We start from the raw sequence: 72,089 nt of genomic DNA, 5'->3' as shown, positions 1-72,089 counted from the left end.
GTAGCTCCAGGTTAAGACGAACGTGATCCCGGTCGACTGTAGACTGAAGTTGCCCCTCACCTGCAGCTCACTGTCTCTTTTTTCAGGAGTTAGTGCTATGTTGAGAGGCGTTTGCATAACTAGCGTTTATATCGGGGCCACCGTCCGAAGATATTCCTCTCCAGCACTGATATGGGGTAGTGAAGGGGTTAATTCAGGCTGTAATAACCCCACTTGTTCAAAATGTTTATATTTGGGTGATTAAAGATGGAGGAGAGCGAGAAATAAATGTAGAATACGTCATGGTATTGAAATGGTGATAGACTTACTCCATATCGTTCCTGAATCTGTGCCTAATCTGTGCCACCCATCTTTTTTAATCCTTCTGTTCAGTTTTATTCAGTCTGTGCAGCACTTACATACAGTATTTCTCAACAGTCATTTATACTGCTCTGTCTCTCACCTTTACATGTTCATGCTATAGCAGTGTTACTTCCATATGTTAATGTGGGTCTCTTGCAGCCTCAGTACTCAGCTTCCTGATTTAAATGAAAAACCTTTACCAAATCACTCATCTTTTCCTTTTCACCTTTGTCTCTCGTTTGCTTCGTTGTATCATGATATTTATCTGTGTGATTGCTGTGATTTTCTTCTGGCTAACAAAATTGTATTCATTTTGCCAGAATAAAATGCCAGAATAATATCCATGGCAAGAGAATTATTAATCGAAAGAAGTTAATCATATAATTGTTGATATTCTTCTTTATTTAGCAGAGATGTTGAGTTTGTCCACAAAACAGTAAAGTTAAAAGCTTCCAGTACATACTCCATTCATCAGCATACTGTATCACTTTCTGAGTCACCTTCTGCCTCAGTAACTATCACTTTACATTATTTACATTCATCATCAGACACTGTCGTTCGTAAACATTCACAGAACAATGAACTGGTCGGCAAATACACCGCTGAATGTTAACTAGTCATAAATCTGCATACATCAGGGTGAAAAGAAGCAATTTTTTCATCATTCATTATCAGCATAACTCCTCTTTTCTTTACTTTATATATATATATATATATATATATATATATAGAGAGAGAGAGAGAGAGAGAGAGAGAGAGAGAGAGAGAGAGAGAGAGAGAGAGAAAGAGAGAGAGAGAGAGAGATAGTTGGATAGATAGATAGATAGATAGGTGGATCGATAGATAATCAGCAACAACAGCAATTCCAAGCTCACTGCAGAACAAAACTACCTCTAACCTTCTCCACGAATTCCTTCACTGAGCCAGTCTCTTAACGGTTATGCGTGCAAACTTCTCTGTCTCAGCTTTCCACCTCCTGTCATATATCTACATCTATATCTATCTATCTATCTATCTTTTATCTATCTATATATGTATATGTATATCTATCTACCTATCTATTTGTCCATCAATCTATGTGTATATCATCATCATCATCATTTTCATCATCATCAGCCACTGCAAGTCCACTGCTGAACAAAGGCATCCCTCAACCTTTTCCACGATTTCCTTGACTGAGCCAATCGCTGCCAAGTTTTGCCTGCAAACTTCTCGAACATCTTTCCACCTCATGTCTGGTCTTTTTCTATTTTTTTTTTTTTTTTAATAACAGAACAGAGAAAGGAAAAACAAATGAATTAAATAAATAATCCATGCACCAGATTACTGGCGTCCTCCATTCATAAAATATCTGTAACAGTTGGACCTGAACAGCTGTAGGCTGAAGTTATGGGGGAAACAACTCCGGCGAAGCGAGTTCCAGAGAGATGCAGCTCAGGGAAAAAAAGAATTCTGATAGGCAGAAGTTCTACAATATGGCTGTGTGACATTCCAGTTGAGCGCTACCAGACTCCAGTGTAGCACGAGGGAAGGCATGGAGAAGGTGGCACCATGGACGCAACTTCGTCTGAACATTTGCTATAAAAATATCTGTAAAACAATGCAAGGGAGGCAACATTCCTTGTTACTTGTAGGGGAAATAGTTTATTTATAATAGCAGGTTATTAATAATTCCAACAGATTTGATCTGAATTTTGTCCAGTTGTTTTCATGCAACCTCTCCACATCCATTCGACAAGGGTGAGCAATACTGAAGCTGAGAGCGCACATGACACATATTACGGCTAACAGCTCGTCAGTGAAGAAGTTACGGACTTTGTACAATAATCCAAGTTTCTTTGAGGCGGTTTTAGCTTACAATCTTTTGAAATCCAGTCAGTCAGCATCTTGCTCCATCGGTTATCCCTTATTCTTGCTGCATGACCTATCCACCTCCATTTCTGCCCTTTTATAACTTCTGTAATGTCTGACTTTAGTCTGCTCTCTCACTCCTTTTGATCTTTTCCTGTCCTTTAAAGATATCCCCAACACTGGCCATTCCATTACTCTTTGAGAACGGTTTAGTTAATTTCCCATCGATTTTGTCAGTCTCCAGGTCTCACAACCGTACGTTAGAGCTGGGATTATACATTCCTTATATAGTTTTCGATTCATGCATACTGGCAAGCTACTTTTCATGATGCTCCTCTGCTTACCGAAAGCTTTCCATCCAGTTGTAATGTATCTTTTTAATTCGTTGTCATGGACTTCCGTTAGTTTTAGTATTTGTCCCGAGCAATTGTACTCCTCGACTTCTTAAAGATTTTCTCATTTAGCTGATTCATTGTATGTAGAGGATCAGTGCTCCAATACCTGCTTCGGAATCCTGCATGCTCAATAGGTTGGTTCTCTTCCAAATTTGTTTTTAATCTGTTCGTAAGGACTTATTGAAGAGTTTGTAAATCACTGGAATTAAGCTAATGAGTCGATGATTACTAAGATCTTTTGAGTCACCTTTTTGTTAAATATAATAGCTATTGCATTATACTATGTTTGGGGAATTTTTATCTTCTTCATCTATCTATCTATCTATCTATTGCCAGACGCCTCAATCCCGTTTGGGGTGGCCACAAACAAATCGCCTCCAAGTCGCCCTGTCCCCCGCCATTTCACTGCCCTGCTCCCAACTCACACCCCCCTCTCTCATATACCTCTCCACCCCATCCCTCCATCTCATCCTCGGTCTCCCCCTCCCTCTTCCACCCTCCACCTTACTCATATACACTCTTTTCGTCAGTCTTTCACCCTCCATCCTCTCCACATGGCCAAACCACCTCAGTGTGTTCCTCACAACGCTTCCTATCACATCCACATCCACACCACAACGCTCCTTTATATCCTCATTCGTCAGCCTGTCTCTCCACGTGACTCCACAGGCTCCTCTTAAATAACTCATTTCCACTGCTCTCACTCTTGACTTGTGTCCTTCCAACAATGTCCAAGCTTCACTTCCGTATGTTAGAGTTGGTATCACAATACTGTCATGTAGTAACTTTTCACTTCCATGCTCACTTCCCTGTTTCTTATCACTGCTTTCAAGGAACCAGCAACCTTTCTTCCCTGCTGTACCCTTTCAAGCACTTCACCCTCCAAACCTCCATCCTTACTCATCACACTACCCAAATACTTAAACGTACTCACATTTTCCAATTCCTCACCATCCAACCTCGCTGTACATTCACTGACTTCACCTCTCTCAAAGACCATCACTTTACTCTTCCCTACATTCACCTTTAGGTTCCGTTTCTTACACACTCTCCTAAACTCATCCACCAAGCCTTGCAGCTCCCCTTCGTCTTCACTCAACAACACAGTATCATCTGCAAACAACAGTACAGGGAGTTTCCAAACACTATCCTCTCTCACCAGGGCCACTCCAACATCCACTACCCTACCTTGTACCTCTTTTATTACCCCATCCATGTACAGATTGAACAACCATGGAGACATGACACATCCCTGTTTCAAACCAACCTTCAAAGAGAAAAATTCACTTAGTTCACCATCGTACATACTCTTCACAGCATTCAACAACTTCCCATCTACTCCATATATTCTTAACACTTTCCACAATCCTTGTCTATCCACCCTGTCATATGCTTTCTCCAAATCCATGAAAGCCGCATACAACTTCTTTCCCTTCTCTAGAAACTTTTCCACTAAAGATCTAAGACTGAATATCTGATCTACACAACCTCTTCCCTTCCTAAAGCCTCCCTGTTCTTCTCCAACTAATTTCTCTGTTCTTTCTCTAACTCTGTCTATAAGTATCCTACCATACACTTTTCCTATTATACTAAGAAGACAAATGCCCCTATGATTACCACACACTTCTTTTTCCCCTTTTCCTTTGTACAAGGGAATAATTATACCTGACTTCCAATCCTCCAGGACTCTACCTTCCTCCCAGGCCAATCTGCACATCTTCCACATCCATTCTACTACTATCTCTCCCCCATGCTTCAGCATTTCACCACACACTCCATCAATTCCTGGGGCTTTCCCCGATTTAACTTTCTTCATTGCTTCCACAACTTCTATCCTACTGATTTCTTCCTGTCTTCTCACCTCCCTAGTTCTCCCAGCCATTCCCCAGCCACTTATACTCGCATTACTTCCATCCTCTACGTTCAACAATTCCTTAAAGTGTTCTCTCCATCTGCTCACTTTTTCTCCCTTCTCCACTAGTAATCTACCATTTTTATCTTTCACTCCCCTGCTAACTTCACTTCCACCCTGTCTTACTCTTTTTCACTTCTCTCCAGAACATTTTCTTACAGTCCCTCCACTTTACACTCAAATTCCTTCCAAATTCCTCATCCACTCTCTTCTTACTCTCTCTTACTAATCTTTTCACCTCTCTCTTCCTTTCCACATATAACTCTCTCTTCCGCCTCTCAACTTCTTCCACGCCCCTATTTCTCATCCAATCATTGTATGCTTTCTTCTTTTGTGCCACTGCCTGTTTCACCTCTTCAGTCCACCACGCTGTTCCTTGCACCCCCCTCCGTCTTCTCTTCCTTCCACACACCACATCACATGCTGCACATATTTCTTCTGTAAATATCTTACACACACCTTCCACGTCTCCCATCTGCTCCAATTCATATTTGCCCAATCGTTCCTCCACTTCTCTCTTATACTCTGCCTTTTTCTCATCCTCTTCTAACCTTTCCACTCTCCTTGCAACTACTCCTTCCTCTCGTCTTTCCCTTCTTCTATTCCTCCATCTTACTTGCATCCTAATTCTGGCCACGACCAAGTAGTGGTCAGAAAGTCCACTCCCCAACCTCTATACACTCTTGCATCCTTTACACATCTTCGCATCCTTTCATCCACACACACATAATCAATCATTGCCTTCCTTTCATTCAGTTCACCACCCACCCTTCTCATCACTCGCCATGTATACCTGTGGATCATTTTATGCCTGAAGAGGGTATTGGCTATTACCAACCCCCTCCCAGCACAAATGTCCACTAACGCACTCCCATTCTCATCTACCTCAGCAGGCACACCCCACTCACCAACTATTCCATCCACCTTCACATTACCAACTTTACCATTCATATCACCAATCAAAAACACTCTCTCATTCCTTCCAAACTTTTCCATGCACACTTCCACATTTGTCCAGAACTCTTCTCTCACTCTTCTAGCACGATCTTGCGTTGGCGCATACACACACACAATCGCCCACATTTGTATTCCAACTTTCAGCTTTACCCACACAATCCTTGACCCAACTGATCCATACTGTCTTATGCTCTTCTTCCATCTTTTACTCACAACTATACACACTCCTTCCTTTGCCCTCTCATTCTCATCTACTCCTGCACATATACCCCATCCATACTCCCATTCTCTCACACTTTCTCCTCTCCATTTTGTTTCAGTTATTCCACATACATCCACTTTCGCATCCTCAAGCACCTGGACAATCTCTCTCTCTTTCACTTCATCATTCGCTCCTCTTACATTCCATGTACTTCATACAATGAGTAAATAAGTGGGCAGCCTGTGTTGTACTTCAGTTCCTGCATCCGACAGTAATTTGCTACTATTTATTTTAATCTTCTCCTGACGTTTTCCCTCTTTTCATACTTTTAAGAGAACTGTTAACTTCTTTGGTGTTACCTCTGGTATTTCACTTTTGTTAACTGAAAAGTTAGCGATTGGTACCATTGTCTTTGATGCATACAGTTCTTTTGAAAAATTCTTCAACTCTCTTCACTATCCTCTTTCCCTATTTAATGACTTCATTTCTGTCCTTCAGTGATAATATTTGTTGCTTTCTTTGTGCCCTTTTACTTTGTGTTTGTTTCAGACTTTTTATTTTTTTGATATTTTTCTTTTATCTGATCCCGTGTTTTTTCTTTTTTTCTTTTATCTGATCCATTTTTTTTTCCTTTTTTCTATCTCTTGTTGATAAGCTCATTTAATTCCGCTCTTTGTAATTCACCTTTCTTTGTTTTTACTTTCATCTCCATTCTTCTTTTCATGAGCTCAAAGGTCATATTTGAACACTTGTTGGCTCTGGTTCTATTAGCTTTCCTTACTACCTCTGCTGTTTCTCCTAGCACTTTTATTAGTACATCATTCAACTCATCAGTGTCACACTCATCATAACTTAGAACATGAAATATGTTCGTTATTTCTGAGAGGCTGTTTTCTTTTGCTTTTGTCGGGCATATCTTTTTATTTTTAATCAGCTTCATTCTTTCACTTCTGAAATTGAATCTGCCTGTGCAACCCACCATTCTATTGTCACTACCTATAGAAGCTTTGTTGATAACTGTGGCATTTATGGTCGTGTTTTCTTACTTGTTCTAATGAAGTCTGTTTCATTCCTTGTTTCTCCATCTGGACCTCTCAAGGCACATTTTCTCCCTGTTCATGGGTGGAAGAAAGTGTTCAATATTCTCCTTTTTTGCATTTCAGCAAGATTTACCTCCATTTCACCTCTGTTATTCCTCTCTCCCACTCCGAATTTTACCATACATGTTTCTCCATTTGTAAATTTATCAACTATTGTATTGGAGTTTCCCATGAGTGCAGTATATATGTTTTTTTCGTCTTCCATAATTGGGGAGCTGTCGTCACAGAATCTTTCTATTTCTTGATTTTAGCTTTGAGAAGTCAGTGCATACACTGTACTTATGTTGCTTTCGGGGTGTATCTTTTGCCTAGTCTAGTTAGAATCCATGCTTCTCTGTCAGATACACTGCTGAATTTAACAATGTTCCCTGCAAGATTTCTGTTAATTAGAAATCCTACACCACTGACTCTTTCATGTCGCCTTGCTCTGTAGTAAAATAGGTGGTTGCTGTCTTGAAGCTGAATTAATTTGTCTTCTTTTCTGTGGATCTCACTCAGACCTACAATATCCCAACTAATGTTTTCTAATTTTGCCACTAAGTTATCAAGTTTGTAGTCTTCTTTAAGGGTTCTTACATTGTAAGTGTAGATCTTCAAGGATCCCAGTTTGTTAAATGTACCGGTCTCTGATTTGTCGAGACAGTGCCTACTTGTTTTAACCCGCCCCGTCCCGTCGACGTATGGGTACGTTGCAACGACTTGCATTTGCAAGTCCCGGCGACGTACCAGTACGTCGTGCAATTGCAATGTGCATAATTTCGACAATTTTCAAAATTCGCGCTTGATTTGCGGTACGTACCCTCGCATGACCTTCCCCTACCTGCCACCAGGCAGGGACACTCGGCGACCCCGCGCGACCTGTGCTAGCCCACCACTCGTCCACTCACCTGGTAGCCACGGTCCTGCTCAGACATGGCTAAGAGAGGTCTCTCAGGCAGCGAAATTTAAGTCGCCCTGGACACCTTTACCGGCGACAGTGATTCCCCACTGGACGACGAGGATATGGACAAGGATTATGTGCAGCCAGAGGAGGAAGAACCACCAGCATTGATGAGGAAGTTCCGTCTCCCAGGAAGTGGCAGTATGTGACTTACCGTGCTGCTAGAGAGGGGCAGCAGGCAAAGAAGGCACGTGCAATATCCTATCCCTATCCCCAGCGTGATTTGGAACCAGAATTCGAGGACGAGGACGAGGATGAGGACGATGACGGAGCCGTGGGACGTGCTGCCACGTGGTATGGACGTGAGGTGATAACACATCGTGGCCCAGAGCGCACACCACGTCGTATGAGCAGGTATGGGCCTAGCATTTTGTTTGGGGAGTTAGGAAGTCAAGTGGAGGGAGTGGGGAGTGAAAGGGAAAGTCCAGGGAGGATTAGGGAAAGTGAGAGTGACGTGAGTGAGTCATTGCTCTCCTTCCGTAGTGTGAGGCGGCGTAGTGGATCACATGGGCCAGTGCGGGTGCATTCCTTATCACGTGGGGTTGTGAGGGAGGGGGAAGGTGGGGAGGAACCACTCCAAAGCACGTCTTATGCTCCCCAATATCCCCTAACACGTGGTCGAGCTAGGGTGCGTGAGAGAGCACGTGGTGTTGTCATGGAGGGGGAAGGTGGGGAGGAACCACTCCCCAGCACGTCTTATGCTCCCCAATATCCCCTAACACGTGGTCGAGCTAGGGTGCGTGAGAAAGCACGTGGTGTTGTCATGGAGGGGGAAGGTCGGGAGGAACCACTCCCCAGCACGTCTTCTGCTCCCCAGTATTCCCCTATTTCATCCCCACAGCCCCCTAATGTTCCTCAAGGCCGTAAGGGTAAGGGAAAGGGTAAAGGCAGAGCGAAGAGGAGTGACAGTGGGGAAGCTCTCCGCACTCCTTCTCCCCCACCTCCCCAACCAGGATCTCCTCCCCACCCAGACGAAGTCGGTGATGGGGATGATGGGGACGAGGGATTTGTGTCGTGGGATTGGGAGGATGGGAGTGATTTTTCTCCCCTCATTCACCCCTTCACTGAGCAGGGGCGATCTGGCTGCACTGCTCCAGGAATTCACCGTAATTCCACCAGGTTGGATTTTTTCCACCTGTTTTTCAGTGAGGCATTTGTTGATCAGATTATATACCAAACCAACCTGTTTGCAAGCGCCCAGTGCCTAGAGAGTGAAAGATTGGGAACAAAGAGTAGGCATTCTATCATCTATGATTACCCTGTCTCCCTTCCAGAAATGTTCTTATTTTTTGCCCTGGTCCTTTTGATGGGTATAATAAGAAAGAATAGAATTCCTGCTTACTGGACTAGGGACCCTGTTATGTTTACCCCAATATTTGGTCAAGTGATGAGCCGTAATCAGTTTCAACAAATTATAAGTCGCCTCCATTTCTATGATGCTCATGACCCTACAAATGCAAACAACACTGATAAAATGAGGCGAATTAGGTTGGTCTTTGATCACCTCAGGCAAACCTTTCGTTCCTCATTCTATCCCTATAGAGACCTTGTCATATACGAGAGTCTCGTGTTGTGGAGAGGCAATATTTCATTCAGACAGTATATACCCAGCAAAAGGCACCGTTTTGGGTTCAAGATCTTTGTTATGTGCGACTGTAGGACTGGATACGTGCAAGACATAGTCTTGTACACCGGTGCACAGACAGACATAATAGAAGATCGAAGTATTGGACTGTCGGGAGCAGTGGTAAAGACGATGATAGAAGACTACCTTCATCGTGGTCGCGTTCTCTACCTCGACAATTGGTACACTAGCCCTCTTCTCGCTCGTTATCTTCACACACATGAAACGGGAGTCTGTGGAACCGTAAAGGTGAACCGGCGTCACATGGCCAAGGTAGGGCGGAAACTTGACAGGAATGAGGTTGTCTTCTTCAAAGCCAACAACATCATTGCAACAATGTGGAACCACAACAGAGAAGTAAGCCTCTTGTCCACGGTTCACCGCCCCTTGATGCACCGTACTGATTCCGTAGATTACCGTAGCGAGAACAGGCGTCATGTTTGGAAACCTGAGTGTGTCATGGATTACAATATAAACATGCGCCTCGTGGACCAGTCAGACTCCATGATATCGACGGTAGAGTGTGCCAGGACCACGATGAAGTGGTATAAGAAACTGTTCTTTCACTTGCTAGATATCACTGCTCTGAATTGCCACCACCTTCATGCCATGACAACAGGAGTTCAGGAAACATTTGAAGGGTTTGTGAGGGAGCTCACAAGAGAAATCTTTGCAAAGTATGCTGTTGAAAGGCCCCAACATCGCACCCGCACTGCCTCTATTGCCCAAACTCCCCTGAGAATATCCGGCCGCCATTTCCCCACTCCTATCCCTCCCCAGCCAAACAGACCTAGGCCCCAACGCAGGTGTCACGTGTGCAGTAATTCTCAGGTGAGACTCACGACACAGAGGAAGGACACCCGCTATGAGTGCGTGCAGTGTGACGTGGGTCTCTGTATTCACCCATGTTTTAGTGAATATCACACGTTGATGCAATTTTAGTATGGTGTGAATGCGAAAGGACGCAGAAATTATGAGGTAAATGCGACAGACAGACGCTCAGTGAAATTATCAGTCATGTGGATCTCCAAATATTAGTATAAAGTGCATACGGGTAGAACATAAGTGCAAACACTGTAAGTAAGTATATAAATCTGCCCTAAGTTGAAACTTACATAGCGAGGGTTTTATGATGCGATATTCTGTCGCTCAGTGCAATAAATACGGCCCGTAATTATATAATTATTATTATTGGAAATTCTTACGGGTATAATATAAGTTCAAATTATTTTAAGTGCTGATATATATTCTAAGTCAAATATTCATAGCGTGTGTATAGAGATGCGATTTCCTGACGCTCAGTTGAATGAATAAGAAACGTATTAGTGAAAATAAAAGTCAGCAAGTGGTAAAGTGTGTAATATATGTGAAGAATTAGTATATAAGTGTGTGAGTATTATGTTGGTCGAAATATTCCTTGCGAGGGTATTTTCATGCGATATTCTCACGCTCACTTGAATAAATAATGGCAGTAAGTATGTACAGTGCATTACAGGGGTGTAAACGTGTGTAATGTAAGTGGGAAATTATAATTGGAGTGAATAAATAAAGTAGATGGTGAAACACGAGTGTTTGAGATCGTGGTTGCTACGTGAATATGCGCTAGCATATTGCTAAATGCCCTCGTAATGAATGAAAATAATTGAAAACCTTTACAGTGGTGGAGGAAAGGTTCTATGTAAAGGGGAAAATAATTGGAAAGTGATAAAACAATTTGGTATGTTGAAATACGAGTCATAGCGAGTGCGCTTACTAAGCTGATGTGCGCTATACTTATGCTGCATGTCATCATAATGAATGAAAACATCTGAAAAAACTTACAAACAGTTGTAATTGGTAAAATGTCATTGAAACAGAAGTATACAAGTAGAAAAAATGATAGGTTGACTCATACCAGACACTTAGCATATAGCATAGTACGACTCGGACCAAACTCGCTATGCTCGCGCGATGGTACAATGCTTATTTTTCATATATGTGTCTGAAATCCATTATATTGTTACTGTTATTGTTTATTAGTTCAAATTCAATAAATACAGAGGTGTTGTGTGTTGTTTCTCCCATTATTCCTTACCATAGAAAACGTAAACGCATATCCTGCCCATTACAGAACACCACACCTGCCGGGGGGAACCGCACCTGTACGGACCACTTCTAGACCGCGGGAACCACTTTCTTTGTGATTTTCCTTCGTTTCTTGACCTAAGCGGAAGTTTTAGCAAAAAAAAAAAATTTTTCCAAAAAGGCTCGGGACTGGGGGATGTCATAGGTGCGGAAAACCTTGGGACGTGACGGGTTAAGTGTCACACTGCCTGTAAGCACAGGAGGCAATGCTGTTGAACCTTCAGTAGACGATGATCCAACAGGATCGACTGTGAAATCACTAACAGTAATATTCATATTGGCTGGAGGGATTGTGGCAAACAATCTCACCTTGGTGACACACAGTTTCTAGCAATATAAAATTTTTATGCCACGTATTTCAGTACATTCGGTGGAACCCTATATTCCAATATGGGATACCATGGTTTGCGCCGTCTAAGACGGAAAATTTATATCTGCAAACCATCCCTAATGCGCCATCCGAGGACGCGCCAGGCAGCAGTGGTAGTGAGAGACTGAACACGCAGTAACTCCCAAATTAATTTTAGGTATCTGATGAACATCTAAGATATGAGTAGGCCGAATGTGGAATGTATGATATTATATTTTGTCGGGGCTCAAAGCTTTTATTTCATTTAGGAAAGACATCTTGTGAGTGAGTCAGTGAGCGGGTATAAGGGTGCACGGATGAATGTACTGTTGAGTTTGCTGGAAGTGATCGTGAGGGAGAAGGGTGGGAGGAGGGGGGTAAGAAGAGGAGGGAAGGACGTAACTTCTTTTTACACTGGAGAGGCTATTGGGTAGAGAGGATGAAGTGGCTGTATTTATTGCTGGGAAGGATATGGCGGGGAAATGTGTGAAAGCTTTCAAGTGCACCAACTGTGGAACTGTCTGGCGCCACTGAATATTTCGGAAGTGATAAGTTTACAGTTATATGTGTGTCTCTCTGCAGAAAAGGAAGCTGTAATGGGAGTGGAGGAGCAAATGTTGTAGCCTGGTGATAAAATAGGTAACTTTAATGCAAGATGGCAGATAATTGCTGAAGATACAGTCAGGGACAAAAGCTCGCCTACTATTCTACTGCATCTGAAACGGCGTGTTTATCACTTCTCTTTACCGCATCATTTAAGAGAAAATCATGTTTGAGCAGAGAAGCACACCAAGCCTCCCTCAACCAAGGAACGTTAACTGGCGAAGGAACATGAGTAGTGGAAACGGTAAACATTAGGTGAACTTTTGTCTGTAAGTGTACTGTACGTTTCTTTTATCTGAATGGAGAGCTGAATATCAATGGTGGTAGCTGTTGTCGGAAAGTTTAGTAGAGGAAAATGGGAAGTCAAATTTTGATGTTTAGAGGGAGAGGCTTTTAAGTTACGCATGTACCAGATATAGTGGGAAGTTCTTATAGCTAACAAATATTTCAGCAGAGATTTCTTTTAATCTGTCTGACTGCTGAGATTTCTCTCAACAGAAAAAATACGTTTGGTGTTAGCCTAAATAAAAATCTTGAGGATACCAATAGCAGAAAACGTGGTTATTTGAGATAGTATAGAAGTCCTTGACTACGATTCCATCAGTTGTATAAAATATCTTGAAGCTTGTTTGATTAAAATAACCAAAGAGGATTGACAGCAACGATAGGGTAAATTGCGTATGTCGAGCAAGAGAGTAAAAATACTGAAGAGGTGGTAAGGGCAGCTGAACACATAAGATAAATGTAAGTAAATATGATTGATCATGATCGACTTAATGACATTCTGACAGCTACTGAATCCGGGGAACAAGTGAAGGCGAAACAAAGAAAGAATAATTCCGAACTACGAGAGAGGTAATACGGAAAACTCCACGGAAAAAAAGTTTGTTGCAATCACTGAGGGGGCACTGGAACAGTTTGCGTGTTAAGAAGACATAGTATTTGTTGGATGAAGCGAAGGTGGATGCTGTATGTGTAACCTGAATGTAGCGTAGGATTAGCTTTGACCTGTCGAACCGAATGGGTTTGAAAGGGCGTTCACTAACGACTTCGCTATGAGCGGTGTCCTGTAAGTTATATAAAACACTCTGGCGTTAGCTAGAACAAAAAGTATCATTAAAACGCTCTGATAAAGCCCTTTTCTCCACGAACGCCAATAAAACTTGATTTGCTGCCGTAATTCCTCTTTCTTCCATGACGAATACTTTTATGGTCTCATACTCGTGGTTAATTCTACAGTCCTAGTCTGCCTTGTTAAACAATTTCAAAGAGCGCACTCCTCCGCCAAAGCCAATAAAATTTATGATTTCAAGCATCCGGATCCAGATCCACCTCAAAATCTAATTAATTCTTCTTGGATCCCGTGTCCACCTAACCACAAAATTTCATTGAAATAAAGATATTTGTGTTCACAAACAGACAGGCAGACAAACACACAGATGAATGGGGAGGTAATATACGTCTTACGATTGAATGAATTAACCTTTTTAGTTAGGTTTGTTGTTTCTCTCACAAGACGATTTTATTCACCTTGAAACTGACTCATCGGACTGGCAGGGTAAGAGACAATGCCTTCATTGGCGCCTTCACTGCAGGACGTCCCATAAAATTAATAAAATCTACGTGGTAGCAACATTAATGTGATAAATACGCCACGGGATGAAAAATTAACACTTAGCGTTGTTGTAGTTCAGTAAACACGGGAATTTCAATCACATAAGAATTTTTAATCTTTGAGAAGTCCGTTCCCCCCAAAATGTTGTTTACCTCGAAACAGCAGTTTCTCGGGAACTGACTATTACTTGGATATTTCGGTCGCTTAGGAATTTTCGATCAGCTAAAAATTCGATCACTGTGAATTTCAGTGATCTGGGAGAGAATGTTTGCCTGGAAAACTGGTAACGCATAAGTTTATGCACACCCTTGAATTTAACACTATTTTTATTTAACATCTTCAATCCAGTGGCATAATTTTGGGCTTATACTTGTTACATCCAGACGATTATACTGTCTCTAAGTTAGGAAAGACTCTGAAATGGAGAAAAAAAAAATATATAGTCTTCTCTAATCTCTTCATCATGAGATTTTTTTCAAATTTGAATACAGTTGTTAGGAGGTAGCACGAATAAAATTAATACGTCCTGGATTGAAAAAGTTTAGTAGATAGATTTGTAGGACTACATATTATATTTACAAATCATAATAAATAGATAGATAAATAGATAGATAGAAGCATGGAGTCAGATGATGAGAGGTGTTGTGTCTGCGAGAATCGAGCAATGCTAAACATGCTTACACGGAGGAAAGCTGACGACAGCGGCCAGTAAGGAGATGATGCAATTAGCTGTCAGCAGTCCTCTCGTGAACAAAGACCTAGTCCATCCACGAGGAACACACGTGACACACCCCTGCTACACCAGAATTTAGGAAAGAGAGCTCAGACGGAGATATGTAACAATTATGTAACGACAAACGATTGCATTATGTTACACTTATTACAATTATGTAACTACAAACGATATGTAACAATTATGTAACGACAAACGATTGCATTATGTTACACTTGCTACAATTATGTACCTACAAATGATATGTAACAATTATGTAACGACAAACGATTGCATTATGTTACACTTATTACAATTATGTAACTACCAACAATATGTACCATTTATGTAAGTTACATTAACAAGATGTAACTTTTATGTAACTTTAACTACAATTATGTAACTATAAACAATACTACAAACAATATGTACCATTTCTGTGACAGTTGCATTAACAAGATGTAACCTTTATGTAACTTTAACTACAATAATGTACTTACAAACGATATGTAACAATTATGTAACGACAAACGATTGCATTATGTTACACTAACTACAATTATGTACCTACAAACGATATGTAACAATTATGTAACGACAAACGATTGCATTATGTTACACTTTGCCATGTTAATGTAACAGTTGCATTAACAAGATGTAACTTTTATGTAACTTTAATTACAATTATGTACCTACAAACGATATGTAACAATTATGTAATGACAAAACAGTTGCATTAACAAGATGTAACTTTTATGTAACTTTAACTACAATTATAAGGCCAAGACACTTATGTAAGAGTTGCATTAACAAATGTAACTACAATTATAAGGCCAACACAATTATGCATTAACACAATATTTTGTAACAATTCATAAAATGTTACAATTATGTAGTACCACAATGTTAGTACAATATTATAAGTCATACAATTATAGCACAATTCTGTATTACCAGTATCATCATACAAGTTAGGTGAAATATTAGACATTACTAAAGTGATAACTCTATGTAACGTATAACCTAGCAGTATTACCATTGCACAATTATATGCATACGTCTGTTGTACATGCACGTCTTACAAAGTGTTATACAACAACCATTGCATTTATTCAAATATGTATACAACTTGTTTAAATGTATTATTACTGAATAATCACTATTTACTATGAATATTATATGTATACAATATTCACACAATTATGTTACTTTTACAATATTATGTATTTCACTTAATTAACTTATAAGTTCATTATAATGTGTATATAATATATATTAATATGTTAGGACTATTAAATGTCGATGGTACGCCATTTTTGCGCAACCGAGCAGATGTAGGACTACATATTATATTTACAAATCATAATAAATAGATAGTTAAATAGATAGATAGAAGCAGGGAGTCAGATGATGAGAGGTGTTGTGTCTGCGAGAATCGAGCAATGCTAAACATGCTTACACTGAGGAAAGCTGACGACAGCGGCCAGTAAGGAGATGATGCAATTAGCTGTCAGCAGTCCTCTCGTGAACAAAGACCTAGTCCATCCACGAGGAACACACGTGACACACCCCTGCTACACCAGAATTTAGGAAAGAGAGCTCAGACGGAGATTAGACACAGAAGAGGCAAGAGAGAAGTAGACAGGCCTCAGAGGAGACAGGTGACGGGAGAAGGGCTTGGCAATTTGAGAGAGAGAAACAGATAGCGAGACAGGGAGGTAGCTACCCGGGACTTATACTCGTTCCGTGTGAGGGACTTGTTAATATTACCAAGACAAATAAAAATAGTCCCATACTATTCTTTACCTCTCCTGTCACCACATGACAGATTTCTGAGACAGCAGAGCGGACTTCCTCAGCTGAATAAGTCGTCTGATGGTAGCCATAACAAGATGCTTTTGTGTTCATTGAATGGGAATGTCAAAAGTGAGTAGTATTCGATTGTGATATTTAACAGTTATCAAAGACTGCGTAGTAGACATAAAATATTCACTTTTCCCATTGGGTTCTGAGTGTTGAAGCAATGTACACAAGCTCTGTGTGCAGACAAATAATGTTCGTTTTACTAAATAAGCATGAAAGGTCTTGCAGTTTTTTTCATTCATTCATTGCCAGACGCCATGTATTCCAGACGGGGTGGCCAATGGCTTAGAGTTAATTGTTTTACAGGGCAGTTCATGACAGTATTTGGGTTCATAAGTTTCAGTTGTTTTGTGTGATGGGAAATAATGTAATGAACAGGTATGTGAAGGATATATCAAAGAGGTTCTAAATTAAAATACTGTTCCTGCGCCGCGTATCCTGGGAGATGATTCAAGAACAAGGGCTGGCTGGCTTTATGTGGTGGTAATATCCAACAAACATTTCAGACTCTCCTACTCTCACATCTCTCACACGTTTGCGGTATCGTTAGCGGGATTAATATATTGAAGAGTCACCACTATCTTACACTATTTCTAACACACCTTTCACATAGTTGTGATATCGTTAAGCATTGCAGGATTGTTATAATGAAAAGTAGGCAATGATAAATAAACATTGGCTGATTTCATATATATATAAATATATATATATATATATATATATATATATATATATATATATATAAAATGTGTGTGTGTGTGTGTGTGTGTTTTACAATAGGTAAAAAATCAAGGTCTAAGGACAAGATCATCCTAAAGCATTTTTTATCCGATTTGGCCTAACTTTGTGGAAGGGTTGAGGGGAAAAAAATAATGAATTTGAATTAGACAACACTTAATCAAAGGTTCAAGTCCCAGGGGCAGTACTTATGAATCCTACATCATAGTTATGTGTAAGTCAGAAATGTAAGACTTAAGGAGCAGTTCATCAGAACAAAGTCGAGACTTTGTTAGGTCGAATTTACAAGGTGTTGAGATAACGGTTTGCTATATGTAGCACTAGGTAGTTTTGGAAATTCAAGAAAAAAAAAAAAAAAAAAAAGCGGAGAGAAGACGTAACAAAAAATCTAAAATTACTAATATATTTTTCCTAAATGTTTTTGGCGAAAAGTCAACTAAGTAATGTCAAGTTTTAGTAGGTATTTAGTAAGTATTTATTTACCACTTTGTTTTACCGTGGACGAGGACATGCAGTGTTGTCATTTCTACAGATTTATCTGTAGATCAACAGATTTTGAGGGTATATTGAGATGTCAGATTTTGTTTGAAAAAGAGGCTTAATCAACAGATTTTCACATTGGAAGACTATAAATACGGACTTCACCTTGTTCCTGGATAAGAAAAAAAAAAAAAAAAGACAAATGTAGGTATTATTTCTGCCTTTTTAGATTTTTTTCAAAATTCCACAATTGAGGGAAGACATTACTTCACATGCTGTGTGATCTATCACGTCCAATGGAGGTTGTTCAGCAAAACAAATCCTGCTTTTTTATATCGAAGGGATGCAAAGAACGAAATATGCCCACTTGGAAATACTTTGTACCTGCTTAAGTATGGCTTGGCTACAGTGCAATACTGAGTTAATATAAATGATAAATTTGGTTTGTTATCATTTAACAAAGATGAGTTTGGTTCATAAACACGTACAGTATAGTCACACTGGACGGTTGATTTGACTTATAACCAAGGAGATCCATTCCTGTCTCATACAGAAAGCCCATCTAAATTCATGCAACCAATATATTGTACTCAAATTGTGTGACAGGCCCAGTTCCATGAGATGAAAACAAGTTGGCTATACAGAGTGTAATGCTGTGTTTTTAAGGCGACTTCTCGTCGTAAAAACACGAGCACTGGAACGGGGTCCTTTTACTAGACTGGATGTAATGCACTAACAAAGGAACAGGGCATAAAAAGAGACAGTATACCGTATCACATCTATTGCTTAGGTCCTACTCATTACAGTGTACATACAATGGTATTTAGCATAGAGGGAACAGAGATACAGGATTACACTCAGCTGCACAGAATGATCACATATATATTAACACTGTGGCACAGGGAGATCGTGGATATTCTTTAATGTCACTTGGATGGAAATTACATAACTGGGGTTGTTAGTTTGGATTAATTATTATGTCACTTCAAGATAATAATAAACTGGGGCAGTTCACTTTAGGTCACTGAGATGGGGAGTCTGTTTCGGGGATATTACCATAATAGAGGTAGGGTGCGGATAGTGACACTCGACACTGTCACCAGGTCGCGGGGACACATACACTTGCCTTTCGGCTCACTCGTGCACCTAACTCCAGTTTCACAGAAAACTCCCCAGTTCCTTGATGCAGGGGGGGACTGAATTATTTACCAATTGACACTTCTTACCCTGATTGCACGAGTTTCTGTTAGGCCACTGTTTAATATATTTTCTGCATAAGCACTGTCACTGTACTCTGGATCACTGTCACTGTCACTGTCTTACCCTTGTTTCCTGGGTGATCAGATCACTGGTACTTACTGTCAGGGAGGCTCACCTGTCTGGGGCCTCGACCTGAGGGGCGGCTCCTTTCTTAGGGCCGCGCTGGTGGGGTGCAGGGAGGCCCTGTGGTCTGGGGGCCTCGACCTGATCGGGGGCCCTCGGGACTAGGGCCGAACAGCCGGAGCAGTTGGGCCTGCTTCCTCTGCCTCCGGGGAGTGAGGGAGCCTGGATCTCTGTCGTTGTAGACTGCGGTGGCGGGCCTGGGCGTCCTGGGACTGTGGGTGCTCAGGGGTAGAGGCGCCGTCAGGGCTGGGCTGCGGCAGCGTCTCCTGCAGGGCTCCGGCAAGGCCAAAGAACTCCCGGGTGTGGATGGTAAGTCCGTTATCGGGCCTTGCCACCACTCTAGTGTCTCCTCTGGGCCTATAAGCCTGGATGGCGACGAAGGGCTCCCCGAAGGGAAAGAGGCTAAAGGGAGACTCACGCTCTTCGTGGTTCCCTGAGTGTGTCTATAGGTCTGAGTTGGGGCTCTTCTTCCCCTATTGTGCACCTTGGCTGTAGCCGTGAACTTGCCCAGCATACGGGGGACACCTATAGGGTGATCGAGGTCGCCCTTTCGCCGTGGCAAGGTACCGCCGGCGTGGTGTTCCTCCCGCAGTAGGAGACAAGGCGGAGTGAGGGGCTCAGAAGCCGCACTCTCTCCAATATGGACAGATCCTACCGCCAGGGAATTCTCCACCCTGGTACGTGCCCCGGCCGAAGCTGAGTGTCTGCCCGTACGGAAAGCGACTAACGGGTGAACTGGTTCGCCCGTCCAATGCGGCAAGATACCGACCCCGGGACGCCGCTTCCGTAATTGGGTAGCGCTACACGTACGGTAGCAGGGTCTCTCTACCGTGGAGCGTATTCTGGCCGTAGCCAAAGAACAACTGGAGAGGGATGCACACAGGCAACTCTCCTCAGCGTGTTAAGGCCAGAGCCTGGGGTCACCTTCCCCTCTACACACTCTGTCAGGCCGTAGCCTGTGTCTATCACTTTCTCTTTCTTTAGGCTGTAGCCTTGGGCCTCCTGCCCTTGGGCCTCTTGCCCTAGAGGGTGTAACAAGACCGTCAATACGGTGTTACCTGGGACTGAACTCTTTTCAGTCCCACCCCTGGTCTGACGATCACTACCCCGCCCGCACAGTAGTTCGGTTTCCCTGAACGCCTGGGGTTGGGGCACTTGCGAGGAATAGGGGCTCAGGGCCGGGATGCCCCAATGACCCTCTTGCCCGGGGTCACTAACCTCACCGGTGTGTCCTCCCGGGGTGGTGGTGGGGTGGCGGCTCAGTGGTGGTGTGGGGGGTGGTGAGGTGGGAGGTCCTGCGGCGGGAACGGCGGGCATTTTACCACCTTCCGCGTTGTTGAAGTCACGGCCCCGTGACTGGAGGTGGTAGGTGGTGGAGGTGGAAGTCTGGTAGGCCGCGGTGAGGTGTTGGGTGAGGCTGACCCAGTGGGTGGTGAAGGTGTTAGGCTCCTGGTGGGGGTTGAGAGTGAGCCGGAGGGAGGATGGATGGTTGGTCCGGCGTAGGAGTTGGAGAAGGTGGTGGGTCCCTCGGATTCTGACAGGTGGGCGGTCGTGGCGGCGCCATAGCACTCTCTCAATTTTTGTTTCTGGTTGTAAGGTGTTGGTGGCGGGCGTAGCGGGCGGTGATTGAGGGTGGCGGGTTGGAGGAGGTGGGGTGGTTGGTGAAGGATCAGAATCGGAGGAAGGTGGTGGTGGGTCAGGCAAGGGTGACGTGTCTGCCTGTACGGAAAGCGACTAACGGGTGAACTGGTTCGCCCGTCTGTTGCGGCAAGATACCGACCCCGGGACGCCGCTTCCGTAATTGGGTAGCGCTACATGTACGGTAGCAGGGTCTCTCTACCCTGGAGCGTATTCTGGCCGTAGCCAAAGAGCAACTGGAGAGGGATGCACACAGGCAACTCTCTCTCCTCAGCGTGTTAAGGCCGGAGCCTGGGGTCACCTTCCCCTCTACACACTCTGTCAGGCCGTAGCCTGTGTCTATCACTTTCTCTTTCTTTAGGCCGTAGCCTTGGGCCTCCTGCCCTTGGGCCTCTTGCCCTAGAGGGTGTAACAAGACCGTCAATACGGTGTTACCTGGGACTGAACTCTTTTCAGTCCCACCCCTGGTCTGACGATCACTACCCCGCCCGCACAGTAGTTCGGTTTCCCTGAACGCCTGGGGTTGGGGCACTTGCGGGGAATAGGGGCTCAGGGCCGGGATGCCCCGATGACCCTCTTGCCCGGGGTCACTAACCTCACCGGTGTGTCCTCCCGGGCTGGTGGTGGGGTGGCGGCTCGGTGGTGGTGTGGGGGGTGGTGAGGTGGGAGGTCCTGCGGCGGGCACGGCGGGCATTTTACAGAGTCCTTTGTTTTTCGAATAAAAAAATCATACCATATATATATATATATATATATATATATATATATTTGTGTGTGTGTGTGTGTATTGCCGCTTATAGTGGTGCTACTATATTATTACCAAATTCTGTTTTCAACTTGTGGTATGTGCCTTCTGGTCACTTAGGGAAAAATTCGATGGAGTTCAAAGGGCAGACTGTGGAAAATATAGGACCCGGTAGTTCTCCATTTCCATCCTATATTACAGAGAGTGGTTTTCACGGAATGGTCACTTTGGGGGATCTACAGATTTCTACAGATTTTTAGGGCGTCCCAGCTTCAGATTTTTCAAATTTCTTGTTGGCAACACTGAGAACATGTTGCCTCACCACACCATCCTGTAAACAAACACCATGACTGCCACCAGCAGTATGGAGAACTCTAACAGTACGATAGAGAAACGCACAAGTGGTCGTCACCACTACAAAGTTGCATTTTTCCTGTTGCAAGGTAACGCAACGTTAAAATAGCTTTCATTTCTGTCGTGAGAGCCTTGTTTCTTGCCGCTGGTCTGGTTAGGGTCTCCCGCACCAAATCTGCCACAAAAATTATGCCTGCACGGTCCAAATGCTATCTTTTTACCAGTTCTGCATCACTTAGCTCATTAAGCACATCTTTCCTGCCACGAGAATGTCTTGGTTGACGGTGGCGAATTTGTTGTTGTGGTGCGGCGGCCATGTTTACCATTATAATTGATTCATCAGCCGCGTCATAAGCACTATACGAATTCGGGGGATGTCTTTAGCTATGACTCAGGTAAGGTCGAACATAAGGAATTATGGCACGTTCCTATGAATTTAGGGCAGACTTACTCCTTATGACGTAGTCTCAGTGTTGTGTAAGTACGGGCCCAGGAAAGCATCAGAGGCCAAGGTCATAGGACAAGGCCAACTCAAACAGTTTTCATATAATTTGAACCAAACTTGATGGGAAGGGTGAAGAATCAGTGAAGAATGAAGGGACTTGATTTTGAGGGTTATCAGTCCATGGTGTGGGTCACAGAGCAGGGCCAAATCTCATCCCGAGCACCTCCGAATGAACAAAACAATTAGCTTCCATCTGACACGTACTTGTTGGGTGAGTTGAGGGTCACCCAGGAGCTTGAATGTTTTTAAGAATAAGTTAAAGGCTAAAATAGGATGAATAGGTAAACTTGAGTACCTTTTACCCGATATGAACTAGAGCTTCAGAGCTTTCTGGAAAAATTCAGGTTAAAACAGGGACATTGATATTCGACTATGAGAACAGTCAGTCAAAGGTTAAAGTCATAGTGAAAGGCCAAAAGGTCAAGAACACTGGCCAAAGTCAACTCAGTTTTGATCTGTTTTATATCACAGATCGCGGAAGAGTTAAGGGTTAGGCAAGAATGAAATAGAACAATAAGAGCGATATTTCAAAGGTCAAGGTCAGAATATAAAGCTAAATGCTGGGCCCTTAGATCAGTAGGTATGTGTTGGTGTTGCATTCTGATATATGTTTATGAAGTGAACCGGTATACATGTCGGCAGCTGTTAAGGATTAATACTAGAAGATGAAGCTCATATTGGTCTACCTACCGGTACCTATTCATCTCTCTGTCTCTCTCTGTATGTATATATATATATATATATATATATATATATATATATATATATAGATGTAGGAGGAGGCCGAACATATATATATATATATATATATATATATATATATATATATATATGTATATATATATATATATATATATATATATATATATATATGTATATATATATATATATATATATATATATATATATATATGTAGGAGGAGGCCGTAGCATGGGCCGAACAGGGTAGTACTCCCGAGGGGAATGGGAATGCTGGTGATAGGGAGAGCTGGAGCTCCTGTTTCACTAGCTATCTAACCATCCCCCTTTGCTGACCTTTTCAGTGTGACAGTAACATGGAGAGTAGACCAGCATACTCTCCCAAACATTTCCTCTAACTATCTATGCACTACACCACATGCACTTTACATTTACACAACGTAACCCACTACGTTACAGGGGTTGGCGCCAGCAAGGGCATGTGGCCAGAAAACTTTGCCCCTGCTACCTAGTGGCGGACTTCTGGGGGGAGGCGTGGCGGGGGTTCCGCCAGCATAGATCGTGGGTCCAGGGCGAGATGGGGCTCGGGCCTGTGCTAGAGGGTACAGGGCATTGCGGTTCCCAGGCTGCCGCTTCCATCCAATAGAGAGGGGTCCGAACCTGGGAGTAGCGCCCCAGGAAGCTGCCCTATCAGTGGGTGTATAATGGCGGGATAGTTGCAGTGCCAAGACGCGCTTGGAGGGTGTCCCTGCAGCTGTCCTGGCAGGGTGCCCCGAGGCCGCTACCACAGCCACTGGTAAGCTGGTGGGCTAGGGGTCTCAGATCCATTGCCTGGACCTGGGACTGTGCAGTGAGTGGGACCTGTGCTATGTCTGTCCCCCTTTATTAATACTGAAGATGACAAAACAAAATAAGTTTCAAAGCAAGCCTGAGGACAGTAAATCACCCATGGGGATGAGGGTGGGTTCAAGGAATGTGGGAAGTTTGAGAGGAAGAGCAGGGGAAGTCGTTGAGGCATTCAGTAGGTGGGTGGATGTGGCGTGTTTGCAGGAAGTCCGGTACAGGGGGGGGTCAGCTAGAAAGATTGTTGGGAAGGACTGTTGCTATAAGTTATTTTGGCAGGGGGGGACAGACGGATATGGAGGTGTTGGTGTGATGGTTGAAGAGAAATGGGTGGAATATGTTATGAATGTTTTGAGGGTAAGCGATAGGATATTGGTATGTGAAAAATTCTGTTGGGAAGAAAGATAGCTGCGATTATATCGGCATATGCTCCACAGGCAGGATTGGACGAATCAGAGAAAGATTTTGGGATGATTTAATACGTGTAGTGGGTGGTATGTGGGATGATGAGATAGTGATTTTGGGAGGGGACTTAAATGGTCATGTAGGTGAAGCAGCACAAGGTTATGAAGGAGTGCATGGGGAATGTGCATATGGTCTAAGGAATGCAGAAGGGAAAAGGATACTCGAGTTTCGGGAGGCAACGGACATGATTGTGTGCAACACATATTTTAGGAAAAGAGACAGTAGGTTAATTACGTATGAATCTGGGGGAAATAGCAGTCAGATAGATTATTTTCTGGTTAGGAGGGCCGATAGGAGGTTAGTGAGGGATGTTAAAGTTATAGGAAGTGAGAAGTGTGTGCAGCAGCACAAACTACTGATTTGTGATATGGTGCTTAAAGAACAAGTGATGAAAAAGAGGACTTATGTACTTAGGAGGATAATATGAAAGCTGAAAAACCAAGTAGTAAGGGATGCCTTCTATAGCGAGTTGAGGAGAGTGGTGGCTGAACAGGGAGCTGTAGACAGAGGCGTTAATGAACAGTACAGAGCCCTCAAGAACAATTTCTTGAGAGTTACTGATGTAACATGCGGCTGGACAAGAGGACCACCAAGACATAAAGTAACTTGGTGGTGGGATGAGGGTGTAGAAGCTGCAATTAAGGAGAAAAGAAGGCTTTTCCGGGAATGGAAGAAGGGTGGTAGCAAAGAGGAATATTTGGCTGCTAAGCGTAGGGCTAGAAGAGAGGTATACAGGGCAAAGTCTGAGTCACAGAGACAATTACTTGATAACCTAAATCATGGGGAAAGGAAAAATATATTTAGGGTGGCAGGTCAGGTGAAGAGGGATAATCGGGATATCATAGATGAGCAGTGTGTGAAGAATGATGAAGGAAGGATAGTGGTGAACAGTGAGGATATTGAAGATGCATGGAGAGAGCATTATAACCGGTTGTTGAATGAGGAGTTTGACTGGGACAGGGAAGGTTTGGAGCCAGCAGATCCAGTGTCTGGCCCTTGGCCTTTGATTGATACTGCTACTGTGAGTGAGGCAATAGGCAGGATGAGGGTGGGGAAGGCAGCAGGTGTGTCTGGGTTGACTGCCAAAATGTTGAAGGCCTCAGGCGATATAGGGGTGAGTTTAGTCACCGACCTTATAAATAGGATTATTTATGAGTATGTTGTCCCAGATGATTGGCTGAAGAGTGTAATTATAAATGTGTATAAAGGGAAGGGTCATGGCCTGGAAAGAGGAAATTATAGAGGTATAAAACTTTTAGATCAGATAATGAAGGTAATGGAGAGTTTTAAAAGGTATGATTAGAGAAAGAGTGAATATTGATGAGATGCAGTTTGGGTTTATGCCAGGTAGGGGGACCACTGATGCCATATTCATTGTTCAACAGCTTCAGGAAAAATATATTGGTAGGAGAAGGGATCTTTATTTTGTTTTTGTTGATTTGGAAAAGGCCTTTGACGGAGTCCCTAGAGAGGTGGTGAAGTGGGCAATAGAAAGCTTGGCTTGGAGGAGTGGCTGGTTAGGGTGGTTATGGCCATGTATGTGGGTGCTCACACCCAGGTGAGAGTGAATGGAGATTTGAGTGATGAGTTTTCCGTGAATGTTGGTGTGCATCAGGGGTCAGTCTTGAGTCCCATGTTGTTTATCATGGTACTTGATGCCCTTTCACGTGACTTTAGAAACGGACTCCCGTGGGAGTTGTTGTATGCTGATGATTTGGTGTTGATTGCAGAGAATGAAAGGGAGGCGGAGGAAAGGTTTAGGAAGTGGAGAGATGGTATGGGGCAAAAGGGTTTAAGGGTAAATGCAGATAAAACAAAAGTGATGATATGTAGGGTTGGTGGCGGTACTGTCAAAGACGAGAGAGAGTGGCCATGTGCAGTTTGCCACAAGGGCGTGGGAAGTAATTCCATCTTGTGCGGTGTGTGATAAATGGGTGCATAAGAGATGTAGTGGTATCAGAGGTAGACTGCGAGATAATGCTGATTTTATGTGTACGGCGTGCCGGGGTGAGCAGGTGGAGATTGTCAGGCGTGAAAGGATTGAACTTGCTGGTGAATCTCTTGAGTGTGTGGAAGAGTTTTGTTATTTGGGAGACATGTTGTGTGCTGGAGGTGGGGCTGCAGCTAGCTCTGTGGCTAGGGTGAGAAGTGGTTGGAAGAAGTTCAGGGAGCTCTTGCCTCTCCTGACATTGAGAGGGCTCTCCCTATGTGCTAAGGGGTCTTTGTATGCAGCATGTGTTAGGAGTGTAATGCTGTATGGCAGTGAGACCTGGGCAGTGAAGGAGGAAGATATTCGCCGGCTCAGACGTACAGAAATGACAATGATTAGGTGGATGTGCAGTGCGTCCCTGTGTCCAAGGTCTGGAGGGGCTGGGTTTACAATGGAAGAGTTGAGAGGTAGGATGGGACTGGAGTGTATTGGTGTTGTGATGAGGAGAGGCAGATTGAGGTGGTTTGGACATGTGGAGAGGATGGGGGATGATAATTGGGTGAGGAAGGTCAGAAGTGTTAATATTGAGGGTGGGGTTTTGAGGGGTAGACCGAGAAAGACATGGGACGAGGTCATTAAGTGTGACCTTAGGGTTAAGGGACTGAACAGGGAGGCTGCAATGGATCGTGCAGCGTGGAGAGCCGCCATTAGGTGACCAAGGCCGACACATGCAAGTATGTTGGAGCCTTTAAAAACGAAACGAAACGAAACGAAATGATCCCGCACAGCAGACAGGAGAATCTCTTGCAGATGTGCGAAGTCACGTCTTAGACGGTGCAGATCATGGGACCCCCTATAGATGTATAGGTCTCCACCGAATTTACTAAATAAGGTAGCACAAAAATTACATCTTACTAGAAACCATGTGGCACAGAGGTGAGATTATTTGCCACAATCTCACCACCCATGCATGAAGTCTACTGTTAATGATTTCACAGACGTTCATGGTGGATCAGCGTCTACTGAATGTCCAACCGCACTGCTTTCTCTGCCTTCAGGCAGGATGCCACCGAAAGTGAATAGGCATTGTCTTGGCAGATCAGAGACCTGAATATTAAACAAACTGAAATCCACAGTGTTAAAACCTCGCAGAAAATGACAACTTTAAGACCTTAATGTCTGACTTTGTAAACATAAATTGGGATATTGTAGATCTGAGGTGATCCACAGACACGAAGAAAAATAAATTCAGCTCCAAGACAGCAACGAGTTTTACTGAAGAGGAAGGCAAAATGAAAGAGATACTGGTGTAGGACTTCTAATTAAATCATGCAGAGAGCATTGTTGAATTCAGCATTGTATCTGACAGAGTATATCTGACTATAATTAGACTAAGCAAAATATACACCCGGAAAATAATACAAGTATATCCACTGATTTCTCAAAGCTCAGATGATGAAATACAAACATTCTATGATGGTATCTCCCAGGTCATAGAAGAAAAAAAAGACTAGATATACTATACATACTTATGGGAGACTTCAATGCAAAAGTTGTCAAATCGAAAAATGGAGGAGCACATATGGGAAAATTCAGAGTGGGAGAAAGGAATGACAGAGGTGAAATGGTGGTAAATTTTGCTGAAATGTATAACATGAGAATAATGAACACATCCTTACACAAAAGAACAGGGAGAAAATGAACTTGGAAATGTCCAGATTGAGAAACAAAGCATTAAATCAACTTCATTATAGCTGATAAGAATAACACGATCATAAATGTCGCAATCATCAGCGAAGTACGGGATGTGACTATGGAATGGTGGGTTTCACAGCCAGATTGAGTTTCGGAAGAGAAAGAAAGATGTTGTTTAAAAATAAAATGGTATCCCCCAGTAAAAATAAGCGAAAAGAGAGCAGCCTTACCAGTTAAAAATAACGAACAGATTTCAGTCTGTAAGTTACGCTGAGTGTGACATAGATGAGTTGAATGGTAGAAAAACAAAAGTGCTAAGGAAATCATCGGAGATAGTAGGGAAAGCAAATGTAACCTAGGCCAACAAGTATTAAAAAAAAAGAAAAATGGAGTTCATGAAGAGAAGAAACGAGATGGAAGTAAAAACAAAGATGAAATTGAAAGAGGGAAATTAAACAAGTTTATCAACAAAAGACAGAGAGATGAGCAAAAAAGATGAGAAACATGGATCTTGTCAAAGAAACCATTAGAAAGGGAAAGAGTCTGAAACACGTCCGAAGTAACATGGCACTAGGAAAGCACCAAATTACATAACTGAAAGATAAAAACAAAGAAGTCATTAAATGCGGAGATATGATGGTGAAGAGAGTTGAAGAATTTTACAAAGAACTGTATGCATCAAAGACAATAGTGCCAATAGCTAACTTTTCAGTAGACATAAGTGAAATATCTGAGGTAACACCGGACGAAGTAAACATTTCTTTGAAAGGTTTGAAAAGAGGAAAAAACTCAGAAAATGGAGCACTAGCAGACTTACTATCGGATACAGGAGTAGAAGTACTTTACAATCTCGCCCATTTATTTTCTCAGTGTATAAAGAAGAAGAAAATTTTCAAAACATTGTGTAATGCATTTTTTTGTTTTTGTTTTACAAGGAAAGCGACACAAAATGTCTTAGTAGCAGCTTAATACTTGTTATTTACAAACACTTTACTAAAGTCCTTACGCACTGAGTCACAACAAATTTGGATGAAAACCAGCCTCGTTAACAAGCAGGATTACGAAGCCAGTATTCGTGTTATGCTGAGTGTTTTTAGGTCGACTTCTCGTCCTAAAAGCACTAGCGACTGAGCGGGGTCCTCTTTCCGGACCGGAAGTAAAGCACCCACAAAGGAACAGGACATAAAAACCAGGCAGTATACCTTAACACATCTATTTCCTTAATTCTACACCGTTACAATACAACACAGAGTAATATTTGATATACAGGAGACAGGGACACAGAGTTAGCCTTTGACACCACAATGCACAGTCACACTTAACACACGGTATAATGCACGTACACTGTCATGAACTATATGTATTGATACCCGTATTTCATCTTTAGGGAGAATATATATTTAGTTGGAAGCAAGGGGAATAAACAAGATTAAGAGTCCGTGGGGGAAATGCTACTATAAATAAGACAGGGTGTGGATCGCGATACTTGATGTAGTCACTTAGTCGCGGCGGCACTTACACACAGACTTTTGACTCGCCTGCGCACCCTAGTCTCCGTTCACAGTTACTGAAAGTTCTGTTACTTGGAGACTCACACAATTACTATAAGTTCTCTTACTGAGGGTTTAAATTATTCTCTGTTCTGCCAGGTATCAAGTTTTTATAGACTAATAATAACTGTCACTGGCTTTACACTGGTCTTCACTCGGTCACTGTTCACTGTTACTTTCCCCTGGTTTGTTCTCGGTACAAGGGGCGTCACTATGTTACCTGTGTTTCCTGTGTGGAGTTCACTCTGTCGTATGGGCGAGAGGAGAGGGCCCTAGGGGGGCCCTGCCTGCAGGAGGCAATACACTACCCGCAGAGGAGTCACTGCCGGGGTCCTGGTCGTCGGTGAGGTGCAGGGAGGCCCTCCTGTCTGGGGGCCTCGACCTGAGAGGTGGCCCTCGGGACTGGGGCCAAACAGCTGGAGGAGGCGGGCCTGTCATTTCTGGCTCCATGGGGTGAGGGAGCCTGGGTTGCCCTCGTCTGGAGTCTGCTGGTCGGGCCTGGGGGTCCTGGGACTGCGGTCGCCTATTGGGAGAGGCACCGACAGGGTTGGGCTGCGGCACCGTCTCCGTCTGGTGTCTGGCAGGAACAGAAATTTCCCCGGCGTGGGAGGTAGGTCCAGTTTCGGGCCTTGCCACCACTCTGGCGACACCTCCGGGGCAACACTCCTGGATGGTGACAAAGTGCTCCCACAGGGGGAAGAGGCAGGAGAAGGATTCACGGAGTCCGTGTCCTCTCCGGTACGTAGAGAGGGATGCACAGAGGCAACTCTCTCTCCGGTGTATACTAAGGCCATGGCTAAGGGTCCCCTTACCCTGGTGCACACTTCTGGCCATAGCCTTGGGCCTCCTGCCCTTGAAGTGGCTAAGGGTCCCCTTATCCTGGTACACACTTCTGGCTGTAGCCTTGGGCTTCCTGCCCTTGGAGTGGCTAAGGGTCCCCTTACCCTGGTGCACACTTCTGGCCATAGCCTTGGGCTTCCTACCCTTGGAGTGGCTAAGGGTCCCCTTACCCTGGTGCACACTTCTGGCCATAGCCTTGGGCCTCCTGCCCTTGGGCCTCCTGCCCTTGAGGTGGTAACAATAGCCGTCGACATGGTGTTACCTGGGACTGAAGCTTGTTCAGTCCTACCCCAGTTCTGGCGATGGTTGTCCCGCCCGCAAGGTCGTTGGCTTTTTCCGGTCACCTGGTGTTGGGGTAGTTGCGGGGAAAAGGGACTCAGGACAGTAGTGTCCCGGTGACCCTCTTGACCTGGGTCACTGGCCCCACCGTTGTGTCCTCCTGGGGTGGTGGTGTGGTAGCAGCCCGGTGGTGGGGTGGGGGGTGGCGGGGTGGGTGGTCCGGCAGAAGGCATTTTAATTCGACTACTGATCGTCTGCAGAGAGAATTTTTAAAAAATGTAAAATATAATAAACCACTGTGTATTGGTTTGTTGCTTACGAAAGGCTTTCTCAAGAGAGGCAAGTCCTCCTCTGGAATTACTGAGCCCCCCCTTGGGCAGAGACTTGTCAACACTTCCAACCTCTCATGGTGGTCGCTGGGTCACTGAACACAATAGGTTAATACTGGGTCATTCTCAGGTAGTGTGGAGTTGCCAGGTATCACCGACCAAATATTTAGCTCACTTTGACAAGAGAGGTAGCGACCCAATCGGGCATAGTCAATGTCGCCTAATGAGTGACCAACTGGGCATAGTCGCGGTTTACGGGTTAAAGAGAAAAATATATTGGTGGAATTCACATTTTTGTGACTGCATCCATCTTTGTTAACATAAGGTGGAATATTGCTAAATTTGAGCAAATATTATAAAAGCCAATGTGGCACTAAATGAGGAGCCATTTGGGAGCCGAAAGAGCCGGCTCTCTTGACTAACCTGAGTTAAATGAGCCAGCTCCCTTAAAAGAGCCGAAATTCCCACGACTACTGGCAACTCCGACTCACAGAATAATACCAGAAATACTGAGAACCTTGTAAGGGGGACAGGCTCTCATTTGACTGAAGTAGATGTGGATGAGGGAGATGAACAACAACAGCAAAATATGGCCTTAAATCTTTTCCAACATCTACCTAGACTTCGCCTTATGCAGACCCATCTACCTGGCCTTTTTTGGTCAGGTTTTTGTGGCTTATCAGGCTTTGGTGATTCGTTGCTTACTATACCCAAGGATCGTGGATCAAAGTCAAAAGTTTTGTCGGTAAGATCGGCTAATCCTATGAGGATATCCATTGTTCGTGGAGTTTTGTCATCATATTCCACATCATCTGGCAGAGAGATTATCTTAAAATCCACCATAAGGGTGTAATGGCCGAAAGACACGGGCACGTTTTTGGCCCAATGCGACACAAATCGGACTGAATCTTCCATATAGAAAGGAAAAACAAGCTTCGTAAGTGGATTTATATCTTCCAATTCCAAATCCAGATCTTTTGCGATATTCACAGGAAGGTAGCTAAAGGGGGCTCCTGTGTCGATAACTGCTTCTCCACAAAATATCTTGTCTTTTTTGCCATCAATCTTGATGTTTTCCCAGCAATACTATAATCGGTCTTCTTTTGGCCGTATTTTCTTTGGTACTTTCCTCAGAGTTAACATTGGTGATAGGGAAGACATGTTTAATTGTGCATGACATGCTCTCAGGAAGTCCATGCCAAGTAAGGCTGATTCAGTCTCAATAGTCCATTTTACTCTTACAGTCATTGTTATGCTGAGTGTTTTTAGGCCGACTCCTCGTACTAAAGACACTAGCTACTGAACGGGGTCCTTTTTCCGGACCGGAAGTAATGCACTAACAAGGGAACAGGACATAAAAACTAGGCAGTCCACCTTTAACACATCTATTACCTTAATTACAACACCTTAACAATATCACATAGGATGGTATTATAAACAGAGGATACAGACATACAGAGTTACGTTAATGTAATATGGGATATTCACACACTCCTTAATTATGCTTTATAATAGGTTAAGAGTCCGTAAGTGGATGGGATTCACTTGTATCAAAGTCCAAAAGGTCTTAGCGTGTCGGGGCAATGGAGATGTCTGGGCTTGATGAGCCGAGGAGGGATTATTACTATAAGTTAGCAAGGGAGGTAGAGCACTAGAGTTCACTGTTTAGGCTCGGCGCGGCAACTCTCGCCCGTGCGTACACTGACAATGGGGGGGGACTACTCTAGATTGGACTTTGGGATAGCACTGTTCGGATGAAGCCAGAACTTATAGTCTTGGTTAGGGGAAGGTATTTACGGACACTTTTTGGTGTATTCCCGCTGGTTCACTCTGTCGCTGGATCAGTACAGGGAAGGGGAAGTCACTATTCTTGCCCGAGTTTCTGGGGCGATATCACTTTGTCACTGTAAGGTGTAGGTCCCCACTCTGGTTACGGTGCAGGGAGACCCTCTTGCCTGGGGTCTCGACCTGTTGTAGGTCCTCCTCTGGTCACGGTGCAGGGAGACCCTCTTGCCTGGGGTCTTGACCTGTTATAGGCCCTCCTCTGGTCACTGTGAAGGGAGGCCTGTCTGTGTTGGCCCTAGGGACTGGGGCCAAACAGGTGTAGCAGACGGGCCTGACGTCGTAGGGTCTGCGGCAAGGGGAGGTCGGCGTTGACGGGTTTCCGGGCTCGCCTAGGGGTCCGAGGACTGCGGAAGTCTACCGGGGAACGCGCCGTCAGGTGTGGGCTGCGGTCTCGTCTCCCGCTGGTACCTGGGGAAGACAAGAATTTCCCGGGGGTAGGAGGTAGGTCCCGACTGGGACCAGGCCTCTGTTCAGGTGACACTTTAGGGGTAACTCCCCCGGGTGGTGTCCGGCTACTCCTGCAGGAGTTAGCTGGCTCTAGAGGACACACGGAGGCCGTGGTCTGTTTTACACTTATGGAGGGTAGCACAGAGGCGACTCTCTCTCTTGTCTTTATAATTGCCGTGGCACCAGGTTGATCGGTACTGGGACCCACTTGTGGCGGTGTGTGAGGGTCTCTTACCCTTAGAGTGGCTAGGGGCGTGAGCCCCGTACAATCCACTATTGGGCCTCCTGCCCTATTTGTTATAGAGGGCTCTCTTCCCTCGTCAAAGGACCTCCTGTCCTGATAGTGGCAGAGGGTATTACGCCCTCGTGGCTCACTGTGGCAGAGGAGACAAGCCCCTCGTGGCTCACGTGGGTTACTGCGGCAGAGGAAGGGACTTCCTCGTGGCTCGCGGTGGCAGTAGGTGGAAACACCCCGTGGCTCACCTAGGGACCTCCTGTCCCGTTGGGGTGAAGTTGTGGTCGTCACCACAAGACTACGAGGGACTGACGTATCAGTCCCACCCCACTGCTGTCGAGGGTTAACCCGCCGTATAACTTGTTGCGGGTCTGGGCTCACCTGGTGTTGAGGTAGTTGCGGGGAGAAGGGGCCCAGGTCAGAGGTGGTCGGATGACCCTCTTGTCCCGGGTCACTAATCTGACCGTTATCTCCTCCTCGGGTGGTGGGGTTGTGGTGGCCCGGTGGTGGTGTGGGGGGTGGCGGGGCGGAAGGTCCGGTCGCGGGCATTTTACCACCGTCGTTCGTGAAAAAGTCACGACCCCGTGACTGCAGGTGGTAGGTGATGGTGTTTGGTGTCATGTTGACTGGGGTGAGGTGATGCAGGAGGTTGGTCCAGTGGTTGGTCATTCTGGTTTTTTCGTGGGCTGGGTTGATGAACAGCCTGATGGAGGATGGGTGGTTTGTGCGGCGTAGACGGCGAAGAAGCTGGTGCGTCTGTCGGATTCTGATGGGCGGCTGGCCGTGAGATAGCCACTGGACGCGGGTGATTTTCATGCTGGTGGTTGCTGCTTGGTGGGGCGGCTGTAGCTGAATGCTGGCTAGGGTTGGCGGGTTGGTGCTTATCTGGGGGATGGGTCGGTGGTTAGGGATTTGACTTTGGGGAATTGGGACTTGGGGTTTTTCCATCGTGCTTGGTGGAGAGGGAGAGTGATGGGGGAGGTGTTTGGGGTAGGGGGTCTTTGTGGTGGGGTATGGTTGGTTGGCTGGTTACCGGGGGGTGGTGTTGGTGTATATCTGGGTGGTGGGCGTGAAAGGCGGCCTGATCTAGTAGTGGTGGTGGTAAGGGTGGGTGTGGGTGGTGAGGGTGGCTGAGCACGTGGTGTTGGTGAGGGTGTACGGGTGGTGGGAGGTGAGGGGGCCGGCCTGGTTGTGTGGCGGGTATAGTGAGCATGGTCGCTGGGTAGGGCGGGTGCTTTTGCTTGGGTGGTTCTGGGCGGGGTGCGGGCGCAGGGGGGTGAAGGTGGAGGAGTCGGGGTTGAGGAGGCCGTGGTGTGGGGTGATGGAGAGGTAGGGGATGGAGGAGGTGTGGTGTGAGGGGGTGAAAGGTGCGTGACGGGGGGGGGGAGGGTGGTGTGGGCGTTGTTGAGCTTGTGGTGGTGGTGGGTGGTGGTGGTGGTGTAGGCGGCGGCTGAGGTGTGTCAGGATCTGGGGTGGTGGGGGGTGGTGTGATGGTAGGTGAGGTGCTGGGTGGGGGTGGTGGTGAGGGCGGCGGTTGAGTCGGGTCAAGGTCTGGGGTGGTGGGGGGTAGTGAGGTGGTAGGTGAGGTACTGGGTGGGGGTGAGAAATAGTAGGCGTGGTAATTTCCGGAAGTGTCGTCATGGCCAGGTGGTCGGGTAGGGGTGCTGGGCGTGTGGTTATTGTTGGGTGGGTAGAAGGGTCGCACGTGGCGGTTGCGATACGTGCGCTGCTGGCCGTGTTGATTGATGATGACTTGATACGGGTTGGGGACTTGAGTTATGGTGAAGGGTCCGATGAATCGTGGTGCCATTTTGTTAGGAGTAGGTAGTTGGGCGACGACGACGGATTGTCCTGTTTTGTAGGGGTTGGTGTGGATGGTATCGGGTGTCAGGTCTTGTTGTGCTTGTAGGTGGTGGAGGCGTCGTTTGAGATGGTGGAGAGGGGTTCAGTGGGGGAGGGTGGGGAGGGTGGCTGGAGGTGGTGGCGGAGCGGGAGGAGGAGCGGGGTTTCCCGAATACTCGCTCGTGTGGTGTTATGCCGTCTTCTCGCGGGCATGTGTTCAAGCCCCATTGAACTATTTTGACGTGGGCAGGCCAGTCTTCATTTCCTGTTTGTGTGATGCGAGTGCGGACTTGATTTAGGAGGGAGCGATGGCTTCTTTCACAAATGCTGTTGCCTTGTGGCCAGTAGGGGGATGAGTGGGAGATGTGGAATCCGAATATTTTAGCTAATTCCTGCCAGACTTTTCCGGTGAATTCTGGTGCATTGTCGGAATGCAATGCCTGGGGAATGCCAAAATATGGGAACACGTGGCGAGTCAAAGCATCAGCGACAGATACTGCACTGTGATCTTTAGCAGGACAAGCTATGATGAATTTTGAGTAGACGTCGACGAAGGTGATAATATATTTATATCCTGCCTTGGGGGTGAGTGGTCCGACGACATCAAGGGATAGCAGTTGCCAAGGTTTAGTGGCCATAAGTTTTCCGGATGGGCCTGGTGTGCGGGTGATATCTTTTCCTAGCGCACAGGCTCGGCAGGATTGCACGATGGTTTTGGCGATGGTGGTGGGGTTCGGTGTCCAGTATATGTCGTTGAACACTTGGGTGAGTTTCTTGGTGCCCAAGTGGATTCCGTTGTTGGCATGGAGGTGGAGCATGGTGTCATGGGCGGCTGTGGGGCTTAGGACTATGTGGCCGTTAGGGTCAAACAAGTGTTCGCCATGCAGGTGGAGCTTGCTGAAAATATGAGGCGGAATCCAGGTAGGGCGTTGGTTGTCTTGCCACATCTTAATCAGGTCGGGTTCTGGTGTGATGGCATTAATGGGTAGTCTTGATAGGGCGTCGGCGTTCGTGTGGAGCTTGCCTGGACAGTACGATATTTCAAAATCGTATTCTTCTAAGGTTTCGCGCCACCTAGTGAGCTGGGAGTTCGTGGTGTTGGACTGGTGCAACCATTGTAGGGACTGGTGGTCCGTGATGATGATCACATGGGTGCCTGAGATGTATGAGTGGAAGTACTCCAGTGACCATATTATCCCTAGGCATTCACGTTTGGTGGCCGCGTAATTTTTTTCCGCCGAGTTGAGGGTGCGGCTGGCACAGGCGATGATGTGTTCGCGGCCGTCCTGTACTTGTGCAAGGACTGCCCCTATTGCGTGGAGGGAGACGTCCGTGTACAGGCGGAATGGTAGGTTGTAGTCCGGAAAGGCGACAACTGGGGCGGAGGTGAGTTTGGCTTTGAGAGTGGTGAATGCGATGTGTCGGGGTTCAGTCCAGGCGAAAGGTTCTCCCTTCTTTGTCAGATCGTGCAAGGGTTTTGCGATGTTCGCGAAGCCTTTCACGAACCGCCGATAATAGGATGTTAGTCCTAGGAAGGCCCTGGTTTCGTGCACGTCGCGGGGTGGTGGAATGTTGGCGATTGCACGCAGCTTGTCGGGGTCGGGGGAGATGCCTTCTGCGTTGATCAGGTGTCCGAGAAAGGAGACTGATCTTTCAGCTAACACACATTTGCTGGGTTTTAGCTTCAATCCGGCCTGTCGTATGCGGTGGAAAACCTGTTTGAGGCGGTGGAGATGGTCGGCCCAGGTATGGCTGAAGACAATTACGTCATCCAGGTAGGCTAAACAGGTTTCCCAGGTGAGTCCGCTCAGCACTGATTCCATTAGGCGGGAGAAGGTCGCAGGGGCGTTGCAGAGTCCAAAGGGGAGGACGTTGAATTCGTAGTGCTTCCCGTTTGATGTAGAGAAAGCGGTTTTGTGCTTGTCGTCGTGGTGAACTGGAACCTGCCAATAGCCTGATTGGAGGTCTAAGGTAGAGAACCAGGTGCATCCATGTAGTGAATCTAGGGAGTCGTCGATCCTGGGTAGTGGCGTAGCGTCTTTGATGGTAACGTCATTTAATTTTCGGTAATCGACGCAGAACCGCATGGTTCCGTCTTTTTTCCGCACGAGTACTACAGGTGATGACCATGGGCTGGTGGAGTTTGATATGACACCGGCATCTAGCATTTCTTGAACCTGCCGGTCTTCTTCAGCCTGTTGTTTAGGATTTTTTCTGCGAGATGGTTGGCGAATGGGAGGTCCTGTAGTGTGAATTTCGTGGCTGAGGTAGGTGGTATGGCCGAGATCAGTGGGCCGACGGAGAATAAGTCCTGGAAGTCCAGGAGTAGTTGGTGGAGGCTGTTTGACTGGGCAGGGGAGAGATGTGGTGGTATGTTGGGGAGGGTGGGGTGATTGGGGGGTGGTGTTGGGCATGGTTCTGCCTCTTCTGTGTCGCCGATTATGAGGCCTCGGGGCAAGGTTAAAGGTGTTGTGGCGAGATTAGCAATACGTATCTGGTGGGCGTTGGGAGGGAGGAAAGTGGGGGAGACTAGGCAGGATGATAAGGGCCCGTTGGGGATGGATGGTGAAAAAAGGACTGATGTACTTGAGGGTCTGGTGAGCGTCACCCATGCTTTGTGGTGGGGTGGAATGGTAATGGTGGAGGCAATAGTGGCAGGGAATGAGGGGTTTTGTGATGGCAAGGGTGGAGTGGGGGGTGGTGGTGGGAGGGAAGTTACTGAGGTCCTTGGGGAGTGTAAGCTTGGGTTACAGGAACAGGTGGGCTGGAGGTGGAGCGTGTGGTGGTGTGTTGTGTGGGTGGGAGGTGTGGGGGTGGTGATGGTGTTTTTTTTTTTTTTTTTTTTTCTTGTCGGTGAATGCTTGGTTGGGTTGGGCTGGACCGAAGTGGAGGCGACGTTGATAGCAATCAATGGTCGCGTGGAGTTTCTGCAGCAGGTCCAGGCCAAGGTAACCATCATATTGGCTGCAGGAGGAGTCAAAAATGATGAATGGGTGGTTGGTGGAGACTCGTTGGTGGGTGGTAGTTTGTAAGGCCCTGGTTTCCCCACGGATGGGTAGGGGGCCATCCCCGGCGTCTACGAGGTTGGCTGAAGTGGGGAGAAGTGGGCCAAATGCTGCGATGTGGCGGGAGTAGAAGTGGGAGTAGAGACAAGATCTGGCTGCTCCCGTGTCCACCAGTAATCTTGTCTTGACCCCATTCAGCCATATCTTGTTGTAGACTGGGGGTTTGTAGGTATTTGAGGTGGCCCCCGCCACCGTGGGGAGGTGCGGGGGCGGGCCTAAAAATCCATCTGCTGAGGATGGGGGTAGTCGTCGTGCTCGTCTTCTTCCGGTCCTTGGTAGAGCAGTGGTGGTATGTCGTCCTCCTGGGCGTCGTCTTCAAGGGAGGAAACTTTCCTACGGTTTTGTTGAGGGTTCTTTCGCCGATTCGCCTTGAGTTGTTCCCTTATGTCATGAAGGGGGCAGGTGTGGCTGCAAGCCGTGAACTCCCAAGGGTTTATACTGATTAAGTTCCCTTGTTCCCTGGGGTTGTGGCGCTTCCTGTGCGGGTAAGCCCGGGGTACTGTGGGGGGCGGGTCTGCAGGCGTCTGGTGGGGCGTCGGCTTGGCTTTTGGTGGGAGGTTGTGGTTTGTGGGGAACTTTAGTCACTGCGTGAAGCGGTTGTGGTGTGGGACGGGCGGCGAGAAGGCGCCTGACGAGCTGCAGGTCTTGGTCCATATTTCCTGAGGGATCATATATGGAGAAATGTTCCCTGACTATGCTCGGGAGGATCCTCAGCAGGGCGTTGAAGGTATGAGTGTCCCGAGTATGTACTTCAGCTTCGGGATAAGCGGCGGTGACGAGGCGCCGAGCCTGGGTGAAAGTATCATCCAGGTTACCATCATAGGTGAGGGCGTCGAGTTGTGAGAGTGCGACAACTCTGCCCATGGAAGGCATGGAAGCCTGTTTCACTATCTGAGTGAACTGGTCCCATGACAGTTCTGGGACTATTTTGGGTGCGACATTTGTGATGATTTTTCCCAGATTCGGTAGTGTGACTGCAATTTTCTCCTTATCTGATTCAAATCCTATGTCTAAAAGGGGTTTGATCATGTCCAAATAAACATCTATGTCACATTGGTCCGGGTTGAATTTTGGTAATTGAATGTGCGGTTTAGCTGCCATTGTGCAAGGTTTCCTTTAACGTTCCCCCGTGCGTTACTCGGATCCAGAACCACCGCTTGCCACCAGTGTTATGCTGAGTGTTTTTAGGCCGACTCCTCGTACTAAAGACACTAGCTACTGAACGGGGTCCTTTTTCCGGACCGGAAGTAATGCACTAACAAGGGAACAGGACATAAAAACTAGGCAGTCCACCTTTAACACATCTATTACCTTAATTACAACACCTTAACAATATCACATAGGATGGTATTATAAACAGAGGATACAGACATACAGAGTTACGTTAATGTAATATGGGATATTCACACACTCCTTAATTATGCTTTATAATAGGTTAAGAGTCCGTAAGTGGATGGGATTCACTTGTATCAAAGTCCAAAAGGTCTTAGCGTGTCGGGGCAATGGAGATGTCTGGGCTTGATGAGCCGAGGAGGGATTATTACTATAAGTTAGCAAGGGAGGTAGAGCACTAGAGTTCACTGTTTAGGCTCGGCGCGGCAACTCTCGCCCGTGCGTACACTGACAATGGGGGGGGGACTACTCTAGATTGGACTTTGGGATAGCACTGTTCGGATGAACCCAGAACTTATAGTCTTGGTTAGGGGAAGGTATTTACGGACACTTTTTGGTGTATTCCCGCTGGTTCACTCTGTCGCTGGATCAGTACAGGGAAGGGGAAGTCACTATTCTTGCCCGAGTTTCTGGGGCGATATCACTTTGTCACTGTAAGGTGTAGGTCCCCACTCTGGTTATGGTGCAGGGAGACCCTCTTGCCTGGGGTCTCGACCTGTTGTAGGTCCTCCTCTGGTCACGGTGCAGGGAGACCCTCTTGCCTGGGGTCTCGACCTGTTATAGGCCCTCCTCTGGTCACTGTGAAGGGAGGCCTGTCTGTGTTGGCCCTAGGGACTGGGGCCAAACAGGTGTAGCAGACGGGCCTGACGTCGTAGGGTCTGCGGCAGGGGGAGGTCGGCGTTGACGGGTTGCCGGGCTCGCCTAGGGGTCCGAGGACTGCGGAAGTCTACCGGGGAACGCGCCGTCAGGTGTGGGCTGCGGTCTCGTCTCCCGCTGGTACCTGGGGAAGACAAGAATTTCCCGGGGGTAGGAGGTAGGTCCCGACTGGGACCAGGCCTCTGTTCAGGTGACACTTTAGGGGTAACTCCCCCGGGTGGTGTCCGGCTACTGCAGGAGTTAGCTGGCTCTAGAGGACACACGGAGGCCGTGGTCTGTTTTACACTTATGGAGGGTAGCACAGAGGCGACTCTCTCTCGTCTTTATAATTGCCGTGGCACCAGGTTGATCGGTACTGGGACCCACTTGTGGCGGTGTGTGAGGGTCTCTTACCCTTAGAGTGGCTAGGGGCGTGAGCCCCGTACAATCCACTATTGGGCCTCCTGCCCTATTTGTTATAGAGGGCTCTCTTCCCTCGTCAAAGGACCTCCTGTCCTGATAGTGGCAGAGGGTATTACGCCCTCGTGGCTCACTGTGGCAGAGGAGACAAGCCCCTCGTGGCTCACGTGGGTTACTGCGGCAGAGGAAGGGACTTCCTCGTGGCTCGCGGTGGCAGTAGGTGGAAACACCCCGTGGCTCACCTAGGGACCTCCTGTCCCGTTGGGGTGAAGTTGTGGTCGTCACCACAAGACTACGAGGGACTGACGTATCAGTCCCACCCCACTGCTGTCGAGGGTTAACCCGCCGTATAACTTGTTGCGGGTCTGGGCTCACCTGGTGTTGAGGTAGTTGCGGGGAGAAGGGGCCCAGGTCAGAGGTGGTCGGATGACCCTCTTGTCCCGGGTCACTAATCTGACCGTTATCTCCTCCTCGGGTGGTGGGGTGGTGGTGGCCCGGTGGTGGTGTGGGGGGTGGCGGGGCGGAAGGTCCGGTCGCGGGCATTTTAGTCATCTTAAATTCAACGGTTCCAGTCACCGTCTCCTCCTTTCCCTCCTTCGTCTTCGTCTCTTCCCCCTTCTCTTTCTTCTACTTCAAATTCCTTTTCTTTCTCTTTTGGGTAGTTGTAAATTCCATCTTCACATTTTTGAACGTGGAGACATAATAATTATCCGTCACTTTGGGCAATAATATTTCTTCTAAATTATGCAACTTGAGGAACTTACCACTCACAACAGTTCTGGGTGCCCCTGTGTCAATTAAGAATGGGACCCTAACTCCTTCCATTTTTACTTCTGTTACCAGACTCATACCACCGTTCTCTCTCCAACGGCGTTCTATGGGTACGGTGTAACCCTTCATTTTAATGACTCACAAATTCTTCCGTAAAAATATGACAATATGATCAAGGAGAATATAAACTATAGTATATACGAAATGAAACTCAGAAAAACAATATATTCTGTAGGTACTTTACATTAAGTTTACTTAGAAAATTATAATCACGTCTTCACCGTGTGAGAGCTACGGGAAGACTGCCGCCAGTGAGTAACTACCTGATTTATATGACTACCTACATATTGCATTTACTGTACACAGTAGAGTTCCCGGGCCGAATTTAGTAGAAAAATGTCATCACGACAATAAGCTTTGTTGTCACCTTTGTCACCAACATCCTGAAATGTTTTAAAAAATATGATTGGACGTGGAGAAAAGTAACTTATTCTAACTCACCCTTTTTTAACGTTAATTTAACAAAGATATACACTCCCAGGTGTGATTTTTTTTTTTTTTTTCCGGGTAACTAGTGATGCAGTCATTTTGGCACAGTTATAGCGAGTTCAGCGAGAAATGATTTAGCACCGTCGCACCTTCGTTTCGATCAGCTGTTAAAATGTAAACCCGATGATATTTTGTGAGTTTATCCTGTGTTACAGTAGTACTTACGAGGGGTTTGCTATTTCAGACCCTATGATTGAAAAATGGGTTAAAACATTGGGAGAAACAAATTTCACATGAAACGTTTATTTACCACCCGAGAAATTATCAGAAAAAGATAACAGACTCTCAGGAAGAACTGATTTGGTAAGGTGCTTCTGCTGCCTCAAATAAAGCGTATGTTTACCCCGATATTTGATATGACCATACTATGACCATACCTGACCTTATATACTCTGATATTTAATATGACCATGCCTGACCTTATATACTCTGATATTTAATATGACCATACCTGACCTTATATACTCTGATATTTAATATGACCATGCCTGACCTTATATACTCTGATATTTAATATGACCATGCCTGACCTTATATACTCTGATATTTAATATGACCATGCCTGACCTTATATACTCTGATATTTAATATGACCGTACCAAACCCTATCTACTCTGATATTAATATAACCGTACCTAACCTTATTTACTCTGATAGTATTTAATATGATCATACCTAACCTTAGTTACTCTGATAGTATTTAATAATTATGACCATACCTTACCTTAACTACTTTGATATTATTTAATATAACTGTTCCTGACCATATCAATCTGATGTCATTTAAAATAACCATTTGTAACCTTATCTACTCTGACATTATTTAATATCAACATACCTAACCTTACCTTACCCAGCCTAGTTAATGTAAATGCATCAATTCTAATTTTATCAAATTAACCAAACTGAACCCAAGCTTCATAAGTTGTAATCTTATTGAATATAACTAAACTAAACCTAAACTTACTGATAATCTGATGCAACCAAACTAACTTTACCTTACCTTTCCTTACCCTACCCAACTTAGCCAAATCTTTCTTATCTATTCTAAACTTATCTAATACAGTCAAACCTAACCTAAGCATATCAGTAAATCTGCAACAATCTCAACATGGAATGTTGGTTTTTCCTTATGTATGTTGGGATTTGTTGCACATTTTCTGAGTACCATAGCTACTTATTTTTGCACACTGCACTGTTTGTTAATCACTTGCACTATTATTTAGTGATAATAATGATGTTTCAGTGGCCTTTCATGCACAATACAGAACAGAAGGCAACGATTATGGCCAGTGTAAACACTTGGGGGCGGATGCACTAACGCAGTTACGGTCCCGTAACTCGCTACGGGCGGGGGAAAAGGGAGCGGTGTCGGATGTTGGCATGCACTAAAGACTTTCGGAGACCTTACGGAAGCCGGAGTTACGATCGCCGCTAAGGTTGGGCCCGACCAACCTTAACGTCTCCCGTATCTTTCAGACACCCGAAAATAAATTGAATTAAGCATTCTCTCGTGTAAACAAATTATTTCACTGAACTGGGTAGTTAATAGAGGTGCTGTACAACAATATACAGTGCGCTGAATTGTACATTAGTGTAAATTGGTGGTTTCAGTATGTGTTCATTAGTGTTCTACTGCATTATATGCTCATCAATGTTGTGTAGTATTAACGTATGCTTTAGGTTGGTAGAAAATTATAGTGTGCTTTAATGTAGTCTATAGTAGTGTACAGCAATGTTAGTGTGAAATAGTGTAAGGTGTAGTGCTGTAGAGTAGTATAATATGTTCTGTTGTGCAGTAGAGTACACCGTCAGGACAAGAACCTCTAGGAGAATAGCCTAATAGGTGAAGCCCCTAGAAAAAAAAAATCCCTTTTCTAATATAGTTTCAAGATAGGTTAGGTTAATTTAAAATCAAGGTTAGGTTATTTTTGATTAGGTTAATTTTTGTTAGGTTAGGTTTGTTTATATGTGGACTGGATTATTGTAAGGTTAGCTTAGTTTAATTTGGGCTCATGTAAGTTTAGGTTAGCACTGGGTTAGGTTAGGTTAATTTAAGAATTAGGTTAGGTTAGGTTAAATGTTGGTTAGATTAGGTTTATTTTTGTTAGGTAAGATTTATTTATTTTTGGATTGAGTATTGATAAGGTTAGCTATGTTAAACTAATGTTAGGCTAATTTAAGGTTAGGTGAGATTAGGTTGGTGAAAGAATTGGGTTAAGCCTTGGTTACTTTTAGGTTAAACTTAATTATTTTAAATTTAGGTTATTAAAGTTAGGGTAGTTTATTACTGGAATGGGGTGGGTTAAAATTATCTTAATTTATTAAGCTAGGCTAATTTAAGTTTAGGGTTATGTTGAGTTAGCATAAGATAGTTGTGTGAACAGGGCAAGGGGAATTTTGACATTTCAAGGGGCAATTAAAAAAAAAAAAAAAAGCCAAAACGGTCATAAAAGCCTGTTATGTTGGTTTGATTTTATGGTTTTTGGCTTTTGATTTGTGCCTTCTGAGAGTAAGGACAAAATTTGGATCCTCACATAATTGTTATGGCCACATAAAAGTACAAAATCTTAATATAAACAGATTATACCAAAATTATCACTAAAACGACTAAATTCCATGCCATAAAAATTTAAGATTAACCCGAGTATATATTTATTCAAAACTTCAAAGGAGGGATGGAATCCCTCTTGGGACTTAGGAATTATTCAGTATTTTCTGGCAAAAGTGAGGAATGACTGAGAAGAGTATATATGTGAATCTCAGAGCAAGGTTAGGGTTGGATAAATTTAGCTTGTTCGGTCGATTATTATTATTATTTTTTATTTTTTGCTGGCTTAGGTTAGCTTGTTCTATGTGGCTCTTATGTTTCTTCAGCTAAGTTCTGTTAGGTTAGGTTATTTAGTTAGGTATTGTTAGGGTTGTTAGGGAAGGTGAAATTGTTTAGTTAAGGTTTGGTTAGGTTAGGCTCGTTGGCTTAGCTTAGGGTGTTCAGTTACCTTTGGTCAGGTTACTTTAGGTTCTTAGGTCAGGTTACTGTTAAGCAAAAAATAAAATAAAAAACTACACATTTATTTTCTTTGCTGGAGCTTTTATCCCAGGGTGCATTTTCTAGGGTGCTTTTGTTCAACATAAAATGTCAGGTACAGTACTGTACAGTGTACAACAGTGTCAGTTCAGTTTTGCAGAACGCACATTAATGTAGTAAGTGTTGTACGGCTGAAATGTTAAATATAAGAGCGATTCAGTCTGTACAGTATACTGAAGGCACTTTAATGTACTCGTACATTATTGTATAATAGTAATGTGCAGTACTGCTGCACAACATGCAGCAGTAGCTATGCTGGTAATATTGTGAGTAATGCTTTCTGCTCACTGCACTTCCCAAACTGACAACACTTCATATATTTCATCCAAGCCTGTCCTCTGTTTTGTTTTTGAGTTCTCAGCTGAGAGTCAGTGTCACCAAACACGATGATTGGCTGAAGCGTCTAGGCAGAGAAGCATCCTGCGTTGTGATTGGCCAAAGCGACCATCAGCTGAGCGGGGAAAAATTCCCTCAAACACAACGAGTTTTTCCCCGCCCTTGGCCTTGCGGTCACCGTACGATGGTGGGAGAAATAGCAAAACACCGACTATCGTACGGGGACCGTAGCGGTGGCGGCCCTACGGGGACCTTACGGGGACGTGTTAGTGCATCCGCCTCTTGGTGGCCATTTTAGTCTGCGTGTGTCACCACGTCCGTACGAGATTCTCGGAGGTGGCCGTCGAAAATAACATTAGGGCAAACGTTACGATTAAATTTTTAATGTATTAAGATCATACAACTATTTGATTATCGTTGTAGCAATTCACCACATAACGAGGGGTTGTATAATGAGGCTGCACTATACCGTACATAATTCCTGTCAGTGCCAAACTTTTCCCGTAGGTTTTCCTAACAATCAGTTTATCATAACTTTTTACTGTCACTGAGTATCTTATATTTTCCAACTTCTGCACTCTTTTTTTTTTTTTTTTCCAAAAAGCAGTCTTTCATATTTCAAATTTTTATGCCTAAGTGCTTGAGTGTTTCCACCACTTGTAACCCATATGTTTTTTTCCAGTTGGTCTTTCGTATCAAAAATTATAAATTTGATCTTGAACTTGTTTATTTCTAATCCACATTTCATGCTTAGTCATCCAGTATTTGCTTTGGTTTCTACCAGTGACTGGGAAGATTGCAGCCCGTTATCTGTGAAGAAACCTATTGATCATAAACCCCTCATCATTGTACCCAAGGTCTTTAACTTCCATTTTTTGTATGATCTTAAATGTAATTAATTTGAAGAGTGTCGTTGAGCTTGTGCATCCTTGCCATCTTCTGCATCATATTTGCATCACCCTGTACAGTATTTAGACATAGTTCAGTTTTATCATCCTTATACAGTAATGCCTTGATATACAATACCCCTAGATGCGACACTCCGGCTTAACAATGGGGGTAGAAATACCACCATACTCCGCCTAACGATGGCCAGACCCCAGTTTAACAATGAGTTTTGAATTTTTTGCCAATTTTAATGATATTTTAGTCTATAATTGTGTGTTTAGGTTGATTTATAAACATTTTAGACTTAGTTTAATGTATTTTAGCCATAGGTGGGGTGAACATTGTCTTTTTGGGGTACAGTTTATTAAGCCTGATTTTTTCCAGACTCATAGTTGATGATTTTCAGATTTTATTTGTTGGTTTTACTGAGTTATTCACAGGTGTTAGGCTTAGGTTAGCTTACTTGAAAGCTGTTAGGCCATTTGGATTGGCTTTAAACTTGTTTTTGGGCTCATTTGGGTGAGTTTTGGGCATGGTTTTGGGGGAAACCCAAAGCTGATAAACTCTCCACATTGCTTTACATGTTAAAAGTACCCCGATATACGATACCATACCTAACGATGGGGTTTTACCTAACCAATTAAACCGGGGTATGCTTGTATACATATGCTATGACATCTATCATTTTTTCACAGGCCTTTAATTCTTCAGTAAATTTATGGTTTCTTCTCTCATAATTGAATCATATGCTTTTTAAAAGTCAAATGCAGTGACTATTAGGGGTAGCTAGTTTGTATTTGTAGCTCATCTCTGTAGCTATAATACTTTAATATAAAGATGTTGTCTTCTGTCCTTCTTCCTTGTATGAATCCTGATTGCATTTCACTATTTAAGTTATTTGGTTTAATTTGTTCTATTTTAGATTTCTTAATTAACATATGGTGCAAGCTGTAGAGTCAGTATTTGTTAGATCTATGGCTCATGAATCCTGAGCTATTGGTTTGCTCTTCTTTGGTGTCATGCGGGTCCTTGAGTTCTTCAAGCTTTCCTGTAGCGGTTTTTCCATATATTATAATTTCATTGAAACAGTATTTCAGCATTTCTATACATTGCTCACTCATTTTAAGTACCGGTAGCTACTTTATTACATTCAGACTTCATCCCATCTGATCCTCCTGCATTTTAGTTTTTCAAATTCCTCAGTGATTATACATCCTATTCCGTTGTGACTTATGGCCTGTCTGGATGTTGTTGCTTTCATTGTCCAGATTACCATATCCATGTGTTCCACCAGTGTATGTGGTATGTTATATAAGTATGTTTATCTGTATTTTGTTTGCTTTGTTTTTCCAAATATCCTTTAGCTATATACTTCTTTCTTTTCTGTATTCCATGTACTGGTATGCCATATTTTGTCAAATATGTTTTTGATAAATATGTTTTATGTTTTTGATAAGTATTTCTTTAGAAATTTTCAAGTTCAACAGTTGCAGTTTCTGGTCCAAATTTTCTTTTCTCTCGACTGTACATTTTCTTTTTTTTTTAATATCAGCGTTAGCTACTTCCACTCACTTGTAGTGCTGCCTGATTTTTCCTTCATCTTTGTCCCTATTTTCCTGTGTCTGCTCTCTCTCTCTCTCTCTCTCTTCCTGTTTCTCCCATCTTTTCTGTCACTTTTTACTCCTTTTTTCAGGTGTCTTTACAGTGAGTGACAAGACAAGTGGTTTCCTGTTAGTCAGGAAACCATTTACAACACTAGGTTGTAACCATCAGAGCGGGGCACCACTGCAATCTGCAGTTTCCACAATAGTAGACCACATGATTTCAGTTGCAGAGTTGCGATTGCAGCAGACTTGTCCGAAACTTGCAGTATTGCGTTGCAGAAGTACTTCTGTAATCATAATCCTGTCCGCAGTCTCCCACGTGGCAGTCGATGTCAGTTAGTACAGGCTATCAAGCTTGAACAGGATTCTCAGCCAGCAGCGGTGGCAGGTGAGGGGTTGCTGCATCAGTTTGCAGTAAGGATGGGCGATACCAAGAGAAATGATTTGATATGATACAATACAATGTACTATAAGCCAGCTTGGCAGTAAATTTTGTGGCACGCACAGCTAATCATGCACAGTTGTTCCACAATTGGCAGATGACAATCTTAAGGGCTAATGTAATGACGATCACTGAAATTACTTTTTTCTATGGTCTTACTGAGTTATTATCTGCAAGAGTAAGCACATTTCTATGAATTATCTGTTTAAGTTCTGTGGACTGCATTCTGCTGCTGGTCAGATTGATTTTTGTTAGTGGCACAAAGGCTATTTCTTTTCCTCATAATATTATTTTTGTAATAAAGGATATGATTATATTATTATAATGTATTGTGAGAGACTGTTCTCCCAGGGGTCGGATGTCATAAAGGCCAAAAGAGCAAGTCTGACCTCAGAGAACTTCGAGCAATTGGTGTTCATGAAAGGGAACATGGACCTGCTCAGGATGGAATTGTTCTCAGTCTCGGAGGACTCAGGCTGACTTTGACGTGTGGGTGTGAAGAAGTGTCAAATGTCACAAGTGTGAACTTCTGAACTTGAACTTCTGAGTCAGTGAGGACTCTGAAAAGTGGTCCTAGTGAAGTTATGGACAGAGTCACTAGTGAGTAGTGATGGTCACAGTGACTGAGTGTCATTGTGGGAAATTAATGTCATAAATAGATTATAAATACGATAATTCACTACGGTACATTACCAATCGACTTACCCCCTGTTTGTGCACTTTGTATTGCAAATTGTGAAGCTGGATTGCAGTTGTATTAAAAATTATAAATTTGATCTTGGACTTATTTATAATTCACATTTCATGCTTATGTTTAGTCATCCAGTATTTGCTTTGGTTTCTACCAGTGATTGGAAAAATTGCAGCCCGTTATCTGTGAAGAAAACTTTTGATCATAAACATGTCATCTCTTTACCCAAGACCTTTTCCTTTCATTTCTTGTATGTTTTTAAAATTACAGTACCCTCGCGTCCAACACGGTAATATTGTCATGCAAGGGTCCCGTGTTGGACCAAAAACGTGTTGGACAAACAACAGAGCTTATGGGGAAAAATGAATTATGTCAGCAACCCTAGGAAAAGTCACCTTATATACATACCATATACCTATATATATATATATGTTAGTACTGCTGTAATTATAATGAATGGTACTGTACTATGAATGATAACTAACCTTTCAGGATAGTGTTGGTGGGCTTGTTGGGAATGGAAGGTGGTATCTGAGGCTGTAGGTAGTCCTACTGGGTCCCCAGAGGATGGCTGCTGGCATCACTAGTGGGTAATGGCTGCTGCTCCTCCTCAACCTCCCTCATAAATCTTTCGAAATTCCTCTCCCCTTTCTTCTGCCTCTCGATGAATTCTAGCTTGGTGGCCTGAGGGAGGTGCCGCCACTTCTTGGGGTTCTCAGAAGGCTTCCTAGGCATCATGAGCTGAGTAAAATGCAGTAGCAAGGGCAGAAAATGCAGCAAGAAAAAAGCACCGTCCAGTGCGAATTATGCAACTGAGTGGCGCTGTGACAGGAGAAATATAAACAAAACATCACATGAGAGCAGAAGCGTTTTTCATTGGGCGACATCACAATCTCGTCACGATAGCGGTCAGGGGAGGCTACTTGATTGGAAGTTTTGATTGGTTCTCGGCATCACGGGAACGTCCAGTATGACAGTGTTAGACCAGGGGTGATCGTGCTAGAGGCGAACTCTGCGGATTTCACCCACTTCTCGGAGCTCCGTCCGTGTTATGCTTACGCACCCGTTTTACAGTACTTAAATCGTATTAAATTGTACTAATTTTTTGCTCTCCGTGCTGGACGCGAATCGTGCTGGACAAACGCTTGTTGGACGCGAGGGTACTTTACTTTGAAGAGTGTTCTGAAGCCTGTGTGTCCTTGATGTCTTTTACATCATATCTGCATCTCCCTTTCTGTCTCTGTACAGTATTTAGACGTAGTTGAGTTTTATCATCCTTATATCTATGTGCTATGACATCTATCATTTTTTCACGGGCCTGTACTTCTGCAGAAAATTTATGGTTTCTTCTTTCTTAATTGAATCATATCCTTTTTTAAATCAACTGCAATGATTGTTAGAGGTTGGCCGAGCTAGTTTGTTTTTGTACCTCATCTCTGTAGCTGTAACTACAACTACACGTGACTCCTTCAGCTAAGACATCTTTTCTTTGCTATAGTGACAATAGTGCTGAGCCTGTGTGGTGTAGTAGGCCACTTAGTTCCTGGTGCGATGCTGGTGTACATTATGGCAATGCTGGTGATGACCGGCCCAGGCATCATGCTGCTCCTCCTCCTGGATTCCTTCTACACATGGATCAGCAAGATGCGCACTGCTCTCAAGGGAGACAACTCTGCTATGGAGACCTTCAATGTCTCTCTGGATAGTGGCATTTCTGAGTTCCTGCCGGAGTTGCAGTCTCTGCAGGCTCAGGGGTTCCTGGATGCCCCCCCAACCTCCCAGGATCCCCCAGAGGTGGAGGAGGTTGCCCCATGTGAAGCAGGTGGCAGGGGACATGGGGCAGGCGAGGGGGTGAGGCTTCATGCTGGCAGGGGATAGGCCACCTCTGTTTCCTTCACTGGGTTTGGTCAGGATGAGAGTTCCCTGTTGTTTACCCCTGGTCTCCCTGAGGACTTCCCATTTTACAACAATGATAGTGTGGAAGACCTGAATGCCCCTGACATAGAGCTTCCTGAGTTTCCTCAACCCCAGACCCAGACTCAGGGGGGACGCTGCCAAATGGAGTTTGTGTCCTTGCTCTTTGGGGATAGCAGTGATGAGGAGGAGGACTTTATGGAGTGTCTTTCCTTTGAAGTGCAGTGGCAGAGTAGGCTGGAAGCCCCACTAGTAAGGCCCCAGCAGCAGCATCAAGTCCCTACCATCATGCAACAGTAAATACCAGCAACAGAACCACTAGGACAGATTATGAGCAGTGTTATATGGTATCTCAGAATGCAGGTAACGTCCTATCAGCGCTGTGCCAGAACCTGGTATCGCTAGTGACAGGACAGAGCACCTCAGTTCCCCCCGTCCGCCAGCAGCAGCTTGAACCTAGTCAGCTGCTGCCCCTCGCCAGAATGACTCGCTCTTAGGACTCCACCCTTGTGTCCTTGGGTGAGTTTGAGGATGATTTTGAATTGATTTCTGATGAGGAGTTTCAGTGATAGGCTTGAGTGGGTCAGGCCCCCCCTAAATGTGATATACATCATTCATTCATTCATTGCCAGATGCCACATATCCCAAACGAGGTGGCCAAGGGCTTAGAGTTAATTGTTTTACAGTGAGGGGCACTAATCCTCCACCAACCCCACTTGACACGTAGGGAGAATACAGTAGTAATATTTATAATTTTTAAAAGATATCTGCATTTTTTAAGAAAGTTTTATTACAACTTTTGTAACAGAAAAGGTCATATTACAATGAAATTCCATGTTTGGCATTTTTATGATGCAATAGCAAAGTTCTCATATCAAAGTGATGGCAGCCTTAAGACATGTTTCTCAACATTGCCGCAGTGATGGTAACCTGAAAGAAATTTGCTAGTTGTGCAGTTTTTAAATATTTGTGGTTCATTTACATTCAGTAGATTACAAATTAAATTACTGTAAATAATTTACAACACCATAGTAGATGGGTGCACCCATCATCCACCCACTTAGTGTAGTGGTACAGTAAAACCTCGATTTAATGGCACCCTAGGGAACCCTGAGCATGCCGAAAAAAAAAAAATTACGTTAGATTGGGGCTTAGTCATATTGATACCCCCGGAACTCATGCTAACACATTTTTAAGCATATAAACATGTGCAGACATACAAAATCTATAAAATAATTTATATTTAGAACAAAAGAAAGCAGGTAGGTGTGGTGTTGTAGTAAAGTACTGCACAGTAATCCAGATAAGTTCAGTACAGTAATCCAGGTACTGTACACCCTATAAAAAAAGGATCGGGACCCCACGAGCTGATGCGTCTCGCAGTGACCACTGATACGCACCAGAACTCAGTTGGGGCTTCAAATTCCTTCGTGCGGTGTGGCATATTGTACCGTGCAGTAAGGGTCCCGATTCTTTTTTTATAGGGTGTACATACAGTACAGTTGAGTCTTCATACAACAGAAGATAGGTTATGCAGAACCACGTGCAAAATCGATTTCCTGCTAAAATGTGACATATATTTACATGTAAAATAGGGGGTTAGGTTCTAGGAGCCTCATATTTTTCATTAAAAATGTATTTAAAGGTAGATTATTAGAAATACGTCTGCCTTAAGATACCGAAGACAGTGTGTTTACATACGACTTCACCGACTGGACACATCAGTGCATAGCTACTGCATTCTAACCTGACCTAACCGATTAGTTTTGGCCCCTAATACCAAGGATTGCCACTAAGCTTCTTGACAGTCCTCATTAGAAATCAAGCATAAACTTGACCTAAACAAGACGTGAACAATGGCCGACCAACATCACGCATATTTCGTCACGAATCGCTTTCGGTACTAATAAAAAAAAAAATGCAGCGTGAAACTTTTTGAAAGCCATTAGTCATCAACAATAAAGAAAAAAAAAACTATAAAGATATAGGTGAGCAGTGTGTGAAGAATGATGATGGAAGGGTAGTGGTGAACAGTGAGGATATTAAAGATGCATGGAGAGAGCATTGTAACTGGTTGTTGAATGAGGAGTTTGACTGGGACAGGGAAGGTTTGGAGCCAACAGATCCAGTGTCTGGCCCTTGGCCTTTGATTGATACTGCTACTGTGAGTGAGGCAATAGGCAGGATGAGGTTGGGGAAGGCAGCAGGTGTGTCTGGGTTGACTGCCGAAATGTTGAAGGCCTCAGCCGATATAGGGGTGAGTTTAGTCACTGACCTGATAAATAGGATTATTTATGAGTGTGTTGTCCCAGATGATTGGCTGAAGAGTGTAATTGTAAATGTGTATGAAGGGCAGGGTGATGCCCTGGAAAGGGGAAATTATAGAGGTATAAAGCTTTTAGATCAGATATTGAAGGTAATGGAGAGAGTTTTAGAAGGTATAATTAGAGAAAGAGTGAATATTGATGAGATGCAGTTTGGGTTTATGCCAGGTAGGGGGACCACTGATGCCATATTCATTGTTCGACAGCTTCAGGAAAAATATATTGGTAGGAGAAGGGATTTTTATTTTGTTTTTGTTGATTTGGAAAAGGCCTTTGACAGAGTCCCTAGAGAGGTGGTGAAGTGGGCAATGAGAAAGCTTGGCTGGTTAGGGTGGTTATGGCCATGTATGTGGGTGCTCACACCCAGGTGAGAGTGAATGGAGATTTGAGTGATGAGTTTTCCGTGAATGTTGGTGTGCATCAGGGGTCAGTCTTGAGTCCCATGTTGTTTATCATGGTACTTGAAGCCCTTTCACGTGACTTTAGAAACGGACTCCCGTGGGAGTTGTTGTATGCTGATGATTTGGTGTTGATTGCAGAGAATGAAAGGGAGGTGGAGGAAAGGTTTAGGAAGTGTAGAGATGGTATGGGGCAAAAGAGTTTAAGGGTAAATGCAGATAAAACAAAAGTGATGATATGTAGGGTTGGTGGCGGTACTCTCAAAGACGAGGGAGAGTGGCCATGTGCAGTTTGCCACAAGGGCGTGGGAAGTAATCTCCATCTTGTGCGCTGTGTGTGATAAATGGGTGCATAAGAGATGTAGTGGTATCAGAGGTAGACTGCTATATAATACTGATTTTATGTGTACGGCGTGCCGGGGTGAGCAGGTGGAGATTGTCAGATGTGAAAGGATTGAACTTGCAGGTGAATCTCTTGAGTGTGTGAAGAGTTTTGTTATTAGGGGCTGGAGCTAGCTCTGTGGCTAGGGTGAGAAGTGGTTGGAAGAAGTTCAGGGAGCTCTTGCCTCTCCTGACATTGAGAGGGCTCTCCCTACGTGCTAAGGGGTCTTTGTATGCAGCATGTGTTAGGAGTGTACTGCTGTATGGCAGTGAGGGAGGAGATATTCGCCGGCTCAGACGTACAGAACTGACAATGATTAGGTGGATGTGCAGTGCGTCCCTGCATCCAAGGCCTGGAGGGGCTGGGTTTACAATGGAACAGTTGAGAGGTAGGATGGGACTGGAGTGTATTGGTGTTGTGATGAGGAGAGGTAGATTGAGGTGGTTTGGACATGTGGAGAGGATGGGGGATGATAATTGGGTGAGGGAGGTGAGAAGTGTTAATATTGGGGGTGGGGTTTTGAGGGGTAGACCGAGAAAGACATGGGACGAGGTCATTAAGTATGACCTTAGGGTTAAGGGACTGAACAGGGAGGCTGGAATGGATCGTTCAGCGTGGAGAGCCGCCATTAGGTGACCAAGGCCGACACATGCAAGCTTGTTGGAGCCTTTAAAAACAAAACGAAATGATAAAGAAGTCGTCAGCATGGAGTGATTGCGTACCTCACTTCTCAGATACACACGAATGCAGAAATTGTGAAAACAACAAGTCAGCCAAACAGTATAATTTGTATGACAGTATAATTCACAAGAACTGAACTCACATAATTATCTTGCTTAACTGTTTATGTCAACACGTAGTGTCTTCACGTATCGTAAGATCCGAATTAACTTGACCAAAGATCGTAAGTTTATAACTAAAAGATCAAGCACAAAGCCTTTTTTTTTTTTTTTTTTTCACACGTTGCACTAAAGGCGAATACATGCATTTTACTGTTCCATCATTTACTTTTTTTCCCAGCAATGAAAACTATCCACATCGTAAACATCCCGGCTCATTTTATGTCTGATCATTTGCATTTAAGCTGCAACGCTACATGCCACTTCATCCAACATTTTACATTTTCATTTAGAATAAATGTTTTCCTTGTGTTCATAGCACTTTCAGGGTCCTGAGGCATAACTAAAGTTAGTTTGGAAGCACGTGTTCAGTTCTGAGAGGAAATGAGGAGCAAGGAAATAAGCAAATAAACATCTCATCACAGCGACCGTTCACACAACACTGAGGTAGGCAGTGGGCTGTGGCTGGTGGTGTGGAGGTGTAGCGTTCAATCCTGACTCCCTTACTGATCGTGACTCCTTGCGTTCATTGGCATGTGCCGCCGGCTGCCAGACGTACGACTCATTCGCAGCAGAAGCCCTGCAGAGAGAAGAACTAGCGGGATGATTGGTTTTTTCGTACGTCAAATTTTGCCAACTAAATCCGTGCTGATTTCACAATTCAGTCCCATAATTTTTACCACTTACTCTTTCTTGCTACTATAAAGTCTCTTTCTCCTCTGAACCATGTACAATGAGCCTAATTCGGTGCGCCAAAAATATGTTAAGGACGAATCCTCAGTAAACAAAAGTAGTTGTGTGTTGAGGAAGACAGATTACTCTCTGATATTTTCATTTTGATTGTCGTTATGACCCTATTAAATCTATTACAAGAGATTTACATGGCTTACATGTAGTTCCTTCGAAATTATGTGTGAAGGTAATCGGTGGTTTCGAGATGGTTAAGCCATTACCAACGATAATGAAGTTGCATAGGCTGTTGATCATGGTGAAACATAGGTAGAAATGTCAATATATACGAAATAACAAGCAGGTTACATATAGTATATATTTAAATGGAATTCCAAGAGATTTTGTTCAGAAACCATTTGACTGTCGATTCAGTTACTATAATTGTGGGAAAGGTGCAGAAACCATGAGATATTGCACTGTTAATAAAGCATAATAACCAGTGAGTTTTCTTGTCATTGGCTGCCATCCCTCCTACTCACACACCCCATTTCATATATTTCTCTCCATTCCATCCCTCCAGCTCATCCTTGGTCTCCCCTTTCATACTCTCCAAGTCAGACTCTCAACTAACTTTCCATCTTGGCCAAGACATCTCATTATTTGTATGATCATTTTCATTTACATTTTTTTTTTTGCTGGTAAAAATAGCAACAGTTATACGTTTGGAAGTCCTCTTTATTTAAGTTGAATTGAACAGTTAAGGACCATTCTGATTTACCAGAAGTGGGTTAGTTAAATAGATGTGGAGTTTAAGCTGAAAATCATGGTTAAACACTAATACTAGTTATAATTTCTTGTGGTGGTTGCATTTTATCACTGAACCGTAAGCCATTCTTTGTTTCACCTAAAACAGTACTCTTCTGGTAGCACTGCTGAACTTCAACCTTGCAGCATAGACTCTTCACTTCTGGCCAACATTTTAACAAAACCAAATAAGTATTGGAGATTTGATATGGTAAGGCACACCACTGTTTACATTTAGATTAAATGAAGGTCCAAAGAGTCTAATGAACGAAGGCAGGAGCTGCAGGAGACAGGGAAGAACATACAAGAAAAATAATAAGTGGAAGGAAACAGACAAGAGTTTTGAAGTAAATGGAAGTGTTGCTTGATAAATAATGTAATTATTTGCAGATGATACATTTCTTTCCTTGGCGATGGTAAACAAATACAGTAGGCTCGCACAGTGCGCGTCATCACAGTGCGCAATTCGCACTGTCCGCGAGTGACCAAAAATCATAACCAAAAACCTTGAATGCGCGAGTTTACCACAAAGAACTTGAGGCAGAGGCAAGGAGTGGCTCAAAAATGCCATTTTTTATTAGTGCGCGACCACCCTTCACACAGCGCGTCATGTGTCGTCATGTTCATGCGCAGAAATTCCCGGCCATTCTACTGCACAGCTTGGGGTACAAGGCAGCAGGCGCGCCATAACAGTCCTGGCTCATGCACAGTGCGGATCCGCTCTCTACAGCTAACCTGTCATGGAGAACGTGCGGCGTTGTTTTTTTGCCGCTCCATCCTTGCCTATACTTCGCCGCACCATGGCTCCAACCCCAAGAGTTAAGAAACTTCTGACGTACGCCACCAAGTTAGAGATCATCAATTTGAAGGAGGAGGGCCAAGGAAACACCGCCATTGGGAGAGCCCTGGGACTAGCTGAATCTACCGTGAGAACTGTGTGGAAGAACCGTGAAGCCATTAGGGCTGTAGTGAAGATGTATAGTGCCTCTGACCTAGACGGCCGTTCGCGGGTGGGAAATCGTGCTATGATACTAATGGAGCGCTATCTTGCCACCTTCATATTGAGGAAGGAGAAGGAAGGTGTTCCACTGAATGGAAGATTTATTCAGAACCAATCCCAGCTCTTTTAAAAGGCAGCATCTCGCGGGTTAAAAGTGGACAAACCTTTCAAGGCATCGGTTGGATGGCTGGACCGTTTTCTCAAGCGCAAGGAACTCTGTTATGTGAAAGTGTCTGGTGAATGTGCCTCTGCCGACGAGCTGGCTGCGAGAGACTGTCCTGCGATATTTAGAGCGCTCCTTGAAGAGGGACAGTACACCAAGGACCAGATCTACAACGTCGATGAAATGTCGTTATATTACAAGGCCATGCCCAAATCAACTTTATCGCTAAAAGACAGAAACAAGCCCCTGGTCGCAAGCTGCAGAAGTGTAAGATGATGGTAATGTTCGCTGTAAACCTGTCTGGGAGCCACAAGATGAGGCCAGTTGTTGTACACACAGCTTCATACCCAAGGTGCTACAAAAACCTCATGAACATGGATGCAAGTGGCGTGTACTGGTACAAGTCCGCAAATGGTTGGATGACCGGGAACATTATGGCAGACTGGTTAACGAGGCGCTGTGTCCCTGATGCCAGGGCCAAGTGTCGGGAACTGGGCATTCCATTTAAGATGCTCCTTGTGCTTGATAATGCACCAAGTCACCCTTCATACCTACAATATCTACATAAGGATTGTTGTGTTGTGTTTCTGCCGCCCCGCATGATGTCACTAGTGCAGCCACTGGATCAAGAACTGATCGCCACTGTGAAGCACTTCTACATAAGCAAGTGTATGACTACCTACGCAGGAAGACCGACATGCAAGAGGAGCTTCATGCCCTAGAAGAAGATCACGACGAAGACCTTGGTGAGGCATCTGCTCCCGTTCCATCACCGCCAGCAGCTGTATCCCGACCTGCCACAGATGCCATGACTGTTGAGGCATTTTGGCGTAATTTTACGGTGGACGCAGTTGAATTTCTCCTACAAGCCTGGCACCAGATTACACCTGCAACAGTGAACCATGCTTGGCGAATGCTCGTGCCTCACTTATACACGACCCAGGAGACGGCCATTCAACCACTGGCCGAGGCTGAGGCAGCAACACTGACAGCAGCACAAGCTGTACCAGGTTTCGAGGACGTTACATTGGCGGACATACAAGAAGTCCACACTGCTACTGAGGAACAGCCTCCTGAGGAAGTGTTGCAACGAATAGACGAGGCTGACGCAGAGCCCGACGCCAGGCAGAGTCGAGTTGAGCAACCTAGCGTGATGGAAGGCAGGACTGAGCTGTGTATGTCAAACATAAGCAAGATCCTTGCTGTCGTGGATAAGCTCAAGGAAGAGGTGAAGGAACAGGAAGTGAGCAACCTAAGAACGGAGGAACTTCTGGTTGGTATCGACAAACTCTTCCGTTTCTACACAGACAGGCACAGGGAAGAAATAAACAGGAGAAGAGAGACGCTCATAACAAGTTACACACAGCGGGCTCAAGTTCGTGAAATTGCGGAACCAGCGACATCGTCTGCTTCTGTTCCTGTTGAGGATGAAGAGGATGCAAAGTCAGAAGTGTCTGCATTGGACTTCGAAGGGTTTATGGCCGAAGTGAGTGACTTTCATGCTCCTGGGGAAGGTGCTCAAGAGGAGTCTGTGGAGGGAAGTGTTGGTGCGGTGGGGGGTGTGGCGCTGTAAGTGTTGCTGTGCCTCGGAACCCCTGTTATTTAAGGTCATCAGGCCTGTTGTCTACTGTTGTTAAGGTGACTACCCATATTTTTGTTATTGTAGCTATATCTGTAGTACAGTGTCTGAAAAATATAACCTTTATTATGTCTCTAAGGGCCAAAAAATGTCCAGGTATGAGGGGGTACCGCCCATATGTAATTATTCCCATAACATAATGTATTCTTAGTACGCGAATTCCCAGTGCGCGAGGTCGTGGACTGCCCAATCTCTCGCGCACTGTGCGAGCCTACTGTAGTGTTTGGCATGAGCTTTACAAGCTGTATCTGAGAATCAAGTTTGACAGTGTAAGAGAGCATTATTATTATTATTTTAGAAGAATGAAATTACTGACTGTCCAGTGATTCTGATTGGCCATTCAGAGGAATATATTGAGAAGGGAGATAAAGTGAGCAGATGGAGAGAACACTTATATGAATTGTTGAACACAGAGAATGAAAGTAATGCGAGTATAAGTGGCTGGGGAATGGCTGGGAGAAGGAGGGAGGTGAGGAGACAGGAAGAAATCAGTAAGATGGAAGTTGTGGAAGCAATGAAGAAAGTCAAAATGGGGAAAGCCTCAGGAGTTGATGGAGTGTGTGGTGAAATGCTGAAGCATGGGGGACAGATAGTAGTAGAATGGATGTGGAAGATGTGCAGATTGCGCTGGGAGGAAGGTAGAGTCCTGGAAGATTGGAAGTCAGGTATAATTATTCCCTTGTACAAAGGGAAAGGGGAAAAAGAAGTGTGTGGTAATCATAGGGGCATTTGTCTTCTTAGTGTGATAGGAAAAGTATATCGTAGGATACTTATTGACAGAGTTAGGGAAATAACAGAGGAATTAGTAGGAGAAGAACAGGGAGGCTTCAGGAGGGGAATAGGTTGTGCAGATCAGATATTCTTTTTTAGATCTTTAGTGGAAAAGTTTCTAGAAAAGGGAAAGAATTTGTATGCGGCCTCATGGATTTGGAGAAAGCATATGACAGGGTAGATAGACAAGTGTTGTGGAAAGTATTAAGAACAGCCTTTATGGAGTAGATGGGAAGTTGTTGAATGCTGTGAAGAGTATTTATGAGGGTGCTAAGGCTGCAGTGTGTGTGGATAATGAACTGAGTTAGTTTTTCTATTTGAAGGTTGGGTTCAAACAGGGATGTGTCATGTCTCCGTGGTTGTTCAGTCTGTACGTGGATGGGGTAATAAAAGAGATACAAGGTAGGGCAGTGGATGTTGGAGTGGCCCTCATGAGACAGGGCAGTGTTTGGAAACTCCCTGTACTCTTGTTTGCAGATGATACTGTGTTGTTAAGTGAAAACGAAGGGGAGCTGCAAGGCTTGGTGGATGAGTTTGGGAGAGTGTGTAAGAAACGGAATCTAGAGGTGAACATAAGGAAGAGCAAAGTTATGGTCTTCGAGAGAGGTAAAATCAGTGAGAATGTACCGTGAGGATGGATGATGAGGAAATGGAAAATGTGAGTACGTTTAAGTACTTGGGTGGTGTGATGAGTATGGATGGAAGTTTGGAGGGTGAAGTGCTTGAAAGGGTACAACAAAGAAGAAAGGTTGCTGGTTCCTTGAAGGCAGTGATAAGAAACAGGGAAGTGAGTATGGAAGTGAAAAAGTTATTACATGACAGTCTTGTGATACTAACTCTAATGTATGGAAGTGAAGCTTGGATGTTGTTGGAGGGACACAAGTCAAGATTGGTAGTAATGGAAATGAGTCATTTGAGAGGAGCCTGTGGAGTCACATGGAGAGACAGACTGACAAATGAGGATGTGAAAGAGCATTGTGGTGTGGATGTGGATGTGATAGGAAGCGTTAGGAGAAACGCGTTGAGGTGGTTTGGTCGTGTGGAGAGGATGGAAAGTAAGAGACTGACGAGGAGGGTGTATGTGAGTGAGGTGGAAGGGGGGGGAGAGGGAGGGGAAGGCCAAGGATGAGATGGAGGGATGGAGTGGCGAGGTATATGAAAGAGAGGGTGTGAATTGGGAACAGGGCAGTGAAATGGCAGAGGACAGGGTGACGTGGAGGCGATTTGTTTCTGGCCACCCCATATAAGGGATTAAGGCATCTGGCAATAGATAGACAGACATTATTTTCAAAATGTACAACAAGGAATGGGGCTTAGCTAGATAGCGGTAAGGAAAGAGCAATAGGAATGGACAAAAAGAGGCCAGTGCATGACAGTGCACTAAAGCAGTTCCACTATGTGTACAAGTAAAGGATGATTATTATTGAGTCACGAGTGGGAGCCATGGTAATGAGTCATATGAATTAGGTTGTGGATTAACATGAAGATGCCCGGGCAAACCAATGAAGTTTACAGTGTTATGTTGGTGTGGAAGCCTCAGAAAGATCCACAAGGGATGCTTTGACGTGGTTGAGCAATACAGAGCAAACAGAGGGCGATTAAAACTAGGAGAATGTATGAGTAAAGAGGATGGATTGAGAGGAACAGAAATACTGAAGATGAGGTGGAGGGATGGAATGGCGAGGTATGTGAGAGAGATCTAGGACACCTAGATCTGGCATCTGCTGACTGGAGACAGGTTGACATGGAGACAGTTTAGCTGAGAATGCTCATCAGAGACTGGGGCATCCGTCTGTAGATACAGCTGGTGAAGTTTCCCATTATTTCACCAATAAGAACTTACAAGGGGAGGTCTGTTTATTCTAGTGAAAGCTTGTACTGTATGAAGATGCTCTTTTGTTGGGTGTAATATACGTGGTACCTACTTTCTGCATAAGAAGGGAGAATTCCACTGTTGTAGGTAAAGCCTTGACTATGAACAAAAGAAAGATTATTTGCAGGACATAATTTCCCTGCTATACAAGGATGAGTGATGTACCATATCTGTTGACCTTCAGTATATATTATTTTGCTGTAGTAAACACTACTGGAAATTTTATCAGTGCCATATAATTAAACTTCCATTATACTGTATATATTTATGTCTTATTTTGCTGTGGTACACACTACTGGATGTTGTACCAGTGCCATATCTTTATACTTTCATTAAATATATCAGTATTCACCAGCCTTCAGGACCTGTTCCACACCATCTCCCTTTGCTGAACCTTTTCAGTGTTTTAAGTAACACAGAGAGTAGGCCAGCATACACTGATAAACCAAACCTCTACTTCCAACAGTCTCCACCACAATACAAGCATGTTATGAACCCATATCTATTTCCTTCCCCCTTTATTTTTATGAATGGAGGACACCTGGAAGATGATGTATGGATTATTTTCAAATTAATTTGTTTTTCCTTCCTCTGTTCATCTTCTTAAAGATAGAATACTTTTATTTTATACACACAATTGGAAGTTGTACCAGTCCTAGATCTTTCTGTTTTCATTAAATACATTACTACACTCCCTCTACTGTCTTTCACCTTCCTTCTGCCTATGGGTGACTCAACACTGAGTGACAAGCCAAGAGGCTTCCTTTACACCAGGAAACCATTTACTATGCTGGGTGGTAACCATGTAACCTAATGAAGGCACCTGATGGTTTAGTGGTTAATTAAGGCACTCCAATCAGATTAAGCCTGTGTAGGATTATATCCAAGGGGTGGTTGGGGTTTACTGCTCACGTGATGCCACTCAGGGATGAGTGAGGCTGGTCACTCTTATCTTAAATGTCAGGACCAACTTGCCTAACCCTGGGCTCTGCTCTTGATGGAGCAACATAGGACTGGATGATGGATGTATAAATGGATGGAAATACGTTATTTTTTTGCTTTTGTAACACTAGTGGAAGTTGTACTAGTGCCATATCTTTATGCTCTTATTAAAAATATTAAAATAAATTGCTCTAGTAACCACTTGTGGAAAGTGACCAATTCATATAGCCTAACCTTTGGTCAGGTTGTTATGCTAGGTTGCTTTACACTGGAATGTGTAGCCTGTGACTGGGTGCCTCCATTCTTGCCTATCCCGTTTGCCCTGTAAGTGTGTTTTTCTTTAATTAGGTCTGTTATCTCAATTTCAGCCATCTTCAATGTATTTTTCTGGTACAAATTCTGCCTGATTACCATTTTTCTTCAACCTTACCTACTATAATTGATTTTCATTTTTGCAAATACTCATGCTTGTAAATAATGGCATATTCATGCCATCTTTCCATTCTCCTTAAGTAGGGTACAAGTCTTTAAACTAACAGGTTATACTCATTCTCCAGAGTCCTTTCAACCTGAATCTGATAATGGAAGAAGGGGAATAACAGTTTCCTGGGGCTAGCCCCTATCAGATCATAAAGCCCTGGTAGGTGACAGGAGGGTGCTACCCCTCTCGGCAAGGCAGCTACTGGGCATGGCTCGAACTCATGCCCCCCCCCCCCAGTTCTTAGCCTGATGCTCTACCACTGAGCCTCTCTGCCCCCAAATAATGGAAGAAACTTTGACTGGAAAACCAATTGCCATATTGCTCTAGTCTTAAAATGGGGTCATTTCCATTAAATGTCCAAACCGGGAAAGTACAGCGAGAAGATAGTAAAACAAACCATATTTTTAATTATTTTTATTTATCTGTGACTTAAGAAAATGTATGTAACTACTTGAAAGTTGAATTGAGCAAGCAAAAAGGAATAAGATTATTGGAGTAGATGCATTAACAGAGGTACTGATATACTACCCATAAGCACAATACCAGATAGTGCACCCAAGCTGCCTCCAAGGGGTTGCTGACAAACAAAATAATGGTCCTCCTACTGTGCAAATCCCAAAATATCAATTTCCCAAATGTCGAAATGCTAGTTTTCCTAAAAAAATTTTTTGATGCAATAAGTTTACTCAACATATTTTTGTAAATACAGTATCATATGTATCCCCCCCCCCCCAGACACACACACAGACACAATGATAACAATAATAATAAAAATTCCTTGCTTTGGCTTCCAGCATGAACACTGTATTGGCAAAGAGTTTCAGTAGTCTGCAGACACCCAAGCCAGCTTAAACTGGACTCATCTGAATTATGTGGCTTTGTTCATAATTTTTTGTTGTGTGATTTCCTCACCCTAGGAAGACAACATTTTCATTGTTTACTGATAAATTTTCACACCAGAACCATGACTGTGAGATAAAGTACAGTATTGTAAATATACTGTGATCTGTGAAGGGAATGCCAAGCAGTTGGATGTTCATACATAGAAGTGATTGTAATGATTGAGAAATAGTTTTCCAAGATTGTTAAATTTCCATAAACCTCTTCATCCTGAAAATTTCTGAATTTGGGAATTGCACTGTAGTACTGTATTAGTCACCACACTATCATAACCATGTAGGACCTCATCAACCCACTAATTATAAATCCAGTGTACACTTTTTTTTTTTTTTTTACACAGAGAGCAAAATGCATTCCATAATTTCATACACATCACACTTGTCAGACTCCCTTCTTTTTCCAAAAAACTCCACAAACATCATAATCTCTGAGGTATATATTCCTTCAAGATGATCGTTTTTTTCAAGTGTGACTTGTATGAGAGAGAGAGAGTCTTACACACACTCCCAAATCCACCAAGCCTTGCAGCTCCCCTTTGTCTTCAACACAGTATCATCTGCAAACAACAGAACAGGGAATTTCCAAACACTGCCCTGTCTCATGAGGGCCACTCCAACATCCACTGCCCTACCTTGTATCTCGTTTATAACCCCATCCATATACAGACTGAACAACCACGGAGACATGACACATATCAAATAGAAAAACTCACTCAGTTCATTATCCACACACACTGCAGCCTTAGCACCCTCATACATACTCGTCACAGCATTCAACAACTTCCCATCTACTCCACATAGACTATTCTTAATACTTTCCACAACCCTTGTCTATTCACCCTGTCATATGCTTTCTCCAAATCCATGAGGGCCGCTTACAACTTCTTTCCCTTCTCTAGAAGCCATTCCACCAAAGATCTAAGAATGAATATCTGATCTACACAAACTCTTCTCCTCCTGAAGCCTCCTTGTTCTTCTCCAACTAATTCCTCTGTTATTTTCCTAACACTGTCCATAAGTATCCTACCATACACTTTTCCTATTACACTAAGAAGACAAATGCCCCTATGATTACCACACACTTCATTTTCCCCTTTCCCTTTGTACAAGGGAATAATTTATACCTGACTTCCAATCTTCCGGGACTCTACCTTCCTCCCAGGGCAATCTGCACATCTTCCACATCCATTCTACTACTATCTGTCCCCCATGCTTCAGCATTTCACCACACACTTCATCAATTCCTGAAGCTTTCCCCTAGCCACTTATACTCGCATTACTTTCATTCTCTGTGTTCAACAATTCATATAAGTGTTCTCTCCATCTGCTCACTTTATCTCCCTTCTCAATATATTCCTCTGAATGGCCAGTCAGAATCACTTGACAGTCAGTAATTTCATTCCTCTAGAATAATAATAATGCTCTCTTACACTGTCAGATTTGATTCTCAGATACTGTTTCTAAAGCTCATGCCAAGCACTATTTGTTTGCCATCGCCAAGGAAAGAAATGTATCATCTGCAAATAATTACATTATTTATCAAGCAACACTTCCATTTACTTCAAAACTCCTGTCTGTTACCTTCCATTTATTTTTTTTCACTCTTGTATGTTCTTCCCTGTCTCCTGAAGCTCCTGACTTCGTTCATTAGACTCTTTGGACCTTCATTTAATCTAAAAGGAAGCAGTGGTGTGCCTTATAATATCAAATCTCCAATAATTATTTGGTTTTGTTGGCCAAAAGTGAATAGTCTATGTTGAAAGGTTGAAGTTCAGCAGTGCTACCAGCAGAGTACTGTTTTAGGTGAAACAAAGAGTCGCTTATAGTTCAATTATAAAATGCAACCACCACAAGAAATTATAACTACAGTTGTTCTATTTCATGAAGGCAGTTTGGGTGGGTCGATCTGGGACCTCACACTGTTAACCCGTCAGCTGCGGCTTTCACTTCACAGTGAGGACCTCCCTGTGCGGTATTCTCACCATACCTCAACTCTCTCATAACAGCACGAAAAATATAACAGTGTTCACGTCTCATATTTGTGCATCTGATAATGACATTTGTTTTTGATAAAATTCCATGGTAATGACGAAGTTGTGTTCAGAAATTGGAGAGGTTGGCGACATAAAGCATCTACCATATACTGAGTGTGAGAGAAAATGGAGTGATGGAGCGGAGCCTAAAATAAACTGAATATACCAAAATAAAAAGAATGATAAAAAAAAAAAGAAAACGTAAACCACATTGAGAAATAGATCAATTGATAAAGTATATGGTTGAGGTGACCGTGCATTATAAGAAAATATGTGAATATGGCATGGATAAGAATGATAATTTTATGTTCCAGTCATGTAGACACACAGACATAACTGTACGTGGATACATTTCATAAGTTAGCTTGTTGGTGACGATAAGCATTTGCCCTGTGCTTTTGTGTGTGTGTGTGTGAGAGAGAGAAAGAGAGAGAGAGAGAGAGAGAGAGAGAGGGGGGTGTTGTTAGTGTCTGCACTTGCGTAAATGTATGAATGTATGTGTGATTTAGTAAAAAAAAATATATAGCGTATATATATATATATATATATATATATATATATATATATATATATAATAAATTTGTGTGTGTGTGTGTGCACCATCTCATACGGGTGAGGTGAGGATTATCTCGTGAGGTCAACTCCCCCGGGATCCACCCCAAGGTGAGGCATGGACAAAGGTTGACAGTTCGTGTGTGTGTGTATGTGTGTGTAATTCACCGGGTAATTCACCGGGTCGGTCAGGATCACCTGATGTTCGAGGTCGTCCGCTTTTACCCTCCCGGAAGGGAGCTGAGAGCTCATATAGTCCGATCTAAGGGCAAGGCTGTGACCTTCACACACGCACACACCCGTCCCCGTGCTCAAGGGGAACAGTAACCACCCACTTCGTCAGTGAAACTTTTCGCAACATGAGCGAGGCGCGAACTCCTGTCTACCAGATGGCAAGCGAGAACGTTACCACTGCACCAGCGAGCGGTGTTTATAAATTAAATATTGCGGGGATTCGAACCAGCGCTTGCAGCTGCGTGAGTACAGCAGCTTACCAAGTGAGCCATTTAGACACCCCGTGCGTGTGTGTGTGTGTGTGTGTGTGGTTGGGTATGTATGTATGTGTATGTGTGTGTATCCGTATGTGTGTGTGTGTGTGTGTGTGTGTGTCTGGTTGTGTGTGCATGTATGTGTATGTGTGTGTATCTGTATGCGCGTGTGTGTGTGTGTGTGTGTATGTGTGTGTGTGTGTGTGTGTGTGTGTGTGTGTACCAGTATGTGTGTTTGTTTGTGTGTGCATGTTTGTGCGTGTGCATGAGACAGAGAGAAAGAGAAAGAGACAGAGGCAGAGAGAGAGACAGACAGAGACAGACAGATAGAGAGAGAGAGAGAGAGAGAGAGAGAGAGAGAGACAGACAGACAGACAGACAGAGACAGACAGACAGACAGACAGACAGAGACAGAAAGACAGAGAGAGAGAGAGAACTGACTAGCATATGCCAAACAGCCTACTGCAGTAATCCTCTCTTCTGATGTTTTGTTCAGATAGATGGATAGATAGTGTGTGTGTATGTGTGTGTGTGTGTGTCTTTTTTTTTTGGGGGGGTGCTTTGTGTGTGTGTGTGTGTGTGTGTGTGTGTGTGTGTGTGTTTATTTATGTGTGTGTGTATGTCTGTGTATGTGTCTAATTGTATGTGCTTGTGTGTGTATGTGTCTAAGTGTATGTGCTTGTGTGTGTCAGAGAGAGGGAGAGAGAGAGAGAGAGAGAGAGCTGCCTAGCATGGCCTAAACAGCCTACTTCAGTTATCCTATCTTCTTATGTTCAGACAGACAAATAGATAGTATGTGTGTGTGTGTGTGTGTGTGTGTGTGTGTGTGTGTGTGTGTGTGTGTGCATGTGCTCACTTGCGCGCGTGTTTGATATATTTATATATCACGATGCATTAGGACTTTTATAGCCATAAGAATAAAATACAGTACATAATGTGCATTGGAAAATTACGCCAAATAGAAAGAAAAAGTAGAATAACATTTATATTTCTTCAGAATGAATAACATAGTTGTGTATTACATTATTGTTGTCATATATCATACATAATGCCATTTACTTTTGATTTGAAAAGAAATGATTGCATACACTATATATATATGCACACACACACACACACATACACACACACACACACACACACACACACACACACACACACACACACAAACTATCCTTACATCAATATATCAATCTGTTCATCTTTTTTTCTCTCTAAAGTAAACAAACACACGTACACATACATAGATAACTATCTCTCTATTTACCTTTCTTTCGATAGCACAAACACACATTCACTCGATCTATCAGTTTGTCTATCCATGAATCTATTTTTCTCTATCTATTCATGTTTGTTTCTAACACACACACACTCACACACCATCTGCCAAACCTTTGTCCATGCCATACATTGGAGTGGATCCAAGCGGGAGTTGGGCTCACACGAAGATAATCCTCACCCAACTTGAATGATTTCGATCTCACACACACACACACACACACACACACACACACACACACACACACACACACACACACAGAGTGAACAGCCAGTAAACTGTAGAAGCCTAAGCAAGTATAAACTACCGTCGTTTCTAGCCCCCGATAGTTGTGGTGATGATTGTTACGGGCAGATGAGGGGAGGATGGTGGTGGCGGGTCAATGAATGATTTACTCAAGCAGTGCGCTATGTTTATTTTATTTTTCTATCTTCTGACATGCAATTCGTCATCCTTCTCGTAACATCTATAAACATAAGTAGTTGAAGGCCTCTTGCCACGCCTCGAGACAAGGCCTTTGGTCCTTATGCTGTGTGTGGGAGGTGGGTTAGAGGTAGAGGTTCTCCAGTGACACCTCAGTACGTCCACCCTCCATCATGACCCACAGGTGACTGACCCAGACGGCCGTGAGAAGGGGTTGACAGGTGTCGCTATGACATACAATATGCCTCACCTTGGGAGGCAGGACGGGACCAGATCTGGGTGTATCGCACACACAACAAATGTCCAAGAGTGGCCATATATGGGTGTGTAGCAGCTGACGGGTTAACTCTGTTGCCACATCGCCGCCGACACACGTGTAATTATTTGTGCTCACTCTCTCTCTCTCTCTCTCTCTCTCTCTCTCTCTCCTATTTTAAGCAAGTAATTACTTATAAATGAATTTTAAGCACTCTGTATAGATGTAATTCAATAAAAGCTATAGTATAGTATAAATCTCATAAGACTTGTCAGCGTTGCTTTTCCAACGTTGTCAGGTGGTGACACGAGGGACAGCCCTGCGTGAGCGGGTCATACTCCGTCAGTCTCCTGCCAGGGAAGCTATAAAAAAAAAAAAAAAAAAACGCACCTATAGACTTTTACCTCAGGGGTGGTGTGGAAAAAAGTCGAAAACAAGAGAAAAAATAAAGAAAATAAAATTAGTAGTAGTTAATATAAATATGAGAAAGAGAGCACGTGTGTGGCGACGATGTGGCAACAGAGCTAACAGAGTGAGGTCCCAGAGCGCCCCACCCAAACTGCCTTCATAAAATAGAACGACTATAGTATTAGTGTTTAACCATGAATTTCAACTTAAACTCCACATCTATTTAACTAACCCACTTTTGGTAAATCAGAATGGTTCTTACCTGTTCAGTTCAACTTAAATTAAGAGGCCTTCCAAACGTATATACTGTTGCTATTTTTACCAGCAACAAAAAATATGTAAATGAAAATGATCTGAAGGTGACACGGGGATCCCCTCTCAGTATGGAAACTAGCTGCAGAGGAGACGGATGAGAGATGAGGATGGGGAGAAAGAGAGGGTAGGAGAGGATAAAGGGGGAGTGGGGGAAAGGCGCAAGCGGAAGGGAAGAGGGAGAAAAAGAGGAAAGGGAGAGGGAAAGGGGATGGGAAGGAAGAAGGTGGAAATGGAGGAAGGGGTGCAGGAAAGAGGAAGGGGAGTGAAAAGATGGAAGAGGGGAGATGACCTAGAGAGAGAGGGAGGTGGAGAAGGGACAGGGGATGATGGGGATGAGAAGAGGGAGAGAGGAATAGGAGGAGAGGTGAAAAGGGAGGGAAAGGAAACGAAGCGAGAGTGGGAGAAGGGAGAATTTACGGTAGAGTAGGGATGAAAGTGGGATAGGGGGCTGGAAGAGTTATAACGAGATAGACTGCACTGAGATAGGCTCTGAGGGAAAAATAGCAGGGACTGGACGGAGGGGATGTTAGGGGGTGAGACGAGTGACAGTACAGCAGAGATGAAAATGAGCTGGAAGGATTCTGTTGTGACTGGCTCTATATCGTGATAGGTCTTATACAGAAAGCAAACCATAAGGTGTGAAATTGGGGTAAAATCGACTGGAAGGGTCTGCAAATTATTATAATAGGTCAGATACATTTTTAAGGAGAGAGGAAGGTTAATACAACTCTCAAAAGGGTGAAATACGAAAAGGTGAAGAAGAGATGAAAAGGGGTGAAGATGGTTCATAAATGGCTTAAAATGGGGAAAAAGAAAGAGGACAAACCGTATATGAATGTAAATGGATTAGATATGGTCAAATGGGATTAAAAACAGAGAGTGAAGATATTTGGTAATGGGCATAAAAGGAGTGAAATGGAGATGGTAACAAGGAAGAATATAAGGGCCTCAAAAGGATTAAAATAAGGAAGGAAAGGGCAAGGAAAGCAAAACGGGTTAATCACTGCACTCCGAGGAAGCAGGTTTATTTAATTCTTGCTAGCTTCAGACAAGTAAGTCCATAAGAGGTTTTTGAAACTGGAGGGGTCGACCAGGGATTCCCAAACTATTGCTCGCGATCACCACTGTGCTCTTTGACAGTTTGGTTGTACTCTACTGCTGATCATACAATCATGCTGGCAAAACCAGAAGATATGCTAGTACAGTACTGTATATTGTCAATGGAACCTTATTTAACTACATGTAATCTGTGTTGGTGGAAAATTATCATATTTCGCAGCTTATACAGGTTGCATAAAACCGTCTCATGGTTATACTTCAAGACAGATATACTCGTGATTTCAAAATACATTTTTCATTGCAGTTAAATTCTAGAACACAAAAACTAAGGCGCCTTAACCCTTTAACCGCGGGTGTCATTCCAGAATGACATCGACAAAACTGGACCAAACCGCGGGTGTCATTCTGGAATGTTCGTGAATATTTTGAACACCGCGCATTTTTCCTGTGCACAAATTGTCTCACGCAAGAGTAGCTTTCGAGTTCTTTCACGCCAGCCATCCCACACCTCCCTCCTCCCACCCCGAGGGGGCCCCCCCACCCCTGCCCTGACATGCATCACTCAGTATCTGTCCAGCTCTGTGCGTGATAATGGCGCTCCATCCCGACTCATCGTCGCTCGCTTCCTCCTTGCAAATGATTAGTGCTAGTGTGCCTTCGACCTCTACACCGAGGAAGGAACTGCCGACGGCGAGGCAGAAGGGGTTGAGCACTCCAGAAATTAGAACTGAGCTGGACAAAACAGTAAGTACTACTCTTGATTGTGGCAGTGAGAGTGATACACTTACAGCAAGTAGTGACGATTTTGCAGTGATTGGTGGTGAACCCTTTAGCATTGACAGTGACAGTGATGAAAGTGAGC

The 72,089-nt window shown here is 44.0% G+C and overlaps 1 pseudogene; it reads left to right on the top strand.

Annotated features, from left to right (window-relative positions):
* Nucleotides 1-21,919: 21,919 nt before the first annotated feature.
* LOC145412183 (uncharacterized) lies at nt 21,920-51,796 on the top strand (annotated as a pseudogene).
* Nucleotides 51,797-72,089: the final 20,293 nt, after the last annotated feature.

Source organism: Coenobita brevimanus, chromosome 92 (genome assembly GCF_032717465.1).
Source record: "Coenobita brevimanus isolate Jiangsu-jjx chromosome 92, ASM3271746v2, whole genome shotgun sequence".
Classification (NCBI taxonomy): domain Eukaryota; kingdom Metazoa; phylum Arthropoda; class Malacostraca; order Decapoda; family Coenobitidae; genus Coenobita; species Coenobita brevimanus.
Note: the sequence above shows the minus strand (reverse complement) of the source record. Positions and strands in the feature narration are given on the sequence as shown.